Source organism: Camellia sinensis, unplaced genomic scaffold (genome assembly GCF_055761805.1).
Source record: "Camellia sinensis isolate YWXY unplaced genomic scaffold, ASM5576180v1 Unanchor3, whole genome shotgun sequence".
Taxonomy (NCBI): domain Eukaryota; kingdom Viridiplantae; phylum Streptophyta; class Magnoliopsida; order Ericales; family Theaceae; genus Camellia; species Camellia sinensis.
Genome location: NW_028129178.1, coordinates 11,594,033 through 11,666,121, shown reverse-complemented (window position 1 = coordinate 11,666,121; position 72,089 = coordinate 11,594,033). Strand labels below are relative to the sequence as shown.

Genomic DNA, 72,089 nt, shown 5'->3' with positions numbered 1-72,089 from the left:
CCTCCACTATTCTTCAAATAGTATTACACCACTAGTTTCACGGGTGTTAGTAAACCTTTACAATAAGTGACCAATTCCGATCACTCCGACTAGTTTAGAATTCGGTGCCTAGTCACACCTAATCCAATAGATTTTATTCCAAGAAATCACTCACAAAAACTCTCTTTTTACAAGTATAAAATGAATAAAGGATAAAAAATAAAAATAAAAAAACCCTTATGCAATTTTGCTCAAACTCTCAACAAATTTTCTCACAGAAAATGCAACTCAATGAAGTACAATACAATATTTGAGAGTAGTTTAATATCCTAGATTTTTCTTTTATTTTTACTTTCTCACTTCTTGTGTTTCTCCAACTAAAATACTTCTTATATATCATAAAATTATATCCGTTGGCTCATATCTATTAGAGGAGACACATGTGGAGCATGGGCACCAATCATTTTCAAATATGGTAAGCGGGGATTGAAAATATAGACAACGGTCGCTTTCAATAAATAGTAATTCAATTTTTTTCAACCATTTCTCATGAAAAAACGAGTGCATTGCATAGTAATTTTTCTAGTAAAATATTTGAATGCACAGTGACTTCTGTATTAAAATACTTGTATGCATAGTAAAATCTCTTTAAATAACATTTATATATACCCTTTTTAAAATCTTTGTAATTATTGTAAAGATTTTAGATACACTCTAATAAAAATAACCAACCATCCCGTGTGAGTATATCAAATTTTGTCAAAAGAAAACAACTCACCAATATCACATTTGTTCAAAAATTACAACCAATCAATATCAAAATTGTCAAAAGATGAATAGTGACCAACCGTATTTTCTAAAACATAAATAGTAAATTTTATAATTATATTTTGTAAAATCAGATCTTACATAGTAATTTTGATTTAAATAATATTTATAACAAATACATCAAATAACATATATTTTAAACAAATAATATTTTGTGTCAAAGAATATAAAATATGTATATTAAAAAATCACAATTTATACAATAATATTTTAGACATCATCAAAATAAAATCACATGATTAACAATAATATACACATCTTTAAAAGAGGTATACCATATGCATTCCTGGTTATATCATTTTTTTCTTTGGTTAAGACTAGTTTTCTTATTTAGTTATGATATTATTTTAGTTATCACACATGAAATAGTTATACTTCATATTGTGTTTGATTATGATATATATATTTTAAAGTTATAACTCAAAAAATATGAAATTATATCATTTTATTCTTTAATTATAAGGTGCATATGGTATTTTCTAAAAAAAAATTGTCATTTTGTGATTTGTCTTAATGATTTTTTCTGATGTAATTATAACTTGACACTCTTTTGAATTTTAAATTGTATTTTGAAATTTTTTGAATTTAGTTTTTTATTAGAAATTTAAAAATGTTTAAGAAAATTTTATTTTTTTATTTTAAATACTTTTTATTTTTTTAATTTTAAATATTTTATTTTATTTCTTAAATATTTTTTAAAATATTTTAAACTCAAAACATAACTCCACACTCAAATCATAAGTAAACACATAATATAAAATTTAATTCAAAACTCTTTTCAAAACTTATAACCAAACACATAATTCAAAACTCAATTCAAAAACTCTTTTTAAAATTCTATTAACAAAATTGTTTAAAAATTTTTTGAAAAAAAAATTCAAAATGTTTTTTGATTTTTAAAAAAATATTTTTTGTTATTTTTTTAAGTATTGGCCAAATAATTTTGTTATGATTTAGATATATATGGCGATTCAAAATTTTTTGAATTTTTTTTAAAACTAAATATTTAAAAAAAGTAAATATTGTTAAAAATATGTTTATAAAATAAAATATTTAAAATAAAAAATAAAATTATATATTTAAAATCTGACGGCTTTCGCATCCTCGGTGACGGCGAGGCCGTCGAGTTCGTTATCGACTTAGGTGACGACGGCCGCACCAAAGCCGTTGACGTCACCGGCCCCAACGGCGCTCCCGTTCAGGGCACTACCCGCGGAGAAGGCGGAGGAATCTAACTCTCACATCAAAACCTTACCCTACAATGTCAGCATCTTCTTAATCAATTCCCTCTTAATCCCGTACGGGTTTGATCTGATGGCCTCCGAGACTCAACCCCCGTTGGGTCTTAACATCACCAAAGCCCTAATCTGATGATGATGTTTGATAAAAAAAAAAAATGTTTAATCGTTATTTTGATGTTTGATGTTATTTTAATCGTTATTTTGATGTTTAATCGTTACTAAAAAAATTGTTTAATTGTTATTTTGATGTTGTTTTGATGATGTTGTTTTGGTAATGATGTTTGATGTTGTTTTGATGATGATGTTTGATGTTGTTTTGATGATGATGTTTGATGTTGTTTGATGATTGTGATGTTTGATGTTTGTTTTGATGATGATGATGATGTTGTTTTGATGATGATGATGTTTGATGTTCACAATACCACTAAGGGAAAACAAACATCTACAGAGTAAAGGTTTTGGGCATTTCAGTCAATACCACGTTGGGATTTTCCTCATTTACCCTTACTAAAAAGCACAAAATATAGTGTAACACTGGTTATTTTGTCATTAACATTAACTTGGGACTAATTAGATCACAAGATAAAATGTAGGACCAAATGGGTCATAAGATAAAGATTTGGGATTTATTGGTGCATGGCCCTTTAGTTGTCACACGTGAAATAGTTATACTTCATATTGTGTTTGATTATGATATATATTTTTTAAAGTTATGACTAAAAAAGTATGTAATTATATCATTTTATTTTTAATTATAAGGTGCATATGGTATTTTCTAAAAAAAAATTGTCATTTTGTGATTTGTCTTAATGATTTTTTCTGATGTAATTATAAAATGACACTCTTTTGAATTTTAAATTGTATTTTGAAATTTTTTGAATTTAGTTTTTTATTAGAAATTTAAAAATGTTTAAGAAAATTTTATTTTTTTATTTTAAATACTTTTTATTTTTTTAATTTTAAATATTTTATTTTATTTCTTAAATATTTTTAAAAATATTTTAAACTCAAAATATAACTCCACACTCAAATCATAACTAAACACATAATATAAAATTTAATTCAAAACTCTTTTCAAAACTTATAACCAAACACATAATTCAAAACTTAATTCAAAAACTCTTTTTAAAATTCTATTAAGAAAATTGTTTAAAATTATTTTTTATTTAATATTTTTTTGAAAAAAAAATTCAAAATATTTTTTGATTTTTAAAAAAATATTTTTTGTTATTTTTTTAAGTATTGGCCAAATAATTTTGTTATGATTTAGATATATATTTTTAAAAAAAAATTTTGAATTTTTTTTTTAAAATAAATATTTACAAAAAAGTAAATATAGTTAAAAATATGTTTATAAAATAAAATATTTAAAATAAAAAATAAAAATTATATATTTAAAATAAAAAATTAAAAATATTTTAAAAAATACATCTCAAATATTTTAAAAAATACAGCGCGCAATTTTATGAAATACAGTGCAAATTAAAAAAATACAACTCAAAACTAAATAAATTTTCTCTTTTCAAAACTCAACTCATAACTCAAAACTCAAAACACAACTCTACACTCAAATTATAATTCTAAAAATAATTTTAAGAAACAAAATAAAAAAATATTATTTTGAATTTTTTTTTTTAAAAAGAGTTTTGAAAAAAGTTTAATTATGAGTTTTGAAAATATTTTTTTGTTTGAGTTTTGAATTGTGTATTTGGTTATGAGTTTTGAAATTTTTTTATTAGAACTACATGTACAATTGTACAATTTCAAAACTCAACCAAACGGGACCTTACATTTTGCTAAAAAGCAAGTACACGAATGCAAATGCACATACAAAAAGAAAAAAAATGTTCTATTTCATTATCAATAATTATGAGAAAATCACATTGATATATCTATATTTCAAATTTAAATATAGCGGGTTAATTTTGAATTTGAATGATCTGGTACACCTCTTTCATTCTAATTTCTATCCATGTAATGAAGAGGATTTAAATCTTAAAATGAACTACAATAAAAAAAAAAGTCCAAATTTTAAATAAATGATATAGATCTAATTTAGTATAATGTGAGAAATATCTAAAAACCAATTGATTTACAAATTAAAATTTTTAAGGCCGTTCTGTATATATATATATATATATACACTAGTAGAAAATGCCCGTGCAAGACACGGGCTACTATTGTGTTGATTGAGTAAAAAATACAGTATAAATAAAATTAATATTCATCATTAAAAAAATAATTATTCCACAGAAAGACTAAGGAATAACATTCTATTTGATGTTAATGTTATTCCAGTAAATCAAACATAATTTTGAATTGCGTCATAGGGCAAGAATTTATATGGATGAGATAAAGAATTAGATGAAATAAATAAGTGGATATATACTATTGTATTATATTTAGTTAGGATGGGATAATTAGATAAAATGAGTAGACATTATTATATTATGTTTGGTTAGAATGATTTAAAATATCTAATTATTTTTTATTATTAAATAATGATATCAAGTGTTAATAATAATATGATATTACCATTACCCAATTTTTTTTTTTTACTTAATGTAACTTCTACATAATATTTATTAAAATTTTTTTTTGAACCTTTCTTCCTCCATATGTCAAATTTAATATGGGTAGGACAATACTACCAAGAAAAATTATGTAGTGTTCTTGGGACAAATTCACATGTTGCTTCAATGTGAAATTTATTTATTAAAATTGTGAGATCCAATACTTTTTATTAGAATTTTGAAGGACGAGTTGACAAGTGTCATGTAATAAGTGATGTAAAGTTGTGAGATTCAATACTTTTTATTAGAATTTTGAGAATAAGTTGACAAGTGATAGATGATGTGAAACAATATTCCAACGCTACCAAATAATCATTCACTCCACTACTAAGGCCTAGTTTGGGATCTACTATATAATTCATCTTTTTATCTTTTTATCTTTTTTTCATCACATCACCTCTCTACTTTTCTGTACATCTTTTCGTAAAAAGACAAAAAGTACACTTTTTTAGGACATCCCAAACCAACCCTAAATGTTACTTTGGCAAATGAAAACTTGATGATTAAAGTGTTTACAGATATAATATATTGTTAAATGACATTTTGCTTGAATATGCTCTTAGGCCTCTTCAAATTATTTTTTTCCTAAACAAAACCACAGTGTAACAGTAATATTAAGTTATTGACACGTGTCAGCATTCAATAATAGAACATTACAGGATGGTGACTGTGTTAATATAATCATATTATTTAATTCAATCCACTAACACATTTGCATAGTGAGGTGGGCTATATCCATGTAGTAGCCACATGAACGTGAACAGTGGAAGGAAGGACAAGTAAATCCCATTAAAGGACATGCAAAAACAAAGGAAGCCCTGAAAACAGAGGGTAATTCTTACAGAAATAGGACAAAAAACAAGCCACCCATGCATGAACAATAAACTCAAAGCAACTCTTATAGTAATTTAGATATATTGATACATTGCATTGTTGGTACCATACTAGCTAAAGCGCAAATGGTAATTTGATTGAACAAAATACCAGTTAGTACTACCAAAAAAGCAATTACCAAAATACTGAATTTTAATATTTACACTACTGACCCGGGCATTAGACATTATTTATAGTATTAACTCATAAAACATGTTAATCTAAAAAAAACTCACAAAACACGGTCAATAGTGACATTAGTTTAGTAATAGACAATAATTTAGTCAATGCTCATAGGATACGACGTGAAAATGGTTCATAAGTAAAAATGAAAGGATTTGAAGTTAATTATGTTTGTGCTTGAGGGGAAAAAAAATGGTAAAAATTTTGAAACATATTATAGCTCCAAACCGATTTTATGTTTGAAACGGAACCATTTTTTATTTTTTTGGCAAAGGTTTTGAATAACTTCTCCAAACCAATTTTATGTTTGAAACTGAACCAGTTTTTATATTTTTTGGCAAAGGTTTTGAATAACTTGTAACTCCAAAAGCTTAGAAGAATCTCTCACAGCTTCTTATTTTTTTTTAAAAAAATTATTATTCTTTTGGGCAGGTGTAGCTACAATTTGTCTTAGTTTTTATTTTACTGAACTAATTATGTGAGGACCAAAACAAACAAAAAAGCTTCCAACCAAACTTAAAAAGATTACACGTGTGGGTAGTGTTGGTAATTTTCTGCAAGAAAAAGTTTAGCAAGCTTCTTTTTTTTCTTTTTTCTTTTTTCATTCGCATTTTTAAATTGATTTCAGGTCTATTATGAATATAAAAATTAAATATATAAATAACAAAATATATAAATATATATATATAAATGAATAAGATTTTATAAATTTATTAATGCAGTCTATTTCTAAAATAATCTTATTTATTCATTAATATTCTGTATGAGATTTTTATCGACTTATTCCATTGATTTTATCAAAAGAAAATAATGCAGGCCAACTTACAGTATTTGACTTGTTTCTTCTTCCTGAACATGTTTCAAATTTCATACAGTGTGGAATCTTTATTTTTATTTTTTTCAAAATTTTTGTTATTAAAGCCAAAAGAAAAGAAGGTAAATAACTACACAAAAAAAAGTCAAAGATTTCCTTTATTATTTACTTTTTACACTTTTTTTTTTTTGAAAAAGTCAAAAAATATTCTAAACATATTAATTTTTTTAAATTCATATTTTAGTCAATAAATTAAAGAGTTACTAAAATAGTCTATTTTCAAAAATTTAGACAAAATGCTTTGCTAAACCGTGAAAATGGTGCCCAAGTCCACCTATGGGCTAAGCCCAACAGATTTTAGGCTTGTTTGGTAGGGCGTATAAGCTGCTTATTTCAGCTTTTAACTTAATTTAAGTTGAAATATTGTGTTTGGTACAGTTTAAGTTAACCAGCTTATAGTTTAAATTAAGTTATTTCTCAGCTTATGTCAAAAGCTGGTCAGGGGGTACTTAAATTTTCGACTTAAACAGGCAGTTGGTGTGGGGGGCTAAAATTATTTAAATGCCCTCGTCAATACCCAAATATTAATATTAATTAAAAAATAAATATTAATTGGTATTAATTATTAATAAATTCATATTGTATATTTTTATATTAATTAAAAAATAAAAAATTATATATTTCTGAAGAAAAAGAAAAAAATCAATATTAATTAAAAAATAAATATTAATTGGTATTAATTATTAATAAATTAATATTGTATACTTTTGTAATGAATTAATTATTAATTGATGCTAATTAATAACAATTGTTGATTGTTAATATTAATTAATACTAATAAAAATTAATTATTAATATTAATTTATACTAATTAATAATTTTAGTATTAATTGAGACTAATTAAGCCATTAATTGATACTAATTAATAATTTTAGTATTAATTGATACTAATTAAGCAATTAATTGATACTAATTAATTTATAATGGAAAAAAATTGTAACAATAATACTTCCATTACATTTTTATCAAATGTATCAATTTTTATATTGATTGATACTAATTAATACTAATTATATTAACTTTTATTAATGAAATAATTTTTTTAAAAATTAAACTAAAAAAAATGACAAAATAATCGTTTTTATATCATATAAGGGCAAAAATGACAATTATACAGTAAAAAATTATTTTACAGCTTATTAACCAAATACTACTCTGCTGCTTAAATCCATAATCTCATAACTGCACCAAACAGGTTAACAGCTTATGTTCATAGTTATAAGTCATAATCTGTTCAGTTATAATCTATAATCATTTTTCCACAACTCTACCAACGGAGCCTTTTTCTGATAGGCTGGGTCGGGTGCTAGGCAAAAGACTTTAATCCGAAGCCCTCACCAATGGGCTTGGCCCAAATGACTAACAAGTCAGCCCATAGGCTAAGCCCAACAAATTGAGATTCGAACCTACTTTTGGACCCTTTTTTCTTATTTTTTTGATATTTTCTATCCAATTAGCAGCCGAGACTCCTTTAACGGGCCAAATGACTGAACTACGTCAACAACAAGGCCCAACCTAATCCAAGTCTAATTTGAGTTGGGCCAGTTCGTTGGATATGGGCTTGGACTGAGTATTTGGCTTTTAGTGCATATGGTATCTTCCACATCATTGTTTGGTTCCATTTTTCTAAACCTAGTTTTTTTGAAAATTTTGAAATTTTTGTTTGGTTATTTTCAAAATGGGATAAAGTTTTAGAATCTTGGTTTTGATGTGACAATTATTATTATTATTATTATTATTATTATTATTTTTATTATTATTTTTTTTTTGTTGTAATTGGTCAATGTATCTAGCCCTCTCTCTCAACTTTTGGAGGGAAATTTGAAATTGCATAATGCATTTTTTTGAAAACTGACATCGTGGGCCCATAGAAGCTTTTGGCCCACAACTTAGAGCCCAATTCACGGTTCAAGCACCAAAGCCCAACACCATTAAAAACCCAACGTTGCACCAGGAACCAATGGCATCCAAACACTTGTCAAGAGGAGAACCGGCTACGCAAGCAGACAAAGATCCTGTAGAGTTATTGCACTACACATCAGTCATTAATGAGGCTCCTGTAGCATTAAATGCGATAACCCCTTCACGTCGGAATGGGCTGCCTCACCATGAACAAGGTAAGCTAGAGTATAGATTTTCGGCTAACATAACAGGTCTGAGTGGACAAGGAAATGATGAACAAAGGATATAAGGAGGCTTCCAAGACACAAAAAAGGTTAAGTTCTCTATTCTTACTCTCATTCGACTCATCACCAACCTCTCTTTCTCTCTTCTAACTTGATTGTCGGGGGGTCCACCAAAGGACTTCCGTTCCCCATTGGGCATTTGTTCAGGTAGTCCAGTGGGCTCAGTAATCAGTATGACGGTGTTGGAAGTGTGGGTCAACCCGGCTCGCCCTTCAGAAATAGCAATATCATCAGTTAGCGCCAGGAATCAACGGCCAACACCATTAAAAACCCAACGTTGCACCAGGAACCAATGACATCCAAACACTTGTCAAGAGGAGAACTGGCTACGCAAGCAGACAAAGATCCTGCATAGTTATTGCACCACACATCAGCCATTAATGAGGCTCCTGTAGCATTAAATGCGATAACCCCTTCACGTCGGAACGGGCTGCCTCACCATGAACAAGATAAGGTAGAGCATAGACTTTCGGCCTACATGACAAGTCAGAGTGGACAAGGAAATAATGAACAAAGGATATAAGGAGGCTTCCAAGACACAAAAAAGGTTAAGTTCTCTATTCTTACTCTCATTCGACTCATCACCAACCTCTCTCTCTCTCTCTCTCTCTTCTAACTTGATTGTCGGAGGGTCCGCCGAGGGACTCCCGTTCCCTGTTGGGCATTTGTGTAGGTACTCCAGTGGGCTCAGTAATCAGTACGACGGTGTTGGAAGTGTGGGTCAACCCTACTCGCCCTTCAGGAATAGCAGTATCATCAGTTGGCGCCATCTGTGGGAACGCCACTCTGTGTGATAGTTGTGCTCATTGTTACTGGAGACCCATTCCCGATAATTCTTTCCTGTTGACCGTCACCGCCTTGTGGCGCACCACTTCCAGCTTTGACTTGGTCTCAGCGAGCTCGGCGGTAGCACGCTCTGCCAAGTAGCTCTGCACCACCGCCAGGACTTCCATCTTTTTTTCCCTCTGTGCGTACTCCAGCCCCTTCGCGCAAGCACTCTGTGTGACTTTCCTTCAGCCAGCTGCCTCAATCCTTAGGCTTTGTAACTGCGCTTTCACCCATTCTAACTGGGCCTTTAGCGGCTCCGCCTCCACCTTTGCGCGCACTGCCTTATTCAGCAGGGTAGCTGCCAAGGTCGTCGCCTCCATCTGCGCTGAGCAAAACCCCCTCAGGAGGTCGGCCTCTGTGAATCGCGCCATCGACCGTACGGCCGCGTCCTCCACTACCCCGACGAGACGGTTGGTAGCAACCTTGGCTTCGCCCCTTTCTTCTGTTGATCGACCGGCCATTGCGTGCAAGTGGTACATAGTAGTCTTCAGCGTGGCACTCATCTCTAATTTGCTCGTCCTACCTTTCCCTTTGCCAGGACTTGGGGACGCTTCTAGCATAGGCACCATCTTGGGTGATTGCGGTCCCAACCTCTCGCTAACTACCAGCTGCTTGGGCTTTACCGCGCTCATCACCACTTGGGCAATTGGGCCCATAACTTCTTCGCCCACCACCCTTGTCTCCCCCGCCTCCACTTCTGGGGCTTCCTCTACCCTCCCCTCCTTCGTCTTCTTCAAAATTAGACCTCCCTTACTCTTCTCCGCCACCGCCCTCTTTTTCTTCTTCTTCTTTAACACCGCATCCACCTCCTGTTTGCCCTTCTCCTTCAGAGGATCCACTAGGGCCAGCAGGGGTGCAAAGTTAGTCAGGTCTTTATCTCCCAAAGGCTTGGGACGTGGTCTGACTCGCTCCCTCATCACCAGCTTAGGCACAGGACCTAACTGTGATTCCTTATACTTGTCAGCCTTGGCAAATGTCTTCCGCTCCTCTACCTCTTGTGCCTTTCTCCTTGCTTCCAAATTCTCCAATGCAAGGTCCTCCTCGGTCGGCTGCAGCCCCAGACTTAAGACGAACAAGGCCGAGGGTCGGATCAGGTCATCCCACTTCACACCCTCCTTCTTCTTCCACTACTTCACTCGTTTCACCCTATTTTCGACCTCCGCCTCTAGCCTTAGCTCCACCAACTTCGTGGGGACTTTCCACGTGGTGTGCACCCCCTTCTCATCATTTGCTGATACATAGAACCACCTCGGTCTCCATCCATTCACCGATGATGGTAAGCCCACCACTAATCCTCTGCCTTTCATCGCCTGCAAGGTCACTCACGTTTCTTGTTGACCGGAGGCCTTGTAGCAAGAAAAGAATTCCTCCACTATCATCGCTGTCCCCCCAGTCGCTTGTGGCCATACGATCGTGCAAGCCATGAGTATTTTCCATGCATTGGGCATCAGTTGCCCTGGCGCCACCTCCAATCGGTTCAGTACGTCCACTACTATTTGGGGGGAGCGGCAGCCTCAGACCCCCCCGTGATGCTTCTTCGTATAGCGTAAATTTCGTCGGACGTGCATCCGACGCCCTCTCCTTCGACATGGGTAGTGTCAACTCTATCTCTGCCAAAATCTAGTACTTTTTTCGTACCTCCTCCAACTCCTCCGCCATAAACATCGATATGTCGGCCTTGGTGTGCCAGTGGTCTAGTTCCACTTGGCTAATCGGTCTTGCGGATACGATCATGGTAGACAGACAAGGTTGCGCCGCTCCTCTTTCCTCCCGTCTCTCGGTCCTATATTGCTCCGCCAACTCCACCGCATCGTCTTCACCCAATGCCTCTAGCCTCATGGTTGGCGCTTCGTCTCGAGCCATCTCTTCTACATTTTTGTGTATTGCTTCGGATGCCGACACAAGGAAGTTCGCAAAGTGTTAGAGAAGCGTGTCACACGAAACAAACAAGTTCAACTCTGAGATGTGTTGGTTTTTCGCAAAAAGGTATGTAAAACAAATAACTTCAAATGCCTACGATTTGCCTATATTCCAAAGGTCGAGATTAAACTTCGCCAGTTTGAAAATTTCAAATGTTTTCGCCCCCGCTTTTTCCACGTCCTATTCTAGTTCTAATCCTTCGCTTCCTACTAATGCATTACCTCCCTCACGACTGGATCATGCCACGTGTACCACCGCGATTCACTACCCTTTTCCCCTTGTCTATTCCACTTCAATTTATCACATGCCCCATCGCACCTCGAGCCCCGCGCACCACCACCCTCCCTCGATTGGCTTCACCTTCAGCGATCGGTCCTCCTCTCGGTTGATCTTCTCGATCGGTCTCCCCTTCAGCGGTCAGTCCCCCTCTCGGTCAGTCTTCACGATCTGCCTCACCCTTTTTTGCGATCGGCCCACTTCTCGGTCGGTCATCTCACTCGGCCCCACATACTCCACGTCTTCCTTCTTATTCCTTTCGTTTGACTGAAGTTGCACTTAGGAATGGGGGACTACTGACATCGGTAGGCCCACAGAAGCTTTTGGGCCACCACTTAGAGCCTAATTCACGGTTCAAGCACTAAAGCCCAACACCATTAAAAACCCAATGTTGCACCAGGAACCAATGGTATCCAAACACTTGTCAAGAGGAGAACCGGCCACGTAAGCAGACAAAGATCCTGCAGACCCTTCACGTCGAAATGGGCTGCCTCACCATGAACAAGGTAAGTTAGAGCATAGACTTTCGGCCAACATGACAGGTCAGAGTGGACAAGGAAATGATGAACCAACCTCTCTCTCTCTCTTCTAACTTGATTGTCCCCCCGTCCACCAAAGGACTCCCGTTCCCCATTGGGCATTTGTTCAGGTAGTCCAGTGGGCTCAGTAATCAGTATGACGGTGTTGGAAGTGTGGGTCAACCCGGCTCACCCTTCAGAAATAGCAATATCATCAAAAACCAAACATATATCTATTTTCAAAACAAAGTTTTAAACATAAATCTACGATTTTGTAAATAAATTTGTAAACAAATTTACAATTTTATAAATAAATTTAAGCATAAATTCACAATTTTTTTTTTTGTAATGCCAATTTGTAAAAATTGGACGTTTTCCAAAAATTACGTTTTTTGAAAATTTGTACATAAATTTACGTTTTCCAAAAATTTGTAAAAAATTACGTTTTCTGCAAATTTGTAAATAAATTTACGTTTTCGAAAATTTGCAAAAATTACTATTTTTTTTAATGCAAATTTGTAAATAAATTTTATGCATAACATTTATGAAAATTTAATTCTGCGAAAGAAATTTTTTAAAGCCAATTTGGAATTTTTTTTTACGTTTTCTATGGTTGAAATGAGTAGAAATTTTATGATAAAGTCACACAGTTAATGGTAGGATATATACCCATAAATGAGTACACCAAATTATGTTTTCATACGTATATAGCATGTGTATATATATATAACTAAAATGAGAATATTTTTTGATGTGACAATTTTTTTTTTTAAATTGTCTCTCTCCTTAAATTGGAGGGAAACTTAAAATTATAATGATGAATTTTTTTGAAAACCAAATAATGATTCTTTTTCAAAATAAAGTTTTCAAATCACCTTTTTTTTTTTAAAAAAAAAAATTCAAAAAAATGGAACCAAAAACAACAGTTTTGAACTAACTACCTTTAACAAAAATTATGATCTTCAATGGAAAAAATGAAGCAGTGATGACCATTCCACCTTTCTTTTAGGTGCATGTTATAAAATTTCCAACTCAAACTTTTCCACCTTTCTTTTAGGTGCATGTTATAAAATTTCTAAGCCAAAAGTTTGAGTTGTTCAACTCGTATTGACAAAAAAGTACAAACAAATAGGGGGGGGGGAATGTTATACCCTCGGTGGTATGTGTGTGTAAATTAAACGTGAAAATAAAATAAATAATAAATAAAATAACTCTGAAAATAATTATAAATTATTTTCTGAATTAAATACTTACAGAATTTAAATGTCGAGGCTTGTGTTGGACATAATCTCCTTAAAGTAGATTTCGTCCTCATTTCGGTGCTTCGAGTTTTAACCGGCGTCTACTTCCTAGGATGCAACAACTACACCTTGATTTTATAGCACTATAAAACCAAGTCTGGCAAACCAAAATATGTTGCAACTCTTTCTTTTTCTTTCTAAAATAAAATGCAGAATAATGCAAAGAGACACAGAAAAAAGATGACGAAATTCTGATGATAAAATTGATCTCAAGAATGCTGGAATTGAAGGCTTTATCTAGGCAAAACAGTGGCTGTTTCGAACAGGTATAAAACCTGTTCGAACAGATTGAAGAGGCACCAACAGATTTGAATCTGTTTGAACAGATTCAATTTCGGGTTGAACTCTTTGAACCAGTTCAGGAGGGTCTAACCTGTCAGGGCTCTGTTTGGGTGGAAGAAAAATTATTGAACTAATTTGTTTTGATTTTTAAAACCGAAAAAAAAATAAATAAATAAAGTTCAAAAGTTTTTAAGTATTAGGCCGGAAAGCCCAACCCAACCTCACACCATGCACCCACGTCCAAGACCAGGCCCAACACTCTCTTGTATAACAATACAAGACTGAAAAGGTCAACGGCGATCACACGATCCCATTAACACTAGACAATTTCCCCAATGATATACTCATTACCCGAGAACATGAACCATTCACCATTCTAGTGAGTACTTCGAGCGCCTAACCAAGAAATTCTTTCCCACACAAGACTCACCCAAAATCTAATAACATCACAAACTCATAACTAATCATGGCACAATCGATAAGAGCACAATAAACTCACTAACCAATAACTCAAGATACTAAACGATACGCACAAGTGCTATTCCCACTATGCCGAAAAATGAATCTCACACTCCCCTAGACATTCCCTCAAAACTTCCACCAACATCACAAAACTCTAAGGTCTCACATTTCCTTAGGCAGAACACAATTAATGCCTTAAAATTTTGGCCCTCATCATACCGCCGCACTAATTAGGAAATTTTTGGGAATTCCTCACTTTTCACAAACAAATCCCAAACTGAACAAGGGTCAACAACTATCACTTGACCATCTCATAATTCAACATTTGATATACAATGACACTAGGATCATCAATCCCACTAACAACTTTTCATTACATAAACATAACAGAGAGTTCAAGTTTCCTTATATGCCCCAACACATGAGGGTAAGCAAACAACAATACATATACATATGCAACACATAACCATGGTGCCTCAACATCCCACAGTACACCGATCAATAACAAAAGTTTCACAATTTATAACATCGATCTCTAAAACAAAAGTCCCTCTCAAGGGTGATACTACTGTACTGAACGAAAAGTTGACCCTTGCAAAGCTTCCGAAGCCTTCCCTTTCTGAGTTTGGTACCGATAACGTCCCTAACTGGACTGAAGAGCCAAGGTCCGACTAGGCTTTGAAACACCCGAAGAACTTACACGTAACGGGCAGAAAACGTCTAACATGGCTCCGCAGACCACAAGTAAAACAAACGGCAGTCTCCCAAGTCTGAGTCTGGCTTGGAGTCCGAAACTCACTGGGTCTCTCTATGGACGAGTCTGAAACCCCTGACAAAGACAAGGACTGAGTCTGAGAGTGAGCATGTGCTCGCCTCCACCTCTTACTGACCCTACAGTGCTTATGAACTGTAGGAGTTACCGAGGTGACCTCTTCCCTAATCTGACCAACACTGTTAACCATGGCCTCCACATGAGCCATCGCCTCAACTATAGTAAAATAATTCTTCCACATAGATCTAACCACCTTCTCACGGATATCGTCACGTAATCTTCTCTCAAACTCATAACAACGACGCTCCTCTGTTGCTACCAACTCTGGAGCAAACCTCGACAAACTAGTGAACTTCATCTCGAACTGAGCCTAAGGAGTAGCATCCTGGCACAACTCAACAAACTGTTCCCTCAACCTTTCCTGAGCAGAAGGAGGGAAATACTTAGCCAAAAAGGCCTCGATAAAAGCAACCCATGTGGCATCTATAGTGTTCTTAGCATACTTCCACCAATAATTCGCATCTCCTTTCAATTGGAAGGTCGCCAAAGAAATCCTCAACCCCTCCTCCTCGACTCTGAGCATATCAAGAGTCTTGATAATCTGTTCCAACCAACTCTCTGCCTCCAGCAGTTTTGCCTCTCCCAAAAACTACGGTGGATTGGAGCGAAGAAACTCCCTAGTAAGCTTGAGGGTACGCCCGTTGTCCCCCTCATTGCGAGCTAGAGTATCTTGCACCACTCTCACAATCTCGTATGTAACTTCTTCGCCAACAGCTGATACTGCAATGCCAAGTGCTAAGGGAACTGCCGTGCCCCTATTGACACTCCTACTACCCATCCGTCCTTTATTCCCTCGTGTAGACATCCTATAAAACCCTAAAACAAAATCAAACTTAGTGCACATCGCAATAGCCTTCCCGAGGCACACACACTCACTACCGCTAAGCTACTAAATACACTTAACCCCCAAAACATACAATTCCCATTGCACATAAACAATTAAACATCTAAAAAACATACTGAACCAAGTCCAAAAAGATAGCCACTCGTCCCGAAACCCTTAAAGAATTCCTATTAGAAACCACGTTGATCAGGCGTGTTTCCAATAGGGCCTCAAAGCAAGTTCACCGGCTACAAGTACTATCCAAGAAACTTAATCCCATGCTCACATAAATGCAACATGTAAGTCCGAACATTTATCCTAACTATATGCAACGTCCTCACCAAGCATAGCAAGCCCCTTTGTGGTAAGAACCACTTCCCACGAGTCCGAAGTATTCACACCTGTCTTGCTCTGATACCAAGTTGTCACGCCCCACTTTTTATTACTAGAATTCCATTACCAAAATCATTATTATAAATTCAATTTCCTTAATTCATAACATGATTGTCTAAAAATTTCAACCATTTTCACCTATTAAGCATTATTACAAAAACAATTAGGGTTTTGCTTCTCTCTACCTATAACATGTTAAACCATTTCCCCCAAATTAACCCAACAACAATTTATTTCCCAAATCTTAACCTTACACATCAATATTTAGATCCCCCTTCATGATTTTCCAAAAAGATCCATAACAACATGGTTTTTATGCAATAGAATATACCACATGTCTATCTATAAAAGAGATATCGAAAAAGACCAAAGAAATCCCTACCTCAAGAGAGAAGAGGAGAAAAGCCCAAAAATCAACTTTGCCGGAATTCAATCTCCACCGGTCAAGACGAAGCCCCCAATATGCTCATCATTTTGGTATAAAGGGCTAGTACCAAAATCTCAATGGATTCTTGAGATAAAAAGAAAATACAAGGTTTTTGAGGGTTTGAGTAGAGAGAGATGTGAGAAAAAGAGAGAAAGATTGTATAGAGAGAGAGAGAGACATTCAGCAAATGAAATAAAAAGGGACAAAAGAGCAAAATATAGCTGAAAAGCATCAAAAACGAGGCTGAACATGCGTCTGGCCACACGTGCGGCGCCCTCTCTCGCACGTGCGGAACAGCCTCCCCGCAGGTGCTACTCTCACCCCTGCACGTGCGGTCTCTCCTGCACCTCACTTCCGCACTTGTCTTTTATGCAATGTGCACACAGCCTCCTCCTTGCTTCCCGCATGTGCGGCCTGACCTCCCGCACGTGTGACCCAAGGCCCCGTACGTGCGGCCCTAGCCCTCCAGCTCGGAAAAATCCCTGGCTTCTCACCCGACACCCCAGAGCTGACCTCGCACTCTTCGAAATGAGTGAAAACTCAGAATTGAAACAAATACGACCGAAAATTTTGAGGAGTTTTCAACAACTTACCCAACATAACTGAAATAGAAACGAGACGGTTTTCAAACCAGTCATCACAATTAAAGTGTTTAGACATATAATATACTGTAATCCCAAGCCCTCACCAATGGACTTGGCCCAAATGACTAACAAGTCAGCCCGTAGGCTAAGCCCAACAAATTGAGTTTCGAACCTACTTTTGGACACTTTTTTCTTATTTTTCTTGAACCTACTTCAGCAACTAGGGCCAACCAAATCTAAGTCTTATTTTAGTTGGGCCAGCTCGTTGGGTATGGGCTTCGACTGAGTATATGGCTTTGCATATGGCTTCTTCCAAAAACAAGAGTACTATTATTTTAAAAATAACAGTTTTGAACTAGCTACCTTCAACAAAAATTATGATCTTCAATGGAAAAAATGGAGCAGTGATGACCATTCCACCTTTCTTTTAGGTGAATGTTATAAAATTTCTAACCCAAAAGTTTGAGTTGTTTAACTCATATTGACAAAAAAGTAGAAACAAATAGGGGAAAAAAATAAAAATAAAAACACTATAGCTTGGTTAGAAATTTCATTCCATTTGTATGGTTGTGATTTCGATTTTTGACCTAGTGGGATGATATACGACATTTTCCACCCACTTTTTTCACCAAAGAGAAAAAAATAGTAATAGTAAATAAATAAGCAATAAAAAATTGCACCTGATAATGTCAATATCACATGGCCTTAATTGACCTTTTCCCCTCATAAATAGAGCAGTGCTACCTACATACCGACAATTGTTACACAAAAAATATATATATTCAGAATATTTAATTTATGGTGAAGAATTATTTAAGATGTGTATTTCACCATACAAGAGTTAATCTTGACATATATTATTTATCCGAATATGTTTTTGTGCACATCTAAGTATTTGAATAGGAAAAACCACAGCTCTATTTTGTTTAGTTTTCAAATTTTATTTTTAAAAATAGATTACGATTATCGAATCGATTTATTTTTTATTTTATATTTTTTTATAGATGATATACACGAAGGTCTAATAAAATAATTAGCTTGGATCATCGAAATGAGACTCGCAATAAGTTCCACGGACCCGAACAACACCATCCTGTTCTCTAGTCCATATCATAAACTGAAGGGCAGCCAGGTCCAATTTATTATTATTTGTTAGGTAAATTGCACTAACCTCCCTTGAGGTTGGAAAAAAATATAATAGTACTACGATTTTAGTATAATTACACTAATCTTTCTTTTAGTAAAGCAAAAGTGCTTAAAACTAATTAAATAATGTAAAACAAAAGGAAAAAAATATTTCAATATAAATGAGATGACAATATCAAATTTTCATCCATAAGACTAACAAATTATTGACAAAAATAAGGTTAAGTATTATGTGAATCAAAACCTTGAGGAAAGTCAATATAATTATGTTAAAATTATAAAGTTTATTATATTTTCTCTACATCTCGGGAAGGTCAGTGTAATTTACCCAAAGTTTTTTGAAAGGAAACACATAAATCTAGTTATTAAATCCAACATATAAGTTGTGATTTTTTTAAGTTTATGTTTGTCTTTAATTTTTTTAAAAATTTTTAGTTAAAATATATTACTTTTGAAAGCCTATTTTCTAGTTATTTTATTTTTAGTTAAAATAGAAGATTTTATTTTATTTTATTTCTAAAATGGTGGGAAAATATCGGTAAAGACAAAAACAAACCAACTTTTATAGACTTTTTGAATAATGATTTTTTTAAATTGTTATTTTTATTTTCAACATTGTGTAATATAAATGGACATTAAAAGGACAATATTTGACAATTATTACAAAAAATAATTGAAAACAATTTAACTTACAAACTAGTACTAAATGAACTGACACAAATCACAATGACTAATATTAAGAATTTCAAATAAATTATCAAATATTCACCCCAATAGAAACCAGCCCATTAGTTATATTGGATTTGCTTGCAAACTTGCATATCATTAATTGCTGGAAAGTGCATGACCTGCAACTTTATTTGGCTAAAATTCAGACCCTTTTGAAGAAAAAGAAAAATGTTTTCATTTAAGCAACAATAAGATGCAACCAAGTCTACAAATGTGCGTTGGATATGGTTTTCGTTTTCTGTTTTTGAAAATACAAAGAAGACAGAAATTGATGCACAAAATTTTAATTGATGAACTGTTTTTGAAATCGATTCTTGAAATTATTTTGTTTAAAATACCTTGATTTTGGGATGCACTCACTTCAGCACAAAAATGAAAAACTATAAGTATATTCCAACTTTTCATTATTTTTGTTCATAAAAATATGAAAGACGAAGATAAAAAATTTAAAAGCGATACTAAAATAGACCTTTTAATATGACTTTGTAAGTTCCGTACAATTTTAATTTATGATAAATTATATTGAATTATTAAAATTTAAAAAGTTGATAATTAATTCAATAGTTTTAGCATAATTAGACATACTCACCCCAACAATTATGATCTTAACAAAATTAATGGATCATGTCAAATTACTTTTTACCTTTCTATTCTTTTTATTTTCCCTTGTTTCTTTCTCTATTCTTTTTTCTCTCTAGTAGGGGCGTGTGCGGTGCAATTCGGACGATTTAAGAGTAAAATTATAAACCGAATAACGAATGAGTAGATCGGTAAATTGCATTTTGGGCGGATTAACGAATTGGAAAATATTATAACAAATTATCAAGCATTTGCATAATATATAAAATCAATTTACATAATATTTTTCATATATATAACACACTAATTTTACATAATATTATATATATACATAACTACTAGTAATAGTATTAATTTTACATAATATTTTTCATATATAAAAACTATCTCACCAGAAATTAATTACAGTAAATAGTATACCACTGTAGTAGAAGGAATTGGTGATCAATAAAGCAGTCCAAGTTACAATCTAAAAAATATATAAGTCTTGCAAAAATACAAGTTCTATACTTCCGTTTCAATGACAATTATCAAAGCCACATGAAATCTAATGACTAAATTTCTAAAGTGATCTGGAAAGGGAGAGGGATGTGACTTCCCTAGAATTGTTTCACCTCATCTTTAATCCATGGCAAAAGTGATAGTGAACTGCTGAGTCCTGGAGTTAGGTTAAGAATCAGGATGCACAAGGCTCCTGAGTCATTCTTTAGAGAAAGAAGGCATGTGATAGAAAAGAGAAGGATCACATTTTTGTAAGATTATAGTGAACCCTGCATAATTTTTTATTTTTTTGTTGTAAATCATTATCCGTTCCACTATATTTCTATATATCTTTAGAATGAGTGGTATTGTTGTAACAGGTTGCCACAACTGAGAGAAGCTAACATATCATCACCTCCCCCAATTCACCCCATGTTTTTGCTTTTAAATAGGTAAATAGTTCAAGACATATGTACTTAAATAGCATTTAAAACCTTTTTTTTTTTTTTTGATAAATAAATAGCATTTAAAACATTTGAATTTTAAAATTTCAACAATTTATAATTTTTATTGTCAGAATATTCAAAATATATTAGCAAACCAAAAATCCAATAAATATCAAATTTGATTTAGATAAAAAATTCTTCATATTGTAGGATCATTTTGAATTTTATTTTTAAATGAAAATATCTGCAAAGGATGTCAACTAAAGCTGCATAACCATTTAAAAACAAGGAGAAATCCATCTCATAGATTGAATTTAAAATAGATCATCTAATTGTACTCATGTAGAGAAAACATGGTGTAGACTTGACTTTCTTCGCGCCTCTTTTTGGAGAGCTCGAATTGGTCCTACAGTTCAGACTCCTGTCACGGTTCTGAATCTAATCTCACAAAGTGCAATATGAAATCGATAAACACCAAAGATTCCAATCCGGCAAATCATTTTGGAAAATCGATTTTGAATTAAATAATGTCAAAATTGGACTGCTTTGCCAGATTACAGAGTCGCCACTTAAATATTTAATTTTTGAGAAATTTAGGAAACCCTGACTCGTGCCAAAGGCCACGCGTCTATCATCACCAAAGTTGCCTCGGCTCGGGAACTTGGGCACGAGAGAGGAAGGTCTTGAAATAAGCACCCCTGCTCGCCCGATCAAAGATCGACCTCTACTAATTATGATATGTTGTTTTATAAACCTTATGTGTTCTTATCCAGTTATTAGCTAACTTTACTATGTGACGCACACAAACAAGTATGGACTAAATCGCAAGGCTTGGAACGAATTCAACTCACGTTTGTTTTCGAAAATGGTTTGAATTTGCCACCCTCAAGTGGGCTAAAATGCAGATTTGCCACCTCGGGTGGGCTTAAAACATGATTTGCCACTTCACAAAGTGTTCTTAAAACTCATTGTTGAATTGTTCTAATTCAAGTAACCAAGCCTTCATTCCCAGGCATTCATGCAGTTAAGCAAGTAAGCACATAACCTCATGGCAAGCATGCGAAACATGGCAATATGGCAATCACACTCATGCAAGTATGCTAAAGCGTAAAACTCACCGAGTACTCCAAGCCAAAACAAAAACTAGTTAGAAAGATGCATGATCCTAACTATACAAGATGTCTAATGCAACACATGCAATAATGCAATAGGCTCGGCTACCTAATCATAGTATTTGCAACACTTTGATAGCATGCTTTGAAACACGTATTCAAGGAAGTGTATTGAATTGACAATGCAGTTTGAATGATGCGCTGAGCCTCGGTGTATGCAAGACAAATGAATGATGCAAACATGCAAGCATAAGGTATGCTAATCGAAACATGATCCCTAATCTAACCATCAAAAGTGGATAAATAAAAGGGAGAAAGACGTGGGGTTGGAAGAGATGCACACACACATGCACACTTATTACAACATTACGCCCTCGCGAAGGAGGGTCTGAATAAATAAGCTAAGCTAGACTAAGCTAAGCTAATTATTACAAAATGAACTAATTAACTATTCTAGCTAATTAATTATTACAACACAATTGAACAACTAGCTATGCTAAGCTAAGCTAATTAAAATATTACAAAGCGAATTGAATGATTAGCTACGCTAACTAACTAGTAAAGCAATTTAAATGGCCTCGAGGGACGAGGGATGCATGCATGCTCGGTTGTTTCCTCCAGAAAATGCTCTTGCCTTGTCATCGGATGCCTCTGTTTGCGCTCATTTGATCTTGGAAAATTGCACCAACTTCCAGATTGCCACTGCTCCAACACAGGAACACACTTGCACAAAAATTCACTGGTGGCCGGTTGGCTACAAAAAGTGGCTATCGGCCACCTCAACTGGCCGGTTGGCTAGTTTAAATGGCCGGTTGGCTACTGCAAGTGGCCGATCGGCCACCCCCATTTTTTGGACTTCTGCTTTTGCTGCAACAGAGAGCAACAGAGGCAAAACAAAGCATTTTCAAGGAATGTGTGTGCTGCTATACTCTTTATCATTTCTCAAGCTCAAAGGACTGTAGCTCTTGGCTCTCAAGCCATCAACCAAGCAGTTTCAATGCATGATGGCCAAAGAACCAAACTTGTACTAGGTTAATGAATGCACAATAAGACTCGAAGGACCACTACCCTGTCATGCATGATCAAGGGTGTCAGTGACTAAGAAAAGTGGCACGTTTTATCATTTTGAGTATGAAACGTCCCATTTTTCTTGTGTTTGGATTAACGTCCGATCCAAACACATGCAATGCAAGACAACATGCTTATCTTGCTCAAGTTTTACTTGTCATGTTTTGTTTACACATTTTACATTGCCGATTAGTCCTTTAACCGATTAAGTCCAAAATGAGAGTCCTCTAATTGGAAAGAGGGCTTAAGCTACAAGTACCTTGAGTATGAAAGAGGCCTCGTGCTGTTGGTTAGTAGAAACCCTCAAGAGAGGATTAAAACCATTAGGCATGAGAGCCTCAATTTTGCACTCAAGCCAATAAGGGGCTCAAGACTACTTTCAAAACAAAGTAAAAAGTGAAGAATAGAGGGAGGTGCAGATATTTCAGTGTTGAAATGGCATGCAAAAAGACACTAAATCATGCAAGCAACACATGCAAGAGATGCTAAGAGCCTAAAACATTAAGCTAGTGAAGATCACAACACTATAAGCATGCAACGCAAAGCTCGACTGACCAAACCAGCTCTGGACAAAGTTAAAACATGCCAAATCAGTGGGTAAAACATGCTGAGATTGAGGCACAAAAGGTTAGAAAAACATGCTCACATGTTAGCTTGCAAACAAGACTCAAAACACAACTCTCAAAAGCAATGAAAGAGTGAAACAAATGAGAACATGACAGAGCTATGTATGCTGGAATTATATGCAAAATGACACTATAACATGCAACCAACTTAAACAACTCATGTTTAAAGGCCTAAAACAATGAGTTAGTGAAGGAATTTACACTACAACTATGCAATACAAAGCTCAAAAGCAACAACCAGCCCAAAACAAATGCAAAACAGCCCAAAATATAGCTTAAAACATGCTTGAATTAAGCTAAGTTAAGCTAGAAAATCAAGCTAACATGTGAAGCAACCTAGGCATGGAAGCAAGACACAAGGAGGGGAGGCTAACTGCTCCTATTTGGGACTTCAAAACTTGATTTTTATCACTGAAATAACTCTGGATTTCAGTTTTTAAAAGGGCCAAAAAGTTTGATTTAAAGATGGTAAGAAATGGCACAAAAGGTTTTACAAGCCAAAGAGCAAAAAGGGGAGACAAGCCCCTAGCTTAAAATATGCTCAAACCACCATTTTTAGGACTGAAAAACTGAGGTTTTTACAGTTGAAAACTAGCTCAAAAATAGTGTAAAAAGATGGCAAAGGAAGTGCTTAAAATAAAGCTTACAAAGTTAGACTTTTACCTCTTGAAGCATAGCATAAAAACAGTCACAATTATGAGCTTAAACCACCTTTAGGAGCTCAAACTAAGCTTCAAAGAACCTCAGCTCCAAGATAAGCAACTTTGATCAAGGATCTCTAGGCAAAGGAGAAGTGTATCTCTACTTCTATGCATAAAAGGGCAAGAGAGAGAGAAATCTACAGAGAGAGAATTGTAGAGAGAGAGGATTTTTAGAGAGAGAGGCTCCCAAACTTTTCCAACCTTCCAATATGAGAGATATGGCCTCCATATATAGGAAAAAGAGAGCCTTGGTAAAAAAATATTTGAATACAGGACAGCTGGCACAGTGTAGAACAGTTGGAGGAGAAATATCTGCAAATTCTGAGCTTTCTGGACACTTGTGGCCGACCGGCTACCACCAGCCACTAATGGTGGCCGACAAGGGTCACTTCTGGCCGACCTATGGCCGGCAAACTCCATTTGTGGCCGGCACACTCCCCCAGTAGCCGACATAAAAAACTGGTTCTTGGCCCCGACTTCAAACAGGCATATCTCCTTCGTATGGACTCATTTTTTAGGTCGTTCTTGAATCTAAATTGTAGCCTAGGAAGTTTTCTTCCAATGGTGGAAGCCTCACATCAAAATTCCAAGTGTGCTAAGAGATATCCCTCTTTTAGTGAAGACTGCTCAATTTCGATCCTACCTGGATTCATGCCGAACTTCTCCTCAACTAGTTTTCTTCTCTCATCTCCCATTTTCTTTAACCCCAAATCCCTAAATAAGGTGTTTTGAAAGATTTCTCAAAGATTTCACCTCTCTTCCATTTATTTCTACTTTTTCCTTGCTCAGTTTACCGAAAAGCGCAACATTTAACGAAATGCGAGCCTCGGAACATCATAAAATCATTTTTTCAAAAATGTTTTGAAAGAGAAGGTTTTAAGGTCTAAAATCATTTTGGTCAAATGGTTGTGGTCCAAAAAAAGGGGTGTGAGGTTGGGATTTGAAGCTCCTTTTGTTGAAGAAATTGAACCTTTGCACTGCACAACTTTCATCACCAAGTAAACAATCAGAGGCCCCCAAGTCTTAAGGGCGGTCAAAAATGGAGTGTCTACACCTGGCAGTCATCCAAATGCAAATGGATTTTTTCTTTCCCAATGTTTACTCATCTTAAAAGAACATACTCTTCTAAGATAAAGAAAGGGGCCTAAAACACAAAACAATGCAAAGTAAGTTCACCTCTCTTAGTTTTGTAAATCACGACACCAATAAGAGGGCTTAGTGTTGTGATTTACACAACATTGAAATGTAAAAGGGTTTTTGGTTTTTTAATTTCATCATTTTAATAAGGACTTGTTAGCTAAACAAGGTTGGTGTTTGCTTAATGAAAAGGAGAGTTGTGTTCTCAAGTACTTCATGCAAGTACTGTCACCAAAGGGATTTCCATGAATCTTCAAATAAGAGGATGATACAAACCCTTGAGTAAAACTCACCCTTGAAAACCAAATTATAATGAAAGGGTTCCCAAGAAACTTATATTCACAAGGTCAAGACTCTTTTATTCAGAAGTGGGATCATAACATTCCACCACGCTTAGCAGCCAATGTCCATGGCGGTCCCACTCTATCAACATTGAGCCATTTCACTTCCAGCGGGTTCAATCACCTATTAGCATTCAACAACTCAAAATAGATATGTTAATCCAGCCTATACGTCACCTTCTACGTGGCTCAAACAGCAAAGCTACACCCATTCAATCTCATACTCGTATAAGTGCATTTGATTCCATACTCGACATGGTGGCTGGCTCTAATGCCAAATGATATGAACACCTTGGGTAGAATAAAACTAATCATTGAAAGGGTGCTTAAGAGGCTTATATTCATAAGGTCAAGCCTCTTTTGTTGGCTATGTCTTTGTGTAGGAGAAGAATATCCGTGAGGCGACGATGCTACCGGGAGGGGAGGGGGAGAGAGATAGATGCAGAAAAAGACTATGGTGGCAAGTTTGTGATGCTCAAAAGATTCTAGTTCGACAAGATAATGAGATTCATGGCATCAATAAGGCTATAATCCGACAACCCACAATGAATGCATCAGTGGTACAAGATTTGCTTATTTAATCAAGAATGGAATTATTTTCCATAATGGGTTTGTTTGCGAACTCGGACTATGTATTTACCCGAGGTTTTCCAGATTGGAGGTAATTTCTTTCATCTTTAGATAGGGAGTTAAAGATTAATCTTACCATTTAATGAAAGCCCATTTTCAAGATTGGAGTCTGGCTAAGCATCCATGAATCATAGGTACTTCGAAAAAATAGTCATGACCGTACCCATTGGCGAACACAGAAGCTTGCTTTTTCTCCTTTGTGCCTCGAGAGTGGGTATTTGGTTAAGAACGAAGTTGCTATCTCTGTTCTATAATATGGATGACCAATCTGACTTAGAGGGCTGACTTTTAAGGATGGGTATGCTTATTTCAGCCTTTTTATTTTTCTTACAAGCTTCTCATACAGATTCTAACTTCTTGTATTGATCTCTTCTATGATCTAATAAATGATGTTTTTTTATCAACAACAAATGGAAAATAATTTAAAATGCACAGATGTCGGCACAACTTTGGTCGCAACATATCAGAACAATGAAGCAGAACTACACCACTTGATCATAAAATCACAATAGCACGTTCAGGACTCAATCACTCAAAATAACACAATTGCATGCCACATGATTGTTGCAAAGACAAGAAAAATCAAGGTTCAATGTGATGAAAATTCATCGCAATTTATGAGGAAAGGTTTATATGCACAAAAGCAAACCTGGTTACCGACAATCTCCCTGGAAGATATCTTAAAAAACCACATGGACGCCATAATACGAAATATTGCGAAAATTGCTCAAAAAATATTATAAAGATACATACCAAGAACAGTTTGTCAAGAAGTACCCTTCATTATCATTACGTGGCATTGTGCATCATACCTTTGCAACTCCACCTCCTCGGAGAGAGACGCGATCTGATGAAAATGAGTGAGGAGTGGTTCTAGAACTCCCTAGAAGTTACCAGAGATCACTCCGGAAATGGCCAAAACTAATTACTGTAGTTTCTTCTGGATTATTGTACCAAAAAGTTTCTTCAGTTACTCAACCATGCGTCTAATTCAACCATGTACCGTACACAATGGCTGTATATATATGTTACTAAACCACCCCTTATTTCAATTCTACTTAAAATGTGTTTGGATTTTGATTTTGTAAAGTCCATTTATAAATTAGGCAAAAAAGAAAGGGAGTTTTTTTTAACAATACCTTATATTTTATTCACAAATTTCTTCTTTTTTACTTTCCCCTCACAAATTCTTAAATTGAGAAAGGGGGAAAAAAATTAAATGACTTGATTAAGCAAAATCAAATATTTGTGTAGATAAGTAGCCAACAGACTGCAGCCTTTCCATTGGAATAAAATTTACTAACCTACTAACATTTTATTGTATAAAAAGAAAAGAAAAGAAGTAGTTGACAAGTCGAGGCGAGATTGTTGTACGACTTCTTTTAACTACATTTTTACAGTTTGCTGACTCCTCTTCCTCATGTCATCTTTTAAAATTAGACAAATATCATCTTCCCATGGATCATGAACCAAATTTTGTGTTGGAAATTGTGTAGTTAAAGAAACTTTGATTAAAATTTGATTCAATCTAAATTAATTAGAACTAAGTGTAATTAGTTAATCTTAAGCCTTGATTAACACACTAATCTAATCCTCAAGTATATATATATATATATGTATGTTTTAATTAAGAGCTTGAAGCCCTTAATCATAAATTGAGTTAAAAAATTCTAAGATAGAGAGCTTTAGAGAGAGAGAGAGAGAAAGAGAGAGAGAGAGCTTAATTGGTAGAGAGAGAAGAGCTTGAACCTGAAGAATTTGCTAAGAGGCTTGTGAATTTGTGTTGTAAAAGCTCAAGAACTTGCTAAATTGAGTTCAATTGAAGACCCTAGGTAAGCTCTTGAACCCTAATTTATGAGTTTAAGTTATTTAATGTGTGAATTCTAGAAGATTATGTGTTTAGATGTAAGAATTGAGCTTGAGATAATGAATTTAGGGGCAATTCATGCATGCATGCATAGTTTTGTTGAATTTCATCATTTATGGGCATGATTTTAACTTCCATGTTGAATTTAGAAGATGAATTGTACATGCTGTAGACACCCCATTTTTGACCGACCTTAAGACTCAGACATCATCGTTTGAGCCTCGATGATTGCGCATGCTCGTGCTCGTTTCGAGTTTCCGGAGTTTTCGGCTGAGTGCCTTGCCTCCGGGCCTCTGAACTCTTTATGCTTTGGCTCGGTTTGTGGACCAAGCCTTGTTGACCTTGCCTGGAGGGAGAGAGAGGTCTGTAGACCACTCTTTTGTGGTCGTAGACTACTTTTCCCTCTTGTAGACTAGTTTTCGATTTCCGGAGCCCTCGGTTGAGTGCCTTGTCTCGGAACCTCTTAACGTTCCCCTCTTGGCTTGGTTTTTGGACCATGCCTTGTTGCCTTGGTCTAGAGGGACACTGAGGTCTAGGAGACCACTTTTTGTGGTCGTAGACCACTGTTCCCTCGTAGACCACTTTTGGTGCACGTAGATTAGTTTTCGAGGCTTCCGGCTGCACGCCTCAACCCCTGGACTCTTGTCTTGCATCCTTTTTGGTTTGTTTTGGCACAAACCTTGTTTTCCTTGCTTGGAGGGTGGAATGAGGGTTGGAGACCAGTTTCTCTCCCTGAAAACCACTTTTTTTCCCCGCCAACCAGTTTTCTGGTCAGCCAACTGGTCTTGATGGTCTTTGGACCACCAAAAGTGGTCTCCAACCATGCCACCACCTTGCTTTCTTGGTGGAGACCACCTCTCCTCCCTGGCCGACCACTTTCTCTTCTTGGAGACCACTTGTGCTGGTCAGCCGACCAGTGTAAGTAGTTGGCCGACCACTTTAGTTGGTCGGCAGATTTCCTGCATTTTCTGCAGAGTTTGTGGATGCCAGCTGTGCTAGCTGGAGAGCACAGATTGCATCCTCCGTGTATGGAGGGATTTAACCAAGCTTCTAGCTTCTCCAAGAAGCTTGAAGCTTGGAGTTCTATAAGAGGGAGGCTCTCTCTCCCTTTTCCAGGTTCAGAAAATTGGAAGAGAAAAGTCTACTCTCTCGCTATATCTCTCTATGTATATATATTTGTGCCTTAAAGTGTTGCTTCCTCATACCTTTGCACACAAACACCTACTCAAATACCTTCCTTGTGTTGCTGAGGTACTTGGGAGCTTCATTTGGTTGATTTTAAGCTGGTTTTTGCCTCAGAGCTTGTTGTTTTCCAGTTGTTCTTCAAGGGTGAGTGTTTTCCCTCTTTAAGCTTTGTCTTGCTTAAACATTTGGCCATCTTTGCATGATGTTTTAGGCCTAAATTTAAACTAAAAAAAGCTTCATTTTTAAGTGCTTAAAGTGTTTGTTTGAGGCCTCTTTAGTGTTGGGGGTGATCTACCTGCTTTTGTGCCTTATTTCGCCTTGTTTTGAGTCATCTCTTTAAGCCTTTGAGATCACCTTCTCTTAACCTTTTAACCACTGAAATCCAGTGGATTTTCAATGGTGGAAATGTGGTTTTGAGGCTTGAAATGAGAGGGGGTGGTCCCCTCTCCTCTTGACTTGTTTGTATGCATAGAGGGCCTATCAAATGAGCATGTGTTTACACTCCCTTGTGGCTTTGTTTAAGCTTGATTTTGTGACTTTTTGGACTAGATATGATTCTGTTTTGGGCTGGTTTGGTTGTCTCTTGAGTGGTTCATACAGTTGTAGTGTAATTCTACATTGCTAGCCTAACATGCTCTATACTTTGGACCGTGTTTTTGTCCATGTTTTTGTCCACACTCTAGCATGATTTTTTTCATGTTTTTCCATGCTTAAGCTTTGTTTTAAGTATTTTGGGTCATGCATGCCTTGCTTTGTATAGCCATGGTGCAACCTTGTTCATTAGCTTTGAGTTTCAAAGTCTCTAGCATGCTTAGAATGTGATGTTTGCATGATATAGCCTCAGTTCTCACATGATTTCAGAGCACATTTCATTTCTATACTCTCACATTTTTCACTCCTTCAATATGTTTGAAAGTTGTGCCTTCATGCCTTGTTTGTGAGCCAATGTGCATGTATGTTTGCCTAAGCTCTTGAGCTTCATTTCAGCATGTTCTTGACCCTTAACTTGGCATGGTTAAGCTCTATCCAGAGCTGGTTTAGTGGTGTAAGCTTAGTGTTGCATGCTCCTTGTGTATTGCTCTTAACTAGCCTTATGCTCTAGGCCTTCTAGCATGCCTGATTTGTGTTGTTTGGATGATTTGGCATCATTTAACACTTCATTTTAGAGCACATAGCATTGCCATATTCTTATGCATGTCACTCTTTAATTACGTCTAAGAGTTGTGCCTTTATGCCTTGCTTGTGGGCCATGAGTTGAATGTGCATTCCATGCTCTTTGTGCCTAGGTTTTGTTGAGTTTTGGCCACTATTGTGAAGTATCTCAGGTCTGTCCATGTTTGGTTTGGCCATTTGAGCATTGTCTTGCATGCTTTATGTATGATGCACTTCATTCGCCTTGAGACCTTAGCTTTTAAGTTTGCCATGCATGCATTGTTTGCATGATAGAGTCTTGAGCATGCCATTCTAGCACTCATAGAAGAACATGTTGTTTGCATGTTGTTACATAGCATTGCATGTTGTTGTTTGCATTGTGTTTGCATATTGTTTGCATGTGCATGCATTACATTGAGTTGGCATGCCATTATCTTTGTTAAGTTGATCATGTTTCATTGCATTGTGTTTGGGTAGGGTGTTAGTCCAAACACGAGAAATGAGGGACGTTTCATACTTGAAGTGATGAAACGTGCCTAATTTCTCGGTCGCCGACGCTCTTGATCATGCATGATAGAGTTTAAGGCCCTTATGTGTTATTTGTGCATTCATTTACATTGAATTGTGCAATCTTGGCTTCTCGGCCATCGTGCATTGCGATGCTCGGTTGGTGGCCCGAGAGTCGAGAACCACACTCCCTTGAGCTCATGAAATGATAGGGAGAGCGGTTGTGCACACATACCTTGCAAATACATTGCCATGCCCCTTCTTGTTCTCTGCTGCAGCAAACTGGAAGTGTGCAACATTTTTTGGTCGGCAGACCAGTAAAAGTGGCTGGCTAACCACTTTTTCTGGTCTGCAGCAAAGGTAAGTGGTCGGCAGGTGGTCTATACCACCAATAAGTGGTCGGCCATGCTCCTGGAGGTCTCCATGGTGGTGCAGAAGCTATCTGGAGCTTTGTGCAGTGTTCTGAAAACAAATGCAAACAGAGGCAAATTAGGGCTTCGCGATGGATTTTCGAACGAGGCGACCGAGCATGCATCCTTTATCGTTCAAGGCAGAGCTGAGGCAGCCTACTTCATATAGTTTATATGTTTAGTTAGCTGCTAACTTAGTTAATTTGTTAATTAATTAAAGTTGTGTAATAATTAGTTGTAACTAGTCATTCAATTTGTTGTGTAATAACTAGTTTAATTAGATTAATTAGATTAGTTAGTTTAATTAGCTTAGAATTAGCTAGTTAGCCCCATTATTCGGACCGTCCGTCAAGAGGGCACAACTGTTGTAATAAGTGTGCGTGTGTGTGAGGCATGCCTTCCAACCACCATTTCTTTCTCCTTTTTATTACCAGCTTTCGATGGTTAGTTTTAGGGCATGTTTCAATTAGCATCCTTATGCTCACATGTTTGCATCATTCATCTGTCTTGCATGCACCGGGCTCGGCGCATCATACTAACTGCATTGTATTTCAATACCAATTTGAATACATGTTATCTAGTTGCATTCACGTGACATCTTAGAATAGCTGAACCTATATTAGTTGCATTTTGCATGTGTTGCATTAGGCATTCTTAACATAGATAGGATTATACATTGATTACTAACTAGCTTCTTTTTTGGCTCGGAGTACTAGGTAAGTGTTTATGCTTTAGCATCCTTGCATGCGTGTAAGTGTTGCCATGTTTAGCATGTTTGCCATGAGGCTATTTGCTTAAGTGTATAACTACATGAATGCCTATGGATGAATGTTGGATTGCTTGAATTGGAACAATTCATTGAAATGTAGGTTTTAAGCCCACTTGAGGTGGCAAAATCATTTTGTTTTCCTAAGCCCACTTGAGGGTGCAAATCCACGACTTAGCCTACTTGCGAGTAGCACTTTCAAACCATTTTCGAAAAACAAACATGAGATGTTTTGTTTCCAACTTGAGTGATTTAGTCTATACTTATATGCTGTGCGCATCATATAGTAAGTTAGCTAATAAATCGAAATAAGAATGCATGTGTTTTCAAAGACAACATATCTTGTTAGTAGAGGCCGATCTTTTGATCGGGCGAGCGGATGTGCTCATTGCATGACCTTCCCCTCTCGTACTCAAGTTCCCGAGCCGAGGCAACTTTGGTGATGACGGACACGTGGCCTTAGGCACGAGTCAGGGTTTCCTAAATTTCCCCAAAACAAAATATTTAGGTGGCAACTCTGAAATCTGGCAAAGTAGTCTATGTTTGGCACTTCTTGATTAAAATCGATTTTCCAAAACGATTTGTTGAATTTGGACTCTTTGGTGATTTATCAGTCTTACATTGCACTTTGTGCGATTAGATTTAGAACCGTGACAGGAGTCCGAATTGTAGTAGCTAGAACTATAATTCACGCCCTCGCGGGCGGAGCGGAGTTCTGGGCGATCTACACATGCATACATGGTTCACAAAGTTTTGAAAGTGAATTTCATGATTTGGAAGCTTTGGAAAAGAGTGTGGAAATAATTGATGCTTGCATGGGAGTTTTGGTTTCAATCCATACTTTGAACATGTGTTTGAAGCTCAACTTTATTCTGGAATTTCCAGAATTTTGCCTCACCGCTTGAGCGAACAATCTGTTCCTCGAGCGCATATTGCATGCATCCAGTATTTTTGCAGACAATTGTAGTTGGCTTGAGTGACTAAGTCACCGCTCGAATGACCGCCTTTTATTTTGCACCTTGGCTCGAGTGAACATCAAGCCTAGATTTAGACCATTTAGTACTTTTCCAGACCAAGTGGTCTGCTCGAGCGAAGTGTTCTGTTTCATCAAATTTTGAAGAGATATATTCTTATCAAATGTGCATTCTCATTCCTTTATGTGCATTCTTAGGCATGAATTGAACATCCTAAATGAATTAAAGGGTTAGAATGAAGCCTAAGAGAATTGCATAAGTTAAAGAACAATCCAGTTAAGCAATGTAATTCAACGTGTGAATGTTGATGTATTGTGTAGGATCATTCGTAAGGATAAGTCAACAATTGAATCACTGTGAGTAATATCATAGTAAAGATATTTTCTTACTTACTTTATTTTCTGAATGTCCTTATGTCGTAAGCTTTCCCGAAACTGTGATTTTGCAAGCGTGAATGAGTTTCTATTTGTCTGATCAATATGACATTTGTAAATGTGATTGATGTGTCATGAAAGTATATGATGGACCTAAGGTCATTCTATATATTTGAATTGGACCCAAGGTCATTCTGTACATTTGATAAAATAGACCCAAGGTTGTTTTGAACATCTGATAAGTCTGATTATCTATTATGAATAGACCGAATGGTCATTATACAACTGTAAATGATTGGACCCGAGGTCGTTCTGTTATGATATGATCAATTCCATTCTATATTACTGTTATACATTGGACCCGAGGTCATTCTGCTTTCTGTTGGACCCGAGGTTGTTCTGTTACGTATTGCTCATGATATAGAAATACTTATGTCAATTACTAGATCTCATTCACATACCCTTTTACTCTGATATTATTCACTGGGCTTTCACTTACTCTATATTTATATGTATGTAAGTAGCGGGATGTCCAGCCCTATCCCTAGTGAACTTGTAAAGAATACCGAGTTTTGTGATGTTTGTTATGAGCACCTCACGAACGAGGATTTTGTTTCTTTTGTCTTTTTAATTTTCTGTTTCCTTTTGTCAATCAAGCGCGACTGCTTCTATATATAAGTTTGGTGTTTGTATGTTAATGACAATGATGTATGGAAGATCTTGGATATATGAAATTTTATTATGTTTGTATGAGTGTGAGTTATTAATATATAAGAAGTTTATGTTCATGCCATTTATGCTCAAGCTCATTGGACAAAATTTATTGTTTGCTTCCGCTTTAGGCCCCCTTATTATTATATATGTTTGTATTCTATCTGAGGCCATAGGTAATCTCATAAATACTGGCCGATTATGATCCAAACCTCTAGGGACAGGTTCGGGTCATGACATAGAGTCTCATTTATATCCAAACAGAGAGCTTGAAACTATCTAGGATTACTGTCCTCTATTCGAATATCTCGAACTCCGATATGATCGCACCATATCTCGACAACTTGGTCCATCCACATGGCATCTCGGCTAACGACCTCAGCCACGTGGACAACCGTGAAAATATGTCCCCACACATCTATTTGTAGTTTTAGTTGCCTTTAAAGCGTGGAAAAGAGAGTTGCAAAACCCAAATTGCATAAAACAATGGTATATGGTGTAATAGTTGTGTAGTAGAGTTTTCATTATTTTTGTTTCTAAGAAATTCGAAAGATAAGAACAAAATGATTAAATAAAACATGCTTACAAAACTCAAATTGCATGTAAAAATGGCATTTGGCCTAATAGTTGTGTATCTATAGAGAGGAGTTTGGATTTTTTGTGGTACTTATTCCTCCCACACTATAAAGGTTGTATGTACCTAGTAACAATTGAAGGGAAAAAAAAATTGCATACCTAAAATTTGATGGCTAGAAGATTGGCTTGAAGCTTCAACCTTGTGGTCCACGCGCTCTAATCATCTGACCTACTCCAGCTCACCAATTATGCTCGTCAATTTATGAATTTGAGGTATAACATTTTTGTTTTTCTTTCATTTTCCCCTTTTTCCCCTCATTTTCAAAGATATTCACCAAACCCTCCTTAATTATGACTTATTGTTTAGTTGCCCCTAATGTTTAAAATTCAACAATTAACTCCCATCAACTTTTACTTGTGACAATAAATCTCTTTCGGTAGTAATCTGTTATGTAGTTTTTGGTTTACTGGAATGAATTGAAATGAATGGTCATTCCATCAAAATGTTTATTTCAATGTTTGATTGACAAAAAAAAGTGAAAAACATTTGAAATGGAATCATCGCTCAAATTGTTAGGGAATGATCACTCCATAGAAAAGCTTGAGGAATGATCATTATTGTGTGTGCTAAAATTTGACTGACCACACACATCAATAAGATCTTTTCCCTCTTGGAAATCTGGAAATGAAGATGATCTTCTAAATGAATTTGCAAGACAGGAACTGTTAGTGCCTTGTTCGACTTTTTTTTTCAAACGGGCACTCCGATGCTAAAACTTTCTCTCTCCCTCTAGAACTAGAGAATAATCAATAGCATAATACAGAAAGGTGTAATCAATTACTAGAACATGCATAATGTGTACCTCAACGCAGTGCTCTTATATATGCCTATCTTTTTGCATCCTAGGTTTTCTTTTCCATGTAGGACGCTACTTGCCTTGTAAGTATTTATTATTTAAAATTTCTTTTCCTAATTGGGTTGGGTTTAATCTCCTCAAGATCCCCATTCTCACCCAACTTAAGAGTCAACTTCTTATTGGGATTTCACTAGGAATGACAATGGGTCGGGGCGGGGCCGGGGACCACACTCCCCGTCCCCGATCCCCGAAGTTTAAAAAATCCCCATCCCCATCCCCGATCCCCGGTGGGGGAACCCATCACCCCCCGTCCCCGTCCCCTAACGGGGATCGGGTTTCCCCGACCCTGAAAAATCCCAGAGGTTTTTTTTTTTTTTTTTTTTTTTTTTTAAAAAAATTTGTTCAAGAACAACAAATCAATATAACAGATCTGAATACCAACAATCATCATCAACAAATTTAAATTAAAAAAAAATTAATCTAAAAAAAAATATATATGTTTTCATCATCATCAACAGATTTAAATTAAAAAAAAAACAATTTGAAAAAAATATATATATGCTTTCATCATCATCAACATATTTAAATTTTAAAAAAAAAATCTGAAAAAAGCAGATCTGAGTACCAACAATCAGATTAGAGAGAGAGAGAGAGAGATAACAGATCTGAGTACAGATCTGAGAGACGATGGCTGTGGCGAGATCGACGGTGGCTGTGGCAGTGGGTTCGGTGGTGGTGAGAGAGAGACTGACCTTCTGCGGCGGCGGTGGTGGTGTCGGTGGCCATGAGGAATAGAGAGAGAAAGAAACCTAGGTGAGGAGAAAAGAGAGAGAGAGGGGGGTCGGGGCCAACGGTGGTGGTGGGACACGGCGACTGTGAGAGTGAGAGAGGTGGTGGTGGGACACGACGACTGTGAGAGTGAGAGAGTTGAGAGAGAGTGAGAGAGTGATTCAGACAGTGAGATATATAATACACTAGATGTATAATACAACTAAACACTAACACAGGTATATAGCGGGGATGTTTTGGGAAAATTTCGGGGCGGGGCCAGAGCCCAAGAGCCTATCCCCGCCCCCAGTCCGAAAAATCATCGGGGATGTATTTTTTAATATCGGCCCCGACTCTGTGGGGAATAATTTTCGGGGAAAACCCTATTTATCGGGCGGGGCGGTCTGGGTCCCCGTCGGGCCGGGTTTATATTGCCATCCCTAAATTTCACCACCTAGGAGTTATACTTTGATTGGAGTTTGACCAATGTTACATCCTCAACCAGTATTATCTCATTTGGCACCACAATCTGAGTTGAGTACAATTACATCATATTCCAATAAACCAAATAGATCATTAGGGTAGTTGATGGAAACATATCATGAACAACACATGACATATTAATTGCATTTTAGAGATGAAACTACTTTTATTTGTTTTTACCAATTCGAATTATGTTTGTATGATGAAAATATTAAATTATAGACAAAAAAAGCTCACTTTCGTGAACTTGCAGACAACAAAACAGGTGGGGACAAGGGGAGGAGGTGGCCGAGCGAAGGAAAGTGGCGAGACGTGGTGCAGTTAAGCAGGTGGTGACTAGTTGTAAAAGAAAACGGGCAAGTGATGAGGAAGATGATGATGAAGTTGTAATTAAATGGTATAAATGTAAATTAATGTTTTCCGTTAACGGCGTCAATGACATTCCTAATTAAACCCTATCGAGTTTTAAATATTAAGGGGAAAATGGGTCATGGTCAAAAGAAATTTATCCAATTTTTAATTGATCCAATACCGCTGTAGCAGCTACACAATTTTCTCAGGTATTGGGACAATGCACCAGGAACACCATTTTTTTTCTTCTCCTCTTTCGTTTATACTCCGTTTGGGCAGAAAAAAAAGAAATTATTTTCTGTATTGTCTAGTGTTTAGTGCAATAAAAAACGAAAGTCAATAGAAAATATTTTTCACGGTCAATGGAAAATGTTTTCCATTTTTAAAAAGCAAAAAACATTTTCTGATTTAAATTTTACTAATGTCACCACACCACCACCACACTTCTCACCACCACCACACTTCTCACCTCCACCACCACACGACCATCACCATGGCCACCACAATGATCACCATTGCCATCACCGCCATGCCACCACCTCCACCTGCACCTTCCTTTCACCACTACCATTACCAGACATAGAAAAATATTTGCCGAAAAAATGAAAGTTTTCTATAAAAAAATGTTCTCCGTTTTTTCCGTCCGAAAAAATGAAAGTTTTCTATAAAAAATGTTCTCCGTTTTTTCCGTCCAAACAAAAGGAGCGTTAGAATAACTGATATCTCTCAATTGCCAACATGGATGACATAGTATGCTCTGGGCATTGACCGAATACCTCTAGGAGCTACAATTGTGTGGTCTCTCAGGCATTGAAACAATGCCCCAGAAACACAATCCCCAAAAAAAAATGTTACACCACCATACCAAATGATGCAAACCAAACCAAATTCAAAGTTATTTTATTAATGCTCAAAATAACACTTCGGATGTATAAAGAATATAATTTTGACAAATTACAACTGAAACAATTTGTGTGCTCAACACTGTCACTAATTGAAAAATGCTTTGTGTCTGATGATTGTCTGGGATAACAATAATGTTAAAAGGTGAAATTTCAAAAAGCTTCGGATGTGGCGGTTACATGATCTAAAAGACCAACTCTTCAACTAAACCAACTGTATAGTGTCCAGTGTTCCTACCCTGCACGAGAAAACCAACACATTACACGGATTTAATACATGGGAATCAACAGCATTCAATAGCAGTAGTTAGTGTTGCAGAGAATGGAAGCATTTTTTTGTTTTTTTTGGTTGCTATTTCTTTTACTCCAAAAATTGTTGACGAGAAGATTTCAACCAATCAAGCCACTTTTTTTTTTTTTTTTTTGGAATTAGGAAATGCCCTCAGGCTACAAAGGAGAATAAAAAAGTAACGAGTCCTTAAGATAGGCAGGGGATTCCGAACCCAATCTAAAGGTAAAACTCCCTTGAATTGAGCAGAAGCCAGCCAATGGGCAGCTCGGTTGATAATCAAGCCACCTTGAACTAGCAAATAGGCTAAAAAATAACCAGCCCACAAAAACAGGGTTCCAAACACCATAAAAATCAGGTCAAATTGATGGGAACTCGTATCATTGACGGAAATTTATGAAAAAGTTAACCACTTGTCAAAAAGTTTTGTATAGCATGATATGACAAACTGTAACATTTTATAGAGAAACCACATTTAATTGATATCGATACTTCCGTTTCGTACATTGAAAAGGTAAATAATTACTATAAAACCGCAGGTGAAAGACATGTAGAATTTAATCTTGGTTGAAAATAGATTACCTGGGACAAAATTCGTTGCTTGTTCCTAATTTGAGTCCTTGCCTTGTTCACGACTGAGTTAGGTGACTTGTAGAACCTCTGTATGAAAGAGTAAATCATATTAAAAGGAAACTAATAAAACATAATAAAGAGAAAAAAAAAAAAAAAAAAAAAAAAACACCAGGAAGCAAATATGAAGAAAGAAAAAATATAAATCAATCAGCCACAAACAATCAACAGAAACAATGCTTATTGATCCTACAGAGTAAAACTTTTCATGTACAGTGTTAAGGTCCCTACGTTGTCATGAATAGACTTTTTTTCATGCCTTGTACATAGAGAAGCCAAATTGGCAATGGTAAAGCATAATACCTAAAAGTATATAGACAAAATAAAATTGCAGAGCAAATGGTATGAACTAACCTTGTCAAAACTAGACATATGATGTTCATTTCCTAAAAGCTGCGTTCTCTGCGGTGTAAACCCAAATAAATTGTAGAGAAATTCATTTTCCTGTTTAAACCCAAGGAAAAAGAGGTAATAGGAAAGAGGAAAATCAGGAATCATTGACAAATCCAAAAAGAAGAGAACAATACCAAGGAATGGTTGAGGGAAAAAAAAACCTGCATGTGTTTTATGAAACCTCCCCCAATAAGACGCTTTAAAAAGTTTAGCTGTTAAAAGGAAATAAGAAACACAAAGGGGGAAAATTGAGATTGGAAAACACAAAATTAGTAAGAATAATTCTACACATACTAACAATCTTACTAAAAATATAAGATGCCAAATGTGATTGGTTGTCAAAACAACAATGACATTTAAACATCCGATGATGTTTAGACATCCAATGATGTTTAGACATGTATGTTTTTAGTAAGGTTTTAAGTAGATGTAGCATTGGTCAATTAGTATAGGCACTCACAATCAAAAGCAAGATTGAAGAGTAGGGGAGGAACCTGTATCAATTGAGACCACAACGTTGTGTTAAGTGGGACACCTCCAATCTTCATTGAGGTTTCTGGAGGATAGCCAGACTGTTTTTCTTTGTGCAGTAAGATCATTATAACAGCTAACATAGAAATCAAAAAATATATGGAAAACTAATTAGGTAATACCTCAAGAAAATGAAGAATGTCCCGGAACAAGTTCCGCTGACTGTTAAGATCTTTCTTATTAGATCCTTTACCACCTGCCTCCATGGAAAGGTTTCTTACTTGATTTAGGATTTTCCCCCGCAATCCCTGTATATTGGCAAACATCCGAGAAACATTCCTTTCATGAATGGAGCTGTCACTAAATGCTTTGGCTTCACCAGAGAGCTTCTCCAAATCTCCTATCTCAAAAATTAAAGCAAGTGCTTCACCAGCTGTAATGCGTATAGATCTATCATCCTTTTCTAGCAGAGTAGAAAAATAAGAAATCGACCTGCATCATTATCAGAATAGTAAATTCATTTCTAACTAAATTTTCTTAACAGCAGCAATTGACCTTGCAGTTCACTGTTATATATTCAACCCTTTTGGAAGGTTATGAGGTCTAGATCCTATAACTGTCCCAGCATAGTAAACAAATCCTAAGAAGGCCAGAAACAGAAATGTACTGTGCGTACAGTAGTGTCCTATGTACACACACACACACACACACACACACACACACACAGAGATCAGTGAAGCTAAAAGCCAGATTTACTCACTCTTGCCAGTTTTTAGGATCAAGTGTCCAACCATCCATAGTTGTAAGCAGAAATGACCAAGCAGACACCATTGTCATTATTACAGATGATGAAGGTTTAGTGGCAACTACCTGAGTAGAGAAGTACCATTAGTTTTCCAAAACATATTAAATACAACTACCATCTAATAGATCAACAACCAAGACCTACAACATTACATGTCAACGCGTACTAAGTTGACATGAGGAGCATTTTCATAAATTTATACTGGCTACAATTTACAAACAAAGCCAACAAAATCAAAATGTCTACAGCAATAATAGGCAAAAAGGAAATAAATATAAACTTGAATAACATGGCATGATCAAGTGTCCAAAAAGTACATTTGCAGACCAGGATACACACATAAACATGCCACTTGACATGATTAAATGCATTTCCAACTATGAAGCATGGGTGCTTCGAAAAACATGTCGTACCTGTACCGGGTACGTAACGGCATATGGTATTTCATATGGTACTTCTGCATACGTACCGTGTACACATAACACGTACCTAAATTTTTTCTTCTTAATTTTTGGTGTACCTAGACGTACCTAGTACCCAAGCCATATCATACCTCAGTTAAAACAATATTTTCTTCTACTACAAGGATAAAATTCCTTTCACTAGACTTCTTTTTTATTTTTAGTTATGCTTAGCATGATTTTAAAATTAAGCTATGATTTGTAAGTTATTTAATATATTGACATTTAATTTTGATTTATACCTTTACTTTTGGCATAAAATGTTAATTGTAGGTTGATCTCAACAAATTAAACTATTTAATCAATTTTTGCACTACTCTAGATTAAAAATAAATATTTTTTTACAAACGTACCAAGCCGTATCTGTACCCTACTTTTTTTAGATTTTACCGTATCAACGTACTCGTATCGTACCAATACCAGTACTCGTACCTGTATCCGTGCTTCATAGATTTCCAATAAGAGAAATTTGCATACATACATTGGAGCCCTGTTTTGGATGAACCACTTGCCACATTATTTGCATTGCTTTTTCTGTTTCCTCTGGCTCAGTTCCACCGACAAAGGTAACAATAGCCAAACACTCCAGTAACTACAAAAAAAAAAAATCCATATTTTCAGTTAACCAAAAGGTTTCAGAGAAATTGCAAGAATAAAGAACTAAATGATATCACCTAGTCAAAATACAAATAACAAACATACCGATGATGTCTTGGATGCCACAGACCCGGATTTTAGAGCCTGTGAAATAGGGGGGACTGAATCTTCCAATATTTCTTGTGCTTTGTCCCCAGGACCAGTGGTCAGAGCCAACAATCCTACCATGGCATACTTATTTAAAAATACTCAAAATGAAACAAAAGAGAGTAAATGATGGGTTAAAGACTTACCAATGACACGAGATGCTAAAGATATCTCATTCACAGACCCCCGCTTTATCGAATTCAGACACTGATGCAGTAAGGTAACAAACCTAAATGCAAAACACCACACGAATCCATAAATATATGGATACGATAGGAACAGTGCAACATAGACAATTTTATAATACTCATAGCTGTAGGCAGTAGATGAGTCAACACACAAAGGTATACCTTTTTTTCTTTTTTTTTGGGTTCTCTTTTGTTCCCTGATTTTCACTTTGTAGACACAAATTTTAAAACATAAAGTGTTTCAATACATTTCAAAATTTTATGTTACAAATGTCCACTGTTTAGTTTTTGGACTAAACAGTGTTGATTATTTGAATAGTAGGTTCTTATTTCCGATCTGTATTTCAGATCGTTAATTACACATTTTATACAAATGAAACCTCCGATTAATGAAGAATAAAATAAACAACAAAAGACAATTTAAGAAAAATAAATATTTTATTGAAATTGTTATGGGCTTTGAACCCTCGAATATAAAATACAATTCTTGGGTTTGGAACCCTTTACCTATTCATCGCCATTAGCGTAGGCACTTGAGTTCTCTAGGCTTCTCTTCTTCTTTCTTGTAACGACTTCTTTAGCTCTCAATTTCTTTCTCTCTCTCTCTGATCTTTTCACTTTTGATTTTCTGATATCTCGTCTTGTGTGATGGTCCTCATATTTATAGAGGGCCATCAGGTGATAGGAATGCTTCATCTTCAATTTGAATTTCAAATTGAATAATAGTGCCATTTGAAGTTTGAATAATAGCGCTATCTGATTAATTGTATATCTTATTAACCGGATTGATCTTTGGAGTTTCATCCTGTGTGGTGTCCTTGTTGTAGGCTCTACAGGTGTCATCTTTCGTAGGCTCCACATGTCACTTGAGCATTTTAAATGACGTCTTGAGATACGACGTTGTTTTATTTATGCACTTCAATGGATTCTTTTTAGGAAGTGATTACCTATAACATTCCTATCATAGGCTATATAAGTGTCATTGACTGATTGACCGTATTTGAAATTTTAACATAAATTTGTTGAAATTTATGTGCCAACACACTTCACAACCAACAACATGAAAATCAATGAGTGGGGATTAAAAAAACAAAAAAAAAATAGAACATATTCAGCCTGGGAGCATGAAATCAATCATGGTGATTACATCGCGCAAACTCCAATACATGCAAATGCATACTACTTGAAATAGGATAATAAAAAAATTGAAAAAAGGTCATTGTAGTGCATCAAAACAAAGATTGATGTTCATCCTCTGCTGAACCTTCTAAAAAATATATAAACTAACAGTGACCTGAAATTCATGATGAACACAAACAACTGAAACAAAGGGAATCACAACTCCTGTATTTGATATTTTTCTAATTTAAAAAATGAAAAAGACACACAATAAAAATCCTTAACAAAACATTTAAAAAAAGAAAAAGACAATAAAATTTGAAAAAGAAATCCAATAAAAATCCTTACTTCTTTTCGACAAACTCGTGCGGCAAGTTGCTATTAAAAGCCTCTATAATTGCTACCAAAGCCTTCTCTCTTGTTGACCCCCTTCATCCAAAAAAACAAAAAGAAAATGAGACAACATTAACATTCAGGTAAAAGATTGCATTGGTAGGGTTAAAAGACGGCAAATTTCACATAGTTAAGGCTCTGTTACCATTTATAGCACAATTCACGGATGCAAACATAATAAACTTAACTAAAAGTAAGCACCTTTTCTCGTATAAGGCATCTAAGCATTGATCAAGTAAACTCTCTTTAACCAGCTGCACCTCTTCAGTGCCGAACATCTCCATGTTATTTGATTGGTCACTCGACCACGAACTCGCACCATCAATATCTTCGGTAGCCAACATCGCAGCATGCTTACGTTGAGAACTACCTGCAAAATACAGCAAAACCAATACCCAGACACCCTCAATTCCATCCCCCATAAAAAAGAAAAAAAGAAAAAAGGCTTATTTGTCACTAAATCAACCCATCCAAACAGAGTGTTAAGCAGAATTGCCAATGCTGTATTAGGGTTTTGCTGAGTCTATTCGTTGTTAAACATAAATTATAACATTAACTGAATAGAATAACAACGATTTGATTGAACATGACATCGAAGAGAAAATCTGAATTAATCAAATAGAGAAACCCTAGCTAGAATAATCAATACATAAATAAATAAAAAATACAGAACTTACGCTTTCCCATTGGTGAGGTTGCGTAGATCAAATGAAAGTAGGTGGATGAGTAGGAATCAGAGGGTGAAAAGATTTGCAGAAGAAGAGATCGAAGGAGTGAGATTGAATTGAAAGAAGGCAGCGAAATTGAGTTGAATCCGAGGACCATGTATCCATTAAAATTTTGAGAGGTACGGAAACAGAGAGATTTTCTCTTTTTCTTTCTCGGTCTCTAGATTTGAGGTCGTATAGATTTAGGGAGAAAATAACGGAATTTGGAGAGAGAGAGGCGGGAAAAAGTTTATATAGTATTGGGAAGGCGGAGAGAGAGAGAGAGACGAAGGAGTTGGAGGGACGGGGGTGTTTTGCTGCTGAGGGAAACGCAGGAATATCATTCAGTCAAATTGGGTGGTTTGTAATATTCGGCGCATACTAGCCACGTGGCATGATCTGGACCGTGTTCGGAGAGACTGGGGTAACCGTTTTTTATTATTATTATTATTTTATTTTGAGCAAAAGGACAATTGTGTTTATACTGGGTCATGAGTTAGGAATTTACGTCAATGAGAATAATATACGAGAAAAAAAATCATAATATATGTGATAATTATAGTAATTTTGTTAGTAATTATTACATTTTTTTGTTTAAATTTTATTGATTGGATATATTACATTAGTATAATGATGTGGTATACTTGACCTATAGAATAATTTCTTGTTAATACTTGATCAAACATAAAAAATGACCATTGGAATACCATTGCTATAATTTGACATAATAATATTGTTCATTGTCAAATTATACCAATAGCAATAACAATATAGCAACCACCATTGGAGATGCTCTAAGTGTTTGTTGAAGGCTGGTTTGGCTCTTCTGTTTAGATTTTAAAAAAATTTAACCAAAATTCCTTAGGCTCAACATGTTAGTGTGTAAAGGATAATCTAAAATATTTTACTTCTTAAACCCCCGAGTAGAAGGTGTGTTCTTCATAAAGGACATACACTACAAAAAATTTGATTTTTTGCGACTACAAAATGCCGTCGCAAATACTCATTATGCTATGTTTGCTTAAAAAACTTTTAGCGACGGCAAACGGGGGTCACAATAGAGGACGTTGCAAAAACTTTTTAGTCACCTTTTTTTTGCGACGGCATATGTCACTATTTGCAACGACATTTTACTGTTGCCAATAATGTGTAAAAATAGAGACCTTTTTGCGACAACACTGTTTTACCGTCGCCAAAAGTACTACTTGAGACCGTAGAAATTGCAGTCGCAATTTTTTTTTTTGCGACGGCATATTTCTTTTTGCGACGGTATTGATTATGTCGCAAAAAAGGTTTTGATTTTTTGCGACGGTGTGGTGTCGTCGCAAAAAATGCAATATTTATTAAAAATTATAAAATACCTGTTTTTTGCGACGGTTTGGTGGCGTCAAAAAAAAAAAAACTAAAAAACCGTTGTAAATTAATTAAAAATATTAAAATTGCCTGTATTCAATGAAAAACAATTTAAAAAAAAACCAATAATTGCATAATAATATAAAAATTCCTGTATAGAAATAATAATTTCTCCATAATAAACATATTCTTACATTCATAACTATACATCAACAAAATTAACCCAGTACATAATGTTTCATAATACATATATAATGTTTAAATGCATAATGTTATTCATAATTCAAAATAACATAAATCAAAATTAAAAGTTTTCCTCAGCATTCTCCGTGGTACAAAAACAAAAATTAGTGGCATTTTTCACAGGCATGAAATCCACAAGAAGCAAACTCCTACTCCGGAAATATCTGAAAAAAAAAATAAAAATTAATGACAATATAATTATGAGTTAATATGTTAATTACAAAAAAAACATAAAAATTTAACTACTATACAATTAGAAAGATAATTAAGTAAATAATTGTGCCTAGACCGAAATCCGACTCTAACTCCCAAACCGGGAACCCGATTTGAGTCCTGTCTTCTCCTACAAGTCTCTTGTGCCAAGGCGGTCGTGTGTGCCAAGTTTCATGCTAATCCGACGCCATTTTAGTGATTTTGGGGCGTTAACACTTTGAATTCTAAATTTTTTAAAGAACTAGTTTACCTAAAGTGAAATCCGGCTCTAACTCCCAAATCGGGTACCCGATTCGAGTCCTGTCTTCTCCCAACTACAATAAACATAAAAGATAGGAGAGGAGAAGAGAAGCATTTTTCATAATTAATTATGCAGAATTTTTATGCCAGTTGCATGTTGACATATGTGTCATAATGTAATGGAAACTAAAAACACTTCATTGCACCATGCACAGCTGAATATCAATTTCCATATGAGAATTATATAGATCTAGACCTTATGACAATACCTAACTACATAGACATACCACAAGAAGCCTTCAAATGAAGCATGACTTTAGCGGAATATTCATATTGCATATATAACTCAAATCAACATGATAATTTAATTACTAGATTTCTTATGGCGAAAAAATCTGACGTTCAAAAGAGAGAATCATGAGCACGCAGGAATGCCAAAGATGGATATAACTGTTGATCTCTTCTAGATATTAATGTAAGAACATTAATATGCAGCTAAAAAAACTAAAAACTAAATTTGCTAAAAAAAAAGCAAATTTAAATATTCGGCTAAATATGCAGCTAACAGAGCGATTGTGAGCAACTCACCAAAATTGAACGAGCCTTAAAATAATGTTTTTGAGGTTTTTTTTTGATTTAGTTATTCTAAGTTTTTAAATATATTAAATAATTTTTTTTTACTTTTTAAATTCAAATAATTTACATATATTTAGAAGGAAAATATTTTTTAAAACATTTCAAAGGTTCAAAGGTTCTGTTTTTTTTTATAGCTGAGGAAACATCTAGATCAAGCCTCTCTATAAGCTCACCAGCCTAAAGGACAAGTGGTTCTTAATCACTACTAAGAACAGAAAACATAAAACCTCCTATGTATGATATAATTTATATTCACATAAATAATGTGCCAATGAATCCAAAAAATTGCAAACAAACCTGATGGATCTAGCCTGGTTCATTAAGCAGGTTTTGTCATATTGATCATTTGGTGGGTCCGAAAGGGGACCAGATGCCTTCCCTTTCGAATTTGAATAGTGCAAGATACCAAAACCAATAACTCTTTGCCAGAGTGATTCATTCACAAACCTAGCGCTTGCTACAATGTAGTAATCAGAACTTGCACTCTGATCCATGGTTACCAAGAAAGAATAAGAATGTCCAACATGAATATCTAAGCTAGTGTAATTTTGTTGCACTGTATATGATCCCTCTGTTTTCGCTAAAAGCAGGTTATGGTTCTGAATTCTGAAATTCAAACTTGTTGACACACCAACATTGTGTACACCAATGCGATATGTTTTGTGTAATAATCCGACCTTCATATCTGTTTCCGGTATACTTTTAGTCGCTCGTTTTGTCCATTTAAATGCTTAATGAGAAAATTCCTCGAGAAATTCAGTTTAAGCACATGGATCTTATGATTTGGGACCTATATCTGTTTAATAAGAAGAACATCTATTGCAATTAAGACGTTTGAATCAGAAATTGAGAGCCTTAGAGGCTTGATAATCCAAAATTGATTTTATATTCGAGATCAGTATAATTTTTAAGTTATGATAAGCATTTTTGTGAAATTTCAATTTGGAATGATTAAACTGATTAAATTTCGTCCTATTCAATATATATATATATGTATGCTTTAGCTATTGGACCTATGACCCCTAAACTAAAATATCTCCTGAGAGGATTAGGAAAGGAAAATTAGGAAGAAAAGGGGAGAAGTCTTCCAAGCAAGAGATTGAGAAGGTTTTAGGGATTTCAAAGCTCAAGGTATGTTGATTATACTTTAATTAACTCCTCTCTTGAATATGCGTAGGAATTTCTTGGGTATTCATATGAGTTGGGGTTGAATAGGTGTTTTCATCATTTAATTGATTGTGTTAAGTTGAGATCATGTAAAGGGAATTGTTTCTTATTCTTGATTTTACATGCTTGAATCCAATTATGTGTGAGATTGATATATGTTTGTAATGCTTATGTACATGATTTTTGAATTGTTTCTTAATTTGAGGCAAAGATTGATTTGTTTGAGATGGGGTTACACTTGAATGTTCATAGTTTATCACCTTGTGGGTCAATTTTACATGTTTTTGAGTAATTAGACTTGAAATCAAGCTTAAGAAATGGATAGATCAAGTGTTGGAGCAAAAACCATTTTCGGACTGATGTTTTTTGCCCAGACCGCACGAGCGGCTACGGCACCGCACGAGCGGACTTGAAGAAAAAAAAGAGGTTTTCATTCTGCTTTTGGGCGCTCGAGCGGCCGGGTTCTTCCGCTCGAGTGGAATTGGGCCGCACGAGCGGCCAAAGTGGGCACACGAGCAGCCATCCCTGTTTCAGCATATACTAGGTAACTTTGAACAAGCATATCTTTTGCATCCGAACTCTGTTTTGAGTGATTCTTAAGCCTAAAATCAAGCCCCGGAAGTCTAGTTTCCAATGGTGGTGGTCTCACTCCCAAATTCTAAGTACAGAAATAGTTATTCCCAAATTAGTGATGACTATTCACTTTCTATTTACTGGGTTTGTACCGTTTCTTCGTCTGAACTTTCTCCTATCGATTCCTCTTATCTTATTAGGCATGGATTATAACCTATGGAGGACTAATGAGTCTAGAACCACCATAGCTATTGAGTAAGGAATAAAAAGAGATTGGGTTTATTCTCATAATCTGTTATGTGCATTGTGTTTGTAGGTCAGGACGAGGACATCGTTCCACCGCTATCAGAGACCTACCACTGTGAGTAATAGTACGGAAATGTACATTTTACTTACCAATGATAATTATTGTCACTAACACCCTATTCTTCGTAAGTGTTACACGAACATTTATGACGACTGGAAATCAATGTGAACTTATATGAACGTTGAAAGATTTGCGTACATCGGTATGACTTCGGAATCATTTTGTTCTGTCAATAACGAATATTAACCCTCTGTTAATTATCAGCATACTACGTTACTTCTTAAAGAATAAATGGAACTTATGTTCATCCTTGAACAATGGTATCTGTGTGAATCCAAGATTATTCTATTGTATTACGTATGGACCCCAGGTAGTTCGGAATCTACGACATGAATGCAAAGGTTTAACATCATTATGTGACCCACGTTAGAATGTGAATTGTTCTGTCTTTGTTAAGTGTACTGTAATGACATGATATGACAAAAGATGCCTTATTTTCTGATATGTTACGTTTTGAATTAATGAATGATTGTCGACAAATATAAAAGTACTCATGGCATCCTTAGCTCAAGACCCTTGCCCGGGGGTAATAATACCGTGGTTCAAGTATGTTACAAGTTCCCGGTACCGAAGGTTCCGTTATGGAACTAACAAGCATGCTCTATATTGATTTGTTAGCGTTATTGGATGTACCATGAATAATTAAGCATGAACTCTGATTTCTGTTATGATTCAAGAATAATTAAGAATACATATGAATTTATTTCTGTTTATCCGTTTCGTTTATGCTATGTTATGACATGATATGAATTGATCGGTCTTTAAGACCTAAAGATTTCTGGTATGGAACAAAGTGCTATACGGAACTAAGTGCTGCGATGCGAGTTACCTCTAGAATCCGTGCGAGCCACCTCTTGAATCCATACATATATGATAAGGGCTTTCATGCCGTTCTGTATTTCTGTGAAGGGCTCTATGCCGTTCTGTTAAGGGCTTCATGCCGTTCTGTGCAAGGGCCTAATGCCATTCCGTTCAAGGGCTTAAAGCCATCATGTTTAAAGACTGGCCCTAAGGCCGTTCTGGGATTAATGCAGAATCAAATTAGACATATGCCCTTTTTATTTATATATGCATTGATATGTATTATAATTCAAGATGAGCATTAAATTGTTTATGTACTATTATTCACTGAGCTTCGCTCACTTTGTGTTATGTCTGTTATGTAGCTAATCACTTTGGAAGTCCGTCTTAACCCTTGATGCTCGCCCTTCAGTTATCAACCTCAGTGTGTCCAGGCACCCAGACCAAGCCCATGCATTTCTGTGAAGCTTGTTAAAATTTTGGCTTGCACTTTAATTGTTTACCTAAAGTTAAAATGTATGTATATGACCCCTTTCTTTACCAATGTTTGGTTATACGTTTAGTGAAGGGGCTGAGTACGTGTGTGTATACATATAGTTAAATGGCTCTCAAGTATGTGATCCTGGCATATTAGTATTAGCTCAATGGATGTTATTCACCGTTATTTTATTATATTAAATGCTTTCGTTCAGGCCCCATATGGTATGTATATCAGACTTAGTGTCCGTTTCTGAATAGGTCATACCTAAACTTTTAGGGACAGGTTTGGGGTGTGACATTTTGCCTGGCCAACATTATAATATAAACAATCAGAAGCTAAAAAAATTTAAGGAAATAATGTAAGAAAGAAAAACAACGTTCACAAGCATTGACATGTGTTCCAATATACCTACCAAAAGGAAATGTTATGTTTCAATGCCTGACCAAAAAGTTCTCCTGGGATGTATAGTTCCTAACTATCATGCAGTGGCATGTTGCATGTGAGTGTATGGGTAAATTATTCAACTGTAAGGGTGAATTATAAGCCCTAAAATATGCATGTCCTCAATTTTTCACAAAAATAATAAATGAATAATATATATATACAAGGAAGAAGTGCAATGCTGATGCACATCCTAACACCTAACTTGTTACTTTTGTTAATGTGATTTATATCACATCAAAGAAGTACACTCCATTGCTGAAGCCAAGTCCCAAGTCCTAAGACACAATGAAAGAACATGTTTTCTTAAATAATGCCCTATTTTAATCACAATCTGATGATGGTATTAGTGCTACCATGAGTTTAGTGTGTATTTAACACTAATACCATAAAATACGGTAATTCACCGAAAATAACAAATAAATAGTTAAAATAATTAGAAGAGACAAGAAAGCACATCCTAGCCAAAATTGGAAGGTCAAAAAGCCATATGGTATAAGTTGTTTCAAAAGTAGGTTCAATGCATAAAAGGAACAAGGGCATAGCTCATTCAGAGAATCCAACAAGAACAAATCTGTTCCAACTTCTAAATCAACAAAGTTCCTGAACACATATGACTTATAGACTAATTGATTTGATGATAAACGTATAAGTTATAGCAGATTCTTCAAAAACAGTGTCTCTGAAATACTCACCAGGGTGAACATCAATTGTTTCATAGTCAATGCCGTCAGGAACAAGTGTAGTGTTATATCTATAGGGGCCTTTCCCATTGATAAGAACACCATCCGGCATCCCACGATTTTTCCCTCCATTAAGTTCTCTCCTCAAAGCCTATATATACCAAAACAAGATCAACCACAAGACACATTGCATGCTAAGCTTCAATACACACCTAAAATGTCGATTTAGACGATTTATCAAACACTAACCGTGTGGTTTCGAATGTACCAATCACCAATCAAAATCGTGATATCCCCATCTGAGGTTGCAAAAGGAATTGGAATTATATCCTTATTGTTAATAATAAAACCACCATAACCTCTAGATGCCCTTTGAAAATTGAGCGATGGGAAGTAAAAGAAACTCCCGATCTGATCCTTTACTTGGAATTGGTAAGTCCAATTCCACTTTGGAAGAATCGGACAGTTCGTGCCGAGTACCCCATCTTGCCAAGAACTTCTCCTCTGTTGAATACCAGCCCTGTTCACAACCATTGATTTTTTAAATCCTAAATTACCATCATAGATCCAAAACCCAAATCAAATTAATAAATAAAAAAAACTACTATAAATCATACCAAGTCATGAGAAGGTCCTCACCTAATTTGTTCCTCACATTGACAACTACATTGTTGTTAGTAGTTACATTAATGATAGGCCCTGGAAAATGACCATTAATAGCAATAACCTGCAATTCAAAACAATACAGTTCATGAAAATCACTAAAACCCTAGTAGCTCTTGAATTTCATCACAATGCAGCTCAGGAAAATCCCTAAGCTGACTATACTATATCACTGTAACTTCAAAAACTAAGCATATTTTGCAGATCTGAGACTAAAGACTCAAAATTTTGAAAAACAAAAACTAACCCGCCAACTATTTGTGAAATTTCAGAAAACCCAGATGGAAAGAGGAACAGAGTACATTCGAGAGAAAATAAAGCGAGAAAGAGATCTCAAACAAACCTGTTGGGAAACACCCAAAGGAGAAGCTGTGATGTAAAAGAGCACAAATTCGTAGCTAACAAATGGATCGTCAGCTAAACAGAGGCTCGAGAACAAAGAAATGTAGATGAAGAACAGTGAAACAACGCTATGGGAAGCCATGTATTGGTCTTTTTTGTTTTGAAGATAAAGAGCTAAGTTTTTTTAGCTTTTCTGTGTTATACATTCTCAGAAAGCAAAGAAAAGAAGAGAAACAGCAGAGGAGAGACAAGAAACAGTCTGTGTGAGGAGTGTTTGTAGAGAGAGAGAGAGAGCATACAGGCGTCACCCGTTGAGTGAGTGAGAGAGGAGCGCTTGAGATAGACTAAGCTCGCGCGAGAGAAAGATAGAGACGCCGCACCACCGCTAGCGGTCGTCGAGAGCGATTGACATTGCAGGCCGTTGTCGCTCGTCGAGAGAGAAATCGTCAGTGAACACTCGAGCTTGTTTTGGGGATTTTGGGGCAAGAAGATCTTGTTTCAAAGTTTTAGGGATTTTGGATCAAAATGACAGGGCGCCAAACAATGGGAGAAGCGGGACAAAAAATTTTCATTACTTTTTACGACGGTGTATTTAAGCCGTCACAAATGATAAATAAAAATAGGTAAAACGATGCCGTTTTAATAAGAGTTTTTTTGCGACGGACATTTGCCGTCGCAAATTATTCACTATTTGCGACAGAAAATTTCTCCCGTCTCAAAATTTTTTTTTTTTGCAACGGTAGACAAGGCGTCGCGAATACTTCCGTATTTATCACACCTTTTCGTGTATGTTTATTAGCGACGGGGTAACTGCCGTCGTAAAAGCTATTTATTTGCGACGGTTTAAACTGCCATCGCAAAAAGTTTCGTGTTTTATAAGGACTTTTCTTGTAGTGATATTAATATATTTTTTTTCTTTTTTCTAGACAATCTTACGCTGGATATATATCTCAAAGTTTTGGACTGTGAACGTAAGATTGATCATTATTTTGAGTGTTTGATCCAGAGAACCTCCAGCAGAATATGAAAGGAAGTCCAAAATAGCTGTCATTCATATGCCAAGAAAGAAGCATGCTTGCCACCTCCACCGCTCTGTCATGTGATTCAGGAGAAGTCCACAAGATTGCGAGTGTTCTGTTTTTATTGTTTGTATTATATCTATAAAAAGGTTTGTATGTCTAGAGTAAAAGTGTGAAGTGGTGAGAGTCAAAGAGAAGAAAACAAATTTGTAGAAGTGTTGCTCTGTATGTTATTCAAATTTAGTAATTTGAATAAGTTTTGCAATTTCTCTTAGTTTCAATCACTACAAGTGATTGAGTGATTCTCATCCACCCAACATAGTGTTCATGTTAGATTTCAAATTCCATTTAATCATTGTTTGATTGTTATTTGAGTTTGATCATATATGTTGAATTTTGATTAATTGTTTATTTTTTTTGATTTGTTTGTGTTGTTTGTGATTCAGAATAGTGTTTGTTTACTAGTTTGTAAATATGAAAGTAAATTTTTATCTTTGCTTGTTGTAGTTGCTCATTGTAAGATATATTTTGCTCTTTTACAGTAAAATTTTACTCTAATAGTGCGTTCTTGTGTGATTTGTTTGTGAACTCGTAGTAAAGATATGTTTCCTAATTGATTGACAGTAAATTTTATTGTGAATCAGAATAAAATTTTACTATGAATAATAGTAAAATTTTAATGTTTACGTCAATTTTGACAGTAATTTTTTTTAAAAGAATTTTATAGTCAATCTGAATCTTGTTTGATACATCTTGATGAGAAAATTCTAAAAATACTAATTTTTTTAAAAAGCGACATTTATATCAAAAGTTATATAATTTTAAAATTTAAATATTAAATTAGTCACTAAGGTTATTTCGGTAATAGTGGTGTGTGTTGGACTTTTCAAGAATATATTTTTTTTTGGTATGACTTTAATGCATTAAAGTTTTATTATGAGAGGGCTTTGGCCAAATTCTCCTAGATTTTTATAACTTTGATTTTATTTATACACTTATTCATAGTTTGCTTGGATAAAAAAATATTTTTTTATGTTCAGTGATGGTAATGGTGATGGTGATGAAGGTAAAGATAGAGGTGGGGCAATGGTGGCAGTAGTGATGGTGTTGGTGGTTGTGGTGATGGTGGTGTGATAGTGGATGTGAGAGTGGGTGGTGGCAGTAGGGTGACATTAGTGAGACTTTAGTTCGGAAAATATTTTTCATCTTTTAGAAGTAAAAAAAAAAAATCTGCCAAAATAAGCTTGTTTTTCATTGATAATGAAAAATATGTTCCATTGACTTTTGTTTTTCATTGTACCAAATGCTTGAAAAACACACAAAAAAAAAAAAAAAAAGAAAAAAAGAAAAGAAAAGAAAAATTCTGCCAAAACAAACAGAGTATAATAGAGTGTGTTAATAATACATAGATTTTGATTGGTTAAGACTCGTGAAGCGTACTATTTGGTGTGGAATTACTATATTGTTTAGATATGAAGTTCACATATTTAGACTATCCACATTTTATAAATTATTCATATGTTAAAAAAGTGTGTGAAGAAATTCAATTTCAAATTTTAATGTCCAAATCATGTGAAAGCAACAAACAACACGTCATTAATAAGAGAATCCAAGGACTATAATAAAAATATATCGAAAATGACATCATTTTGGACACAATATTAATACTAGTCTCAAAACAAATCCTGAAATGTTAGTCCTCCTGTTAGGAGACCTGAAAACTTCCAACGTTGGTTCTAGATTTCCATTCTCCAACGAGCCTAATTATTGTGCCTAGGGCTTAGAAACAAACACAAACAAGCAACCAAATAAGAACACACAAAGATTTACATGGTTCGGCGAGTCGTCTACGTCCACAAGTAGCGAAATTTCACTAAAACTGAATAAAGAAATTACAAAATATTTCTCACTCTCAACCTCACCTCACTCACTCTCTTTCTACCACTCTTGGCTAAGACTTGATACTCTATACTTGCTTGCTCTTTGCTCCCTTCTTACATCCCTGTTTATATACATATTTTTGGGGCCAATAGATTCTAATGTATTTGGCTCCAGTTTACCTTTGTTTATCTTAATTTGCCTTATGTGATGTATCCATGATGAGAGTTTGATTTTGGTTTGTCTTTGGCATGCTTGAGGGTATACTAGTGTATGTTTGCATTAGCAGTAACATCTAAGATTATGTAATTATCTATCTAATCATTTTGTTTAAGGTGTTTGATGTTGCAAATTTTTGGTGAGTTCCTCTCTCTCTCTCTCTCTCTAATGTAAAATCACTTTTCAAGAGTCCACTGTTTTCAAACACAGTTAACTCTGACACTAAGTTATAACACCTCCAAAATATACAATATAATCCGTAACAAATGAATCCGGATGACAAAGTAACAAAAAACACAATAAGATGAGAACTCTCTCACATATGTATATGATCAGTCAATACATAAGTTCAAATATAATATGAAATACAAAGTATTAACTACAACTGAAATTAACATCCTTAGGATTACATCGGCAAAAGAAAATGACGTAACCCTTAAAACACATATGGCATTCGGCCTAGAAATAAAGGCACGTGGCCACAATTAAAACAGTTTTTCTAGCTCGTCTCATCTTTCACGTCAATTCATGATCGTGGTATACCACCAGTACTTGAAAAGATTTTAACAACGTGGGATAAACAAATAGTCCAGTAGGCAAAATCTTTAATTTCAATTAATATAATTCTATACATATATATATGATTATGATGTTCTAGATTGTACATATATAATATGACGTTTATCATTTTTGTCCAAAAACACTTAAATATTTCCAAAACTCTTTCATTTTACCTCAAAAACTTATATCCGTATTATCCGACACAAGTCTACTCAAATCTAATTGCTTCCAAACACTCACATAATTCATAATGATTTGCACTTACAAGTCATCACTCACAAAGTAGTTCAATCCATACTTATACATACACACCAAAAGTGAATCCCAACACTTATACACCACCTAGTCTCACTAAGCCCCTCGTAACCAATCTCACTATACCAGTTGCTAGAAGGAAAGAATGTGGTACCTACTTATAGCTCACCCCCGCTTTACCAGTTGCTAGCTGAAAGGAACATGGTATCTACGTATGGCATAACCCCACTTTACCGAATGCTAACCAGAAGGAACTCGGTACCTTTATATAGCACAAAACAAATCACAATACAAGTGTATCTCAATTTATTTGCATTTATCACCATTCCCATTACATAATCTAACAAATCATCAAATCACCTAATTATCATCACCTTAGTTTGCATATCACGAATCATTCACAAATGGGTTTCCGTTCACCCTAGGTTGAGATATTTCTACAATAATGCAATTCTCCATTGATTGTCAACAACAATTATCTTTATCAAAATATCCCCAAATAGGCAATATTAGAGCATAACTAACAACAATGTATATAATGATACTCTCAATGACTTCAATAACGTATAAAATGAAACAATTTCCGAATTATTATCCATCTTAATCAATAGTTCAAATTCTTATCATTTCATCAAATTACATCTTTCAATTCTAATTTCTCAAAATGATTACAAATTTCTAATTTTCACAATTTATTTTTTGGGTGAATAATTTTCACAATTTATATAATGTCTTGTATTTCATAATGGTTCAATTACATTAACACAATCGTCATCCATTTCCAACAATTCCAAAGTTTCAATTAATAACATTTCTCATCAATTTCATATATATAATTAAATTTTCCATTTTTCCCAATTTTACGAAGTTCATGTAGATTAGATCTTTTTCCTCAATTTAGGGCTTTTTTTCAATTTTGAATACCCACTGCCCAATTAATTTTAGAAATCTACATTTTCTTAAGAAAATTTAGAAGAAATACTTTGTACATCCCCAAACTCAAGATTTCACATTTCATGCTTTGAAAATTTCTACACATTTATGCAAGAAAATACCACATATCCATCTGTAAAATTACTTAAGAGAAATTAAAGAAATCTTTACCTCAAATAGAGAAAAGGAGAAAGAAAGCTCGAAAAATTGAACGTGCTGAAGTTGCAGTCAGTCCCGATCAAGATGAAGCTCTTGACATGCTCTATATTTTGTATCAAATGAGCAAAGTGAAACTCTAACTCTAACTATGGTGGATCAACATTTTTGTAGAGTTTAGGTAAAGATTTAAGAGAGATGAGAGAACTCTAAGAGAGAGAGAGAGAGAGAGAGAGAGAGAGAGTAAAGGAAAAAGTGGGGAAAGATAGAGAGAATGGGCCAATATAAAGTGCAAAGGAAAAAAGTGGGTTTAGGCCCACAAATTTGGCTTAAAATGATAGCTTTTATGTGCTGAATTTGAATAGATCGCTCAAGCGACCAAAGTTGTGCCCGAGCAGTGATTGAAGGCTTGTGAGATCTCTACTTTCTGAAACAGGCCCTCGAGTGGTCAAATGTGCGCTCAAGCAATGAATTGGTGCTTGCAGGATCTCATTCAATTTTGAAAATTAGAGCTGCCTAGGTCTATGGACTGCTTAAGCAACAAAAGTTGCGCTCGAGCGAAATGCACTAATAACTCAGGCACTCAAACTTCAAATGGGTATATCTCTCGTCTGGACTCTATCTTGGGATGTTCTTGTGTCTAAATAGAAGCCCCAAAAATAAGCTTTCCAATGTTTCTAGCCTTACATCAAGGTTCAAAGTGTGGAGGGGGAAGAAAGATAAAAGAGTAAAGGCTATTCAAGAAATAAATATCCGAATTGAAGGTTTTGGTCCAATCTTACTCAACCGTCATGATGACACATCAATCAATTCTCTAATATCAATTAAGGAGGTTCTCAATTATGACAATCAAAGAGCCAAATGTACTTCTATTAAGTTAAGTAGTCTGAAGGGCTACAATTTGACTTGATCGTCCAAACTTTATACTTTATGAAGATTGATAGGATTTGGTAAACTGACCTTCGGGGCTTTAGAGGTTTGAATAGTTGTGAAAATTGTGTATTTAAATAAAACAAACAGATTCATATTTAACTAAATTGATTTACAGAATGAGAAATCATGAGACTAAATCATACAACTTGATGAACATAAATATTCAATAAAATAAAATACTAAAACAAAATAGTAATAGGAAGCAAACCAAATCCTATATGATACCATAGTCTCCTTAAAACAGATTCGTTGCCTCACCGTGGGTGTTGGAGGTATGTCGGCGTCTGTCTCCCAAGATACGACGGTTAGAACCCACTAACGCAGAAGCACCTTTTGTTTAGTTTTGGCAAACTGACAATGGCAGTACTCTCTCATACATGAAGAAGATTATAAGAGCAGACTGACTGTATAGTATGAGAGCCAAAATTCTGTATTCCAACCGAAGAGGATGGTTTCCTTTTATACACAATGGAGGAGACAAGATGAGCCTTTCTACAACAAATGCAAAATTCAATTTTTGCCAAACTGAAGAAGTAATGTAAGGAAAATTGATGGTGTAAATCACCATCTTAAGTGTAGAAGTTACACACAATATAGACTTGTGTATATCTATAGCTACCACATAGACTTAACCTAAAAAGATTAGGTTGGTGGACCACCAATCTAGCTCAACCCAAACCTAACCCAAAGTAAGACTCAAGCCTCGAGCCCAAGCCCAAGCCCAAGTCCTAAGTCCCAAGATCCAAGATCCATGATCCACGACTTATGACCCACGGACTACAGACCATGGACCACGGACTCGACCCGGTCCAGTTTGGATGAATGGGCGGTGAACGCGCACGCGCATGGCAATTTTCGCACAACCAACTTGGACCAAAGTTTTGGCCCAAGCACATCATTGAATCATCCATAACTCCCTTCCTTTGGAAAATTTGGATGTCCCAAAGGGTTCGTGCCCTTATCCAAAACTTGGGATTTAAATACCCATTAATGTTTTCCTCTACAATCAATGTAGGATAGGTAGTTATACACTATTCCTAATACCTCATTCATGAGACCAACTTTATGAGATAATTTTTCATTCAATTTTTAATGATTTTTTGTCATTCTTTTTGTGGTGTAAAGATGTTGTTACAAAGAATCTAAACCTATTTGATCCCACCTCAACCAGTGGTTGAGACCTACTTTAATTTCCCAGTCACCATAACATCATTTTTTCCAACAATCCCCCACATGAATAAAAATTGACCGAATAAAGAAACCGAACGACGTTTAACAGAAAAGATTCGGAGAGAGAGCACACAGACTAATCTTGCATCAAAAAAAGTAAGTATTGGCCTTGAACCTTTAATAGTGAAAGCCTATCTGATTTACTGGTTAACTAGTGAATGTGATGTCTTGAACTGTTCTGCCGTTTGTGTAAACTGAGACAATAGACCTCACACAGGAGTCAGTTCGACCATTGTTCTTATTCTCACTAGTTTGTTTGGTATGGCCTTGGAACACTAGCCTGGATTAGTGAGTGTTTTTAAAAAATTCGGCCTTGTCAATTCTTAAAGAAGTGACCCCACTTCGCACTCACATAGGTAACCTACCCCCACAGGGTATTCAAATCACTTAGGTCATTAAAAGCGTTAGCTTAACCTACTACCCCTATAGGGTATCACTGTATAAAGGAATGGGTAAGAGGATTTACGTCTTCAGTGACTCACCTGTTACACGCAGTTAGGATGTCTCTTTGAACCTAGATCCTGGGATCTCCAGTCAATTAGGTTGGATTTTCTGCTCCGGTAACATTTACTAAAGGCTTCAATCCTATTTCCCTTGATGACATTTTCACTAACTCTCGAGTTAACCATTTGGTTAGCGAATTCGCAATGTTTTCCTTAGACTTTGCATAGTCTAGAGTGACAACTCCATTAGAGAGTAGTTGTCGTATGGAATTATGTCTACGACATATATGTCTAGACTTTCCATTATACATATTACTTTGTGCCCGACTAATCGCCGATTGGCTATCACAATGAATACAAATAGTAGGCATAGGTTTCGGCCAACGTGAAATATCTTCAATGAATTGGTGAAGCCATTCAGCTTCTTCAGTTTCTTTATCCAAAGCAATAAACTTAAATTCCATCGTTGATCTCGATATACATGTTTGCTTGGAAGATTACCAAGACACGGCTACCCTTTCGAGGGTAAACACATAATCACTAGTGGATTTGGAGTCATTTATATCAGATATTCAATTAGCCTCACTATACCCTTCTAGTATCGCTAAGTATCTGGTATAATGCAACCTATAATCCTAGGTTTAACAGAGATAACCTAACACCAGCATAATGCCCTTCCAATGAGTAGCATTAGGATTACTCGTGTATCTACTAAGCCTGCTAACAGAGTAGGCTATATTCGGCCTTGTACAACTCATCAGATACATCAAACTCACAATGATCCGAGAATATTCTAGTTGAAAGACACTCACACCATTATTCTTGGTCAAGTGTAGACTCAAGTCTACCAGTGTCCTTGACACACTTGTATCTGATTTATCAAATTTCTCAAGTATCTTCTCAACATAATAAGATTGAGAAAGATGTTCTGGTAATCTTAATACCCAGAATTATATCCGCAAGGGCCATATCTTTCATGTCAAACTTAGAGTTTAATAATCTTTGGTAGTTTTAATCATCTCATCCTTACTACCAACAATGAGTATGCCATCAATGTATAGATACAAAATGACATAACCTCTGTCAATGTCTTTGACATATACGTATTTATTACACATTGATTCTAAACCATTTGACAACATAAGGTTGTCAAACTTCTCATACCATTGCTTAGGAGCTTGCTTCAAATCATATAATGATTTGACAAGCTTATAGACTTTCTTACTTTGCCCTAGACTAGAAAACCCCTCGAGTTGCTCCATGTAGATTTCTTTATCTAAATCTCGATTTAAGAAAGTTGTGTTTACATTCATCTGATGTATCTCCAGACCACATAAAGCTGCTATCACAATCACTATGCGAATGGATGTAATCTTTGTCACAGGTGAATATGTATCAAAGTAATTCAGGCATTCACGCTGCCTGTATCCTTTGATAACTAGTCTAGCTTTATACTTATCAATTGACCCATCAACCTTCATCTTTCTCCTAAAGATCCATTTACTCCCCAAGGCCTTACTACCTAGGGGTAGATTAATTAACTCCCAAGTGTGGTTCTGTAAGATGGAATCAATTTCACTTTTAATCACTTCTTTCCACAAAGGACTTTTAGGTGGAGTCATAGCTTTATGGAAAGTTTGAGGTTCTCCATCTAACATATAAGTCAAGAAGTTCAGACCAAAGGACTTGGAAGTCCTAGCCCTCTTACTCCTTCTTGGCTCATCTACTTCCTCTTCTTGATCACTATCACTAGGATCATCTTCAAGTTCCTTCTTAAAACTTTGAACCTTTCCTCGAGTTCGACAAGGAAACACGTCCTCAAAGAAAGGCGTATCCTTTGACTCCATAATGGTATTCTTGTGTATATATGAAATATCAGACTTGTGCACAAGAAACCTATATACACAACTATTTTGTGCATAACCAATGAATATACAATCCACGGTTTTTGGACCTATCCTAGCCCTCTTAGGTATAGGTACCGCCTGTAGACGCGCCCGCGGAGGGGGGCCTTATGCTACTACAGTTCGGACTCGCGATTTGTGTTGTCGCGGTTCTTAATCTGAACCAAAGAGTTCAAATCTGGCAAATCGTTTTGAGAAACAGATTTTTGAAAAAGTAGTGCCAAACATGGACTGCTTTGCCAGATACAGAGTCGCCACCTAAATATTTTTTAAATGGGGAAATTTAGGAAACCCTGACTCGGTGCCGAAGGCCACATGTCCGTCATCACCGGAGTTGTCTCGGCTCAGGAGCTTGGGTACGATCGGGGAAGGTCAGCTATGAGCACCCCCTTTCGCCCGGTCCGAAGACCGGCCTCTACTAACCATGATATCCGTTTTTGAAAACGTTATGTGTTCTTATTCCAGTTATTAGTCTAGAATTACTATGTTATGCGCACAGCACACAAGTATAGACTAGATTGCCTAATTTGGAAACAAGCATTGCATATCCGTTTTGTTTCGAAAAATGTTTTGAAATTTGCTACTCGTAAGTAGGCTAAAACACGGATTTCAACGAGTTTTTCCAACCCAAACAATCCAACCTTCACCCACAGGCATTAAAACATTTTAACACATAAGCACTTAGCCGCATGGCAGGCATACTGTCATGGCAACACTCATACGCATGCGGGGTGCTAAAGCATAAATATTTACATCGTACTCCGCGCCAAAACAGTAAACTAGTTAGCAAACATACATGTCCTAGTTCATGTTAAAAATGGCTAATGCATCACATGCAAAAATGCAATCTAGGCAGGCTCGGCTAACCCTAAACATGGCATGTGAAATGCGATCAACTACCACATATTCAATTTGTGAATTGAAGTACAGATGCAGTTAGCGTGATGTACCGAGCCTAATGTATGTAATACAAATGTATGGATGCACGCATGCATAGCATAAGGTATGCTAATTTTAAAGATGCCCTAATCTACCATCATAAGCAGGTAAATAAAAGGGAAGAAAGAAGTGGGGATTGGAAGACATACACTCCACTCACACACACTTATTACAGATTTGCCCTCACTCAGAGGGACCAAATAAATATTACAAATTAATTAACTACGCAAGCTAATTAAATATTACAAATTGCCTAATTAATTAACAAATTAAATAAGCTAAGAAAAGCAGTAAAACCGCATCGGGAAATGCACCGCCATGCATAGGCTGCCTCTGTTTTCCTTCCTTCACTCCCCTGGAGGCTGTCAAAACCTCAGGACTGCTTCCTTGGATGCTGGGAGACATCACCGGCTGCATGGAATTGCCACCGGCAGTGGGATGTGGCCACCGGCACAAAGTGAAGCTGTCGGCAGAGAAATGATTGCCGGTCGGCACTTTACACTGCCGGTCGGCAGAGTGTTCCTGCAGAATCTGTAAATGACAGCAACAGAGGGCAAGGCAAAGCATGGCAGCACAATTGAAGGCATATATGCACCAACCATGTCCCTTATCATGGTAATGACTCAAAGGGGCATGTGCCTCGATTCTCGGACCACCAATCACGCATTTCCATGCATGATGGCCCAAGGAATCAAGTATGCAACTTTCATGTCAAATGAAATGCAAACCAATCAAACAAACTAAGGCCCAATTCCTATCATCAAGTCAAGGAACAAGGCATGCATGCAAGATGCAATGCAACCTAGGCATGCAAGCTAAGGATGCAACATGGCATGGCAACAAACTTATGCAAGCATACAAGCAAGCATGGGGCCATGCAAACCAAATAGAGGGTGAACTTAAACATGAATTAGGTAGCCCTAAATAGGCCTAAAACAGTGGCCAAAATGCCCAAAAATGGAGGCTAAACACACATGCACACATACACATGTTATGGTCCAAGCATCAAGCATTAAGCAAGCAACATTCAAGCACACTCGCAAAGGGATTTCATGGACAATTAGCATGCAGCATGAGCTCTAAAATCATGCTAAAACATGGTGCCAAACCAAGCAATAAATCAAGCCAAGCATGCAACAAATGGCCTAAATGCTCAAAGCAAAACAATGGAGTATTGAACTACACTTAGCAAGACCAAACATGGCATGAACTTATTGACCAAAAACAGAGTTTTAGGACATTAACACAAGACCTAAGGATCACTTAGATGGCATCCAAATGACTCAAAAACAAAGGCATGCATAATCACCAAAACATGGAGCATGAGATGACAACCTTACAAGGCATTAAAGGGACAACTAAAGCAAGCATGCAAGCATACTATAAGGCCTGAAATGACATGGTGGATGGTCCCAAATCACCAAATCAATGCAAGAATGGCATGCTACACACTCACACACTTAAGGCCAACAAGCCAAAATGCAAAGGGGATGTATGATGCATGCCAAAATCAACCCAAACACTTATGGACAGACCTAAAACATGTCAAGATAAGCACAAAATCTTCACAAATGTAAGCCTAAAACATGCTAGAAACAAAGGCACACAACCTAAGACATGTTAAGGAATCACAAGGCATTACATGGCAACTATGCTAAGCATGCATGGGGTACCAAAACCAATTTAAAATCATGTTATATTATGGAAAGATAAGCATGAAAAATAGTCTATACATGCTCAAACACACACTCAAACATAGGCTCCCTTTAGAGGCCAAAACATGCCCTTTTCAAGGACAACAAGGAGAGGGGGTGGCCCTCTCCCTTTAGAGACTTCAAGGCACCATCTCCACCACTGAAATCCCTCAAGATTTCAGTGGTGAAGAGGCCCAAACACCAAAGTCCCGAAACTAGCACAAAATAGCACAAAATGAGGCCTTTCAAGGCCTAAGAGGGGTCAAACACCCTCAAACCACAAAACACCCTTAATAAACAATCAAGAGGACTAAAAAATAGAACTTTTTTGTGTTATACAATAAGCACGAAAACAGCTCTAAGATAGGTAGAAAATCAATACAAAAATGGGGAATAAAGGTGTTAGTTTCTTACCCTTGATGACCCCTTTAACAATGGTGCTCCAATGGCCTCCCTTGGCTTGAATCCAACACCAAAACTTCAAAATCAGTCCCTTAGAACCTCAGTAGCTAAGTGAAGGTGAAACACTAGGTGTTTGTGTGCAATAGTATGGACTAAACACACTAAAACACACACAAGAGGGGAAAAGAGAGAGATAAGGTGTATCAAACCCTAACCCTAGAACTCAAACCCTAACAATGGCTGTCTAAGCTCTCTCAAGTGTCTCAAGTGTCTAACCTTAGCAACAAGAGAGAGCCCCTCTCTATATAGAAGCTTTTTGTCTTGTAAAGCTTACAAGACAAGCTTCATAAGAGGGAGATCCCTCCATACACGTGTATGGAGGGGAGCAAAAGCAAGACAGCTGTCTTAAAATATCTGCAAAAGTAGATGCACAGTAGTCGGCCGGCCAAAAATGCCATCTTGGCCAAAAGGAGTGCCGACCGGCACTAAATAGTGCTGACCGGCAACAAATAGTGCCGGCCGGCAATAAAAAGTGCCGATGGAAGCAAAAACCAGCCGGTGGCCTCTAGCCACTGCCGGTGGTGGGTGGGGATGGTCTACAAGCCCTACCCTGCCTCTCAAAGGCAAGATGTCAGTGTTTGGTGCAAAACCAGACACTAAACGGTCGAGTTCAGAGATCCTGAGGCAAGGCGCGTAGCCGAGGCCTCCGGGAACTCCAAACGAACACAAACATGGATGATCACCGAGTGTTCAAACGGTGACGTCCAAGTCTTGAGGACGGTCAAAAATGGGGTGTCTACACCGCCACTTTCGTAAGACACCCCTACATTCATAGGAAATTATAGGAAGGCTTGCAGCCTTTCCATAATTTATAAGGAGTCTTGTCCACTTTCTTCTGAGATATTCTATTTAGAATGTAATTCATTGAGAGAATTGCTTCCCCCCACAAGTTCTGTGGCAACCTAGAACTTATTAACATTGCATACATCATTTCCTTCAACGCCCTATTTTTTCGCTCAGCCACACCATTTGACTGGAGGGAATAAGGCATTGTAGTTTAGTGGATAATTCCAAATTGAGCACAAATCTCAATAAATAGCGATTCATACTCTCCACCACGATCACTTCTTAAAGCCTTAATCTTTTGGCTTAGTTGCTTCTCTATTTCATTCTTAAAAAGAATAAATTTATCAATTGCTTCGTCTTTGCTTTTTAAGCAAATACACATAACAGTATTTAGTACAATCATCAACAAAAGTGATAAAATACTTGTTGCCACCATGTGATTATACGAATTTCAAGTCACACACATCACTATGCACTAAATCTAAAGGCTCGATACTTCTTTCAATAGAATGAAATGAAGTCCTTGTTAATTTTGCTTCTACACAAGTTTTGACACTTATGATTTGGATTAATCTTAAAAGATAGTATATGATCTAACTTGATTAATCTATGCAAAGGTACAAAATTCACATGACCTAGTGTACTATGCCATAATTCAGGGGACTCAAGCATATAAATAGAAAAAGAAGCTTTCTCATTCATTTTCAGGATAATAGTCATTACATTGAGCTTAAACATATCGCTCGACATATTCCCCTTACCCACATAGACTCTGCTCTTGGTTAACACGACCTTATCAGACTCAAAAACCATGCAGAAGCAATGCTTGCTTAAGAGAGACCCCGAGACAAGGTTCTTACGAATGTCCGGCACAAAAAGGACATCGTTCAGAGTCAACTCTTTTTCTAAAGTTATCTTTAGGACTACCTTGCCTTTACCCTCAACAGTTGATGTTGTAGAATTCCCTATGAACAATTTCTCACCGTTTGAAACCAGTTCGAAAGTTATGAACATCTTCTTCTCAACACAGATGCAACGAGTGGTCCTAGTGTTTACTCACCATTCCTTTGGGTTGGACCCCACCATGTTCACCTCTGAGACTATAGCAGAAAGATGCATGCCGTCCACATCATGTGACAGATCCTCCATCTCAGCCATGTGAGCCAGGCGTTTGTTTTGTGGAAGGTTCTTCTTATAAGGCTTTTTCTTTTTGCGGCAATCAACCGCCCGATGCCCTTTGCTTCCACAATTGAAGTACTTTCCATTGAACCTAAAAGTAGGTTCCTGCGGCTTGTAGACCGGCCTTTTGATGACACCACATCTAGCTTCCAACTTTAAGCTTTTATTGGTTAGTGGCTTCTTCTTAACCCTTGAGGGCTGGCCATGCTCAACCATGTTTGCTTTCATAGTAGAGGTACTCCTCCATTTCTTCCTGGTGTCTTCCTTAATGCGGAGCTTGACAAGGAGCTCTTCGATTGTCATGTCCTTTCATATGTGCTTCAAGTAGTTCTTGAAGTCTTTCCAGCTGTCAGGCAGCTTCTCAATCAAAGCAGCTGTTTGGAATGATTCACTCAGCAACATTCCCGCTGCATGAATCTCGTACAGAATTACTTGGAAATCTTGGACTTCGCTAATGACGGTTTTAGAGTCGACCATTTTGAAATCCAAAAACCAGCCAATGACAAATTTCTTTGCTCTAACATCCTCGATTTTGTACTTCTTGTCCAAAGCATCCCATAGCTCATTTGCCAACTTCTTGGCATAAAACATGTTAAACAGTGTATCTGCTAAGCCATTCAGAACATAGTTCCGGCAAAGGAAGTCTGACTGCTTCTAAGCATCCAGAGCCATGAGCTTTTTCTTGTCTTGCTCATTCTCTTCCATGGTTGGTGGATCTTTAATCAAAAACCTCATAAGGCTAAGAGTAGTCAGGTATAATAGCATTTTTTGCTGCCACCTCTTGAAATTCACTCTGGTGAACTTCTCTAGGCGTTTATGATGGTTAAGCGGTCCTCCCGAAATAGCAAGAGCATCAACATGATTGACCATAGAGGTCACAATAGGGATTGGCAAGCCAGTTGACCCGGGGTTCTGATCCCCACTAACATTAGCAGCAACAACATCAGTTCCAGTTGCCATTTCCGAAAAATACAACAAAATTTCACTATTTTGTGTTTCTAAAAACTAAACTTAACACTAAAAAATTCCAAAGTTAGAAATTTAATTTAAAACTAATCTCACCACTTACCTTATAATTGAACATGGTCAGGAAAGTTTCTAAGAAGACTGGAAGGGTCACACCAATCCCATTTAAGACCTAGTTAATCAAAGACAAAACTTTCAAGAGCATGACTCCTAGTCCATGAGAAATAAAATTTACAATTAAGTTTTCCATGAGATAAACTGGGTTAAAACAAACCAAGTTTCAAAACTTACAAGCAACTAAAAATTGCTAACCAAATTACAAGCAATTAAGAATTGCAATAACAAATTACAAGAAAATAAAATGCTTCCAAAAAATTACAAGCAAACAAACTTGCTTCAACATATTGGTAAATTAACCACTACTAAACACAAGCAACAAATTGCTTCAAATATAAAGAAAAGTAACCAATCCAAATTAGGATTCTTTTAGTCCAAAAAATTCCTTTCCACGCTTAGGTATTTCTGTTCAACAAAAAAGTTAGTAGTCCAAATTTTTGGTTTTACAGTCCCAAATTCTATTCATTTGGTTTTCTATTTTTCCCCATTTCCTTTCGCATAGGTATTTCTATAAAGAAAGTTAGCAGAAAAACACAACAAAATAGAAAATGAATAATTGAAAGAAACTATAAAGGTAATAAACTATTTTATACCTTCTAGCAATCTATTTAATAGCAAAATTGACTAATGAATTAAAATGCTAGACAAGTCATAAAAAAAAAAATTATAACTCTAAATAATTAAATTAAAATTAATAGGAAAGAGTTATGTATGAAATTATTATTCAATAAACATATAAATAATTCTAGCAATTAACATGCAAATAATTTTAGAAATAAAATTATGCAACTAGTTCTAGAAATAAACTCATACAAATGCTTTTAGAAAATAATAAGCATGTAACTAAACTAAAATGTAGAAAATTTAGAACATGCAAATTATCTACAAATCTATGATCTAATAAAAACATGTGAATTAAACTAGAATCTTGAAAATATGAACATGTATATTGTGGGAGGTAAAAACAAATCAATATAGGGCAAGATTGGAATTCTTGGCCTGGCAGCACGAAGGCAACATCGCCAGCAAAATGAAAGGTCAGTCCAGGATAGTTTAAGTTTCGCTTGGCAGCCCAGGACCAGATTAGGCCAAAGAAGTTTTAGGACAGGAGAAAGGCAACAGAAAGCACGCCCAAGAAGGGCGCAGACCCAATCAACCCACATCCCTTTATTTTAGGCACAAACAATTCCTAGAAATCTGCACGTGGTGGAATACAATCCCCAAGGGAAGGGGGTTGACGTAAGGAGTGGGGGGAAGCCTAACAGCCCACAATGGTTATTAGGAGCAAGCTATAAAAGGGGAAGCAATCAGCACACTGGAGGTATGAAAACACTTTTACTTGAACCCTACCAAGATAATCCTACACATTTACCTACCTTTGTCACTAACTTAGACATCAGAGGGTTCCCAGGCTGCTCCAGCCGCCCCCTTTACCTGTATCTAAGTGTTTTTCAAGTCAGGAATCAAGCTATCTCCACTGCGTCACCGCTGCAGCCTAAGTGGTTCAATTTTTACCCACTACAATTTGACGCCGTTTGTGGGAATTCTACAGCCAACAGCCTAGATCTACTTGCAGAGATTCTAGATAATCCATGGTGGTGGAAGATGCCAACCCATTTACTGAGGATGAACATGATGGGAACCTTTTCCCAAACCAATGAAGGCTCCTTTTGAATGTCAGAACGTCGTAGGAATGACGTAAACAAGAAAAGAGAAACCTGCTTGCCATTGAAAACTCAGAAAGCATCAATTGGGCGCAAGAGTTGGCTAGCCACGATCGAACCATATGTGCTATGAACCAGCAGCTTAAGAAGCTTGCTGACCAAGTTAAGGTCTTGGAGTAAGATCAGAACCAACCACTGGTGCCCCAAGGGCAAAATGAGGGATGCTCGTGCCCCTCAAGAAAAAGGCATTCACAATGATCTAAAAGGAGGACGTGGACTGAGGCAAACCTGAGACCTGTACTAACCCGTAGAGCTGGCGAAACTAGTTACATGGCAAGTAGTCTGCCTTGATTTGAGGGGCACCACTAGACCTCTTCCAAATGAAAGGAGTATCAAACAGAGGACTATGCTTGTTCAGACAACGTAAGATCCTTTCTACATGAAAGGGAAGTAGCATGAGGAAAAGGTCCAATGAGGTTAGGTCCAACCTAGAGTTTTGACTTCCCTATGGAGGACATAAGGGCATTTATTAACACTCGGAGGTGGGAGAGGGCATCCCAGGACCAGACCAGATAGCACTCTAGATCAGTCATAGAAATATTAGGACAGAATAACCCACAGGGAAGGACAAGCCGCAAGGCTGTTAGTGGCAAGATTACTAGTCATAGGGCTCCACGGAAGACGAATACACGGCGAACCGAAGAAGTTACCCAACTAGATCCGAAAATTCAAAGTTCTATTCAGAAACAAATAGAAAGGATTGCTTTCAGAGCAACCATACTAGTGTCACCATTCACAAAAAGGATTTCCACGGTAGAACCACAAAAAAAGTTCAGTAACCCAAAGTTCAAACTCTATGATGGAAGATCAGACCCCTTAGACCACTTGCGCCACTACCGCTAATGGGTCATTTCACACACCAAAAATAAACACTAAAATACCAAATTCCTTAGAGTAACAATAACTCCAAGTATCAATCCATAGGGACAAACGAGAAATTAGACTAATTTAAATGTTAAATTACTAAATTAATTTTGATGAAAGAGATGGTTGTTTATAACCTATTGATAATTCAATTAAACAAAGCGAATAAACTAGCAATTATAAGTAAAGATGAAGTTACTGATTTTGGGAAAAGCCTAGGGTATTGAATTCACCACTAGTTACATAAATAAGGTTTCAATTTGAAAATCAATTATGTTACAGTTCGAACTAAATAATACTTCACAATTGCAAGTTCAAAGCATTGATTAAGAAAACTAACACGTTCAATGTATAGGCACGAACCATCTCAAGTAGTACGAGTTATTCGCTCTAAACAACGGTAGCTACACGACTCATCCCTCGTAGTATGGCTCGCCTCATACCTTGAACATGAAATAATAGAAAAACATTGCATGGAAAACATTCAACAATTACAGAAAGCAGAATACTTGATAAAATAATGGAAAATTATATTTGAAAACTTCTTAAGAACCATACAGCTTCAAACCATTACATAAAAGAAAACCAAAAAGAAAACCCTATTTACTTGGCTAGGGTTTCATCAAAACTCTAGAAATATGAGCCTAGCCACTTATGGAGGTGTGGGAAAAAGTAAAAGAAGAAAAAGCCTCCATGAAAATTGCCCTTGAAGCTTGAGAATCCCCTTTTCCAAAACCTTAGCCCCTCTTTTCTTTGAAATATTTTCGAACCCTAATTACAACCTATTTTCTTCTTTTTTATTCCTAGCAAAACAGACTTGAATTTCCACGCATGCAACCCTAGGTGGGCCGCTCGAGCACCCCTAATTTTGGCTTTAGCAGTGGTGGGCTGCAAGTGCGGTGGAGCCTGGCCGTACGTGCGGTGAGGTGGCAAGCGGGGAATTTTCAATACTCGCATAGAGAATCTGCTTTTGCGCCACTTTTTGCTTGAATTTGCAAGTTGCCTGCCAAATTTGTACAAGTGCACAAAACACATCATGTCCACCAAATAAACAAAATTCAAAGACTATAAATGTAACTTAAGCGGCCTCAATGTTGTACCTTTCGGCCTACATCACATCTCCCAACTTACATTTTGCTAGTCCTTGAGCAAAACAATAGAAA

General features: G+C 36.2%; 2 protein-coding genes across 4 annotated transcripts; both read right to left on the bottom strand.

The window, feature by feature from the left end:
* Positions 1–38,235: 38,235 nt before the first annotated feature.
* LOC145816173 (uncharacterized) lies at positions 38,236–44,804 on the bottom strand. Of its 3 annotated transcripts, none has more exons than XR_014358613.1 (13): positions 44,432–44,804; positions 43,956–44,124; positions 43,710–43,790; positions 42,201–42,283; positions 42,013–42,128; positions 41,792–41,902; positions 40,805–40,914; positions 40,227–40,536; positions 40,034–40,145; positions 39,735–39,785; positions 39,535–39,624; positions 39,133–39,210; positions 38,236–38,500 (listed from the first exon to the last, which is right to left on the bottom strand). XR_014358613.1 is itself a non-coding variant. In XM_082912462.1 (13 exons), the coding sequence occupies exons 1-13, from the start codon at positions 44,577–44,579 to the stop codon at positions 38,447–38,449; spliced, it is 1,479 nt and encodes a 492-aa protein (XP_082768588.1). In that variant the 5' UTR covers positions 44,580–44,804; the 3' UTR covers positions 38,236–38,446. The 3 variants fall into 3 exon arrangements, 2 of the variants coding, with proteins under 2 accessions (XP_082768588.1, XP_082768589.1); XM_082912462.1 differs by having other exon boundaries at positions 40,068–40,145; XM_082912463.1 differs by lacking the exon at positions 39,735–39,785 and having other exon boundaries at positions 40,068–40,145.
* Positions 44,805–45,894: 1,090 nt separating this feature from the next.
* LOC145816089 (monocopper oxidase-like protein SKU5) lies at positions 45,895–53,118 on the bottom strand. Its single transcript, XM_082912332.1, has 6 exons — positions 52,666–53,118; positions 52,277–52,386; positions 51,909–52,179; positions 51,671–51,810; positions 47,444–47,809; positions 45,895–45,904 (listed from the first exon to the last, which is right to left on the bottom strand). Exons 1-6 carry the CDS (start codon positions 52,804–52,806, stop codon positions 45,895–45,897), a joined length of 1,038 nt encoding a protein of 345 aa, XP_082768458.1. The 5' UTR covers positions 52,807–53,118.
* Between the last annotated feature and the right edge of the window lie 18,971 nt (positions 53,119–72,089).

Bases quoted from the DNA above. Each gene is read 5' to 3' on its own strand.
- LOC145816173 (XM_082912462.1), bottom strand. From the start codon at position 44,579: ATGGTCCTCGGATTCAACTCAATTTCGCTGCCTTCTTTCAATTCAATC. The intron at 43,791-43,955 runs GTGCTTACTTTT...TTTTGGATGAAG, and splicing joins GATGCCTTATACGAGAAAAG to GGGGTCAACAAGAGAGAAGG. The intron at 40,915-41,791 runs GTATGTATGCAA...TTCTCTACTCAG, and splicing joins ATCCAAAACAGGGCTCCAAT to GTAGTTGCCACTAAACCTTC.
- LOC145816089 (XM_082912332.1), bottom strand. From the start codon at position 52,806: ATGGCTTCCCATAGCGTTGTTTCACTGTTCTTCATCTACATTTCTTTG. The intron at 52,180-52,276 runs GTATGATTTATA...GGTTGTGAACAG, and splicing joins GAGGACCTTCTCATGACTTG to GGCTGGTATTCAACAGAGGA. The intron at 51,811-51,908 runs GTTAGTGTTTGA...TGGTATATATAG, and splicing joins GGTACATTCGAAACCACACG to GCTTTGAGGAGAGAACTTAA.